Consider the following 67,068-nt stretch of genomic DNA (forward strand, 5'->3'; position numbering starts at 1 on the left):
TCACAGAGCGGTAATTATCTAGTAAGTTTTTGATTCTGATTAAATGTTAATAATATATGCATATCGCATATGGCTGAATAAAAACAGGAGCAGGAAGGGTCTTTTAGGGACTCTAATAGAAACTTTGCATTCCTTCTCTCAGAGCTCACCTTCTGCTAGTGTCGATATTCTTCATGAGGATGTAAGTGATCTGTCTTCGATAATACAAATACAATATTCAGTAATTTCATTCTGCAGTATATTGATATTTGAATGCATGCAGTGGAAAAAGTGGCTCTTGGGATGGCAAGGCGAGGGAGATAAGTGGGAAGGAGATGCGGAGCTTTTAGTGAACATGATCAACTTAAATGCAGGCTACCAGCTTCCTCATCACTTACAAATAAATCCTCCTTATCAGAGAATTGTTCAACTCTCTAATCAAATCTGCCACCAACTAAGATCCCTCCAAACCACCGAGGTGATCACTTCTTAACTAGAAACTTCATTAATCAGCTTCTTTCATTAATAATGAGATTATTTCGTTTTCTTAATGGTAATATATATGCATGATACAGTTCACTTATATATCTGGTTTGGAACTTACATCAGGAAAACCATAGTAATGGTAGCTACAAGAGGAAGGCAGAAACAGGAGTGAAAATGCAAGAGCTAGTGCAATTGGTTCTCTCTTCAAATGGCATGGATCTCAACATGAAGAAGACATTCCTCACTGTCACTAAAAGCTTTTACTATGCAGCTCACACTCATCCAGAGATTGTCAATTCTCACATTGAAAGAGTCCTCTTTGAGAGAGTCATATAATCTTCAGAAGCTGCTTCTGCAATTTTTAATGTGTCTTCACGTCTCCTCAGTCTATACATCTATATATATATGAAATTTATGTTTACATCTGTAAGAATAATATCATGGATCACATCCTGATGCACCCTACATAATTGGGAAAATATATAGACAGACAGATAGCGAATTAGTATGTTGTTGAGTGAAATGATGTTGGTTCCATGACGATACTGATCAACTTGTTATTCATTAATCTTGAATTTACTCTTAGCATTAGACTGTTTTGTATTTTAGTGTAGTAACTAAATCCGTCAAGCAATCTAACCAACTTATTAAGGACTGGGCCTAGAGCCTAACACAGACAGGCCCATTACACTAATACCATGGGATAAGCTTCCATTGGTAAAAAATGTTGGTATCATCATCATCATCATCCATAAATCCACAGTAAGAAAATTAAATATGAATAGATCTCCCAACTTTCATTTAATTCTAACAGGTCCCAATGAATTTAATGTCTACGTACATGTTCGATTTTTATTTTGGAGATTTATCTGTAATAAATGAAATTCAGGAAGTTATTTGCATTTAACTTTTTAAATTGAGATTATGAGTAATTTTGGCTAAAACGTTACTTCCTTTTCTTTTACAAGATACATTATATCGAATTCTTCTATATATTGTCATGTTTGTTTTTTGCCAGTAATATTTTATGACTACGAACTACGAAGTCTAGATTTATTTATCAATGCGACAGTCAATTTTTTTTTTTGGGCCAACATTGCGACTATGAATGGTCAACCCTTCTCATTTGTTTACGCCTGCTATAAAAAGGTCGCACTTATATTCAACTTTACTCAATTTTAAATGAATAAACTTTATCATTTTTTCCGTACGGAGTGAACACAGTGAATTACCACAGTAACACTTATTTAAACTTTTGATGACTAAAACTCCAGGTACTCATTTAAAATGCTTAAAATGCTTAGTAAGAACTTGTTAAGTATAAAATGTGTTTATATCTGTGAAGATTGTAAATTAATGTTACTTGTAACTTATATGATGATATACACAATCTATCTCATTTTCATGTCATGAAATATACAGTTTATTATAAATATATGTGAAAAAATTCTTCTAGAAAACTTGAAATTACTAAATCCCAAACCAGATTTGATTTTAAAACTTAATTAATAGGTTTTGATAACATTGGATTTGCAAATAAAAAGATATTTTTCTATAAATTTTTTATTTGGGATTTAGTAATTTCAAACTTCTTTTATGTGAAATTTTTTCAATATATTTATCTAAAAAGTGTACTAGAATAGAAATTTAATATATGGAATAATTTCTTCTTGTTTTTTTTTTTGCCAATACAATATATCGAATAATTTAAATGAAATGTATCTTATTTTTAATTTGTTTGCTATATGAATGCGTCTCTGCCGGAGGTATGAATTTTAACATCGCACAATGTCGCAATCCATCATTGAATGCTTGCGAAAGTAAAATGAGAAAAGGAAAAAGAAAACAAAAAAGAAAAAGGTCAATTCAAAATTAAACAGTCAACTACGTGTTCTTTTCAACAATTTCCCATTCTGTCTCGGTTTCCACCAACTTTTATGCATAAATCAAGGTGAAAAAAACTTTTATAAATAAATACGTATATTTTATAAATATGTTTTCAATTTTTTTTGTCAATTTTTGTTAAGTTCTATTTGATCCCAGACTGATAAGCAGCTCATAAGAGCATCACGGAGTTTAATTCGCCGCTTAACCAATCGATGAAAACTTTTACATAAAAATTCCCTTTTTTTTTTTTTAGGGTATGTTTGGCTCAATGAGAGAAAGGGGAGGGGAGGGATTTTAATGGAGGGAAGGGGAGGGGAGGGGAGTGGAAGGATTTTAATATTATCTTGTTTAGATTTATAAAAAAAGAGAGAAGAGGAGGGGAAAATATTTTAATATGGACAATTTTACTCTTATTTTATTTAAGGCGTAGGCATAATAGTCACAACATGACACAATATAGATATAATAGTCATAACATGACAAAATATGGGCATAATGGTCATAATATGACAAAATATTATCCTTTCCCTCCAAATCCTCCCAATTTTGGAGGGGAGGGGAGGGGAGGGGAAATTTTAAAAAATTTTCCCTTCTCTCATAAAATTTGTGTGTTGCCAAACAAGAGAAAATGATTAAAATCCCTCCCTTTCCCTCCCCTCCCTCCCAAATCCCTCATACCACCAAACACACCCTTAGTGTCACGTACAAATTAAATTTGATCGCCTACCTCTCTATATATCCAAACTTTTCTTTGGCAGCTAAAGAGAGGAGAGAAAATGCAATCATACATGAATGTGCATCCATTATTCAATTTGATTGATATAAAAGTCACTTGTAAAAGTTACTCGGAGGGAGTAATTAATATTTATTCATTAATTGTGTTTTTGCATTTAATGTTTAAATAACCTGGATATTTGTATTTTTCTCTTCTTTTTTTTCACAACCTCATTTAATATGAATAAAGTTAAAAAAAATTTCAATTTAATACATATTTAATGATTTAATTTAGATTTTTTTTATTTTAGTAAATTTGTCAAGTAACTTGCATTGTGAATCGAATGGAATACATTTTGAATGTAAGAATTTGATTTAATTTGACCCGCTATCTTCCCCAATATTCTTGTTGAGAAGAATAATAATGGTCCCTTTTCGGTCAAATAGAAGACTATTCTACTAATTAACTAAAAGATAAAGATGGGGAATAAAATGTAATTATTGCATTTGAATATTCAAATTAAATTAAATTGATTTTCAAATTAAAGTCGCTGTTCTGCACTTGGATGTTTAATTTTCTGCGTGGAAGATTTTTGTTGCCTGAATATTTATGGAAGTTTGGCCAGAATATCTGGAAGATTCATTTAACCTAAAACCTTTCGTTTTCACATAAGGGATTCAAACTGAAATTCGTTTTTGCTTCTGCAATATTTTTGAAAGGTCAACAGTGACCGCAAAGATATACCATAAGACTACAAGAAAAAGAAATGTAGTATACAACACCTGACGTTATTTTCAAGTACAACAATGTAATCTTATTCATGGTTCATCAAGTAATGTTATTTTCATAGTAGATTCACCACCTGTGTTCTACCTCATATCTTTAATATAAGAACTAACTAATTAATTTAAGTAAATTAAGAAAGTTTTTAATTAGTTATTTGTAATAACTAGATTTTTTTCTAGAATATCAAATATATTAGTTAAAATTACTATTTGATGGAACATTTAACATGTGTAACAATCACAAAAACTTCAATTAAAAAAAAACTACTGTAAAGACTACTTTTAAAAAATAGATAAATATGAAAGTCAAAGTAGATTATGATTTTATATTTAGGGCCAAATAAAAAGTCAGACAAACTTTTATATTAAGGACTAGGGGTGGTTTTTTTCAGTTACATTTAATATCCTAATTTTAATTATGGTTTAGGGTGCTGGATACTATAATAACCATAGAGTACTGGATACACCATGAATAAGATTAAAATATACAAAATGCAATTGAAAAATGGTTATACTTAAAATAAGATTTCATGAGGAAAAAGATAAAAGTAAGACTCTCTGGTGCAGTGGCGACGACATATAACAGTCACATAATATGCAGGGCCTGGAAAATAATGTATTCTGTTAGTTAGGAAATTATATGAGAAAAAGATAAAAGATAGAAATTTCAATAGTATGTTAAAATAAACAAAGAAGATTAAGTGCATCAATATGCAATATAAAATCTATATAACAAGCGTGAATATTACAATTCTTTTTTAAAGTCGCAAGCTAATTTCTATTTTTGTCCAACAAATCACAAGCTAATTAAATGCATATCACCAATAAAAGCTAATTTTTCCCATCTGTAAAGCATTGATTAACTAAGCATCGAAGTCCAAAACCCTTTGTAGCAAGTACTACCTCTTGACTTTTATTTTGATCTTAACTATAAGACCTTAGTCCACAATCTACTTTGTCTCTAATATTTGTGTATTTTTTTCAATATAGTTCTTCTAATAATGGTAATTCTAGCTAACACACTTGATTAGTAAGGATATTTTAGGAAGAACAACACCTATTTACTACAAATAACTAACTTAACTTATTTTCTTAATCTCCTCAAATTAATCAACTAGCTTTTATAATTAGAACCAAAGGCAGTATTACTTTTTTTGGCCGACAGCAAGTTATATTATTTATAAATTATAAACAATATACAAATTATTTTTTTCAAGTCTCCAATGATCCACATAGAGAGAGTGATAAAATTTATGATTCCTAATTTTCTCCCCTATATCATGTGGCTTTGACTCGAGGGGACCCAATGAATCATTGGTCGTACAAGATAGTTGAATGGTTTTTTTTTTTCCTTCTAATTTTCTGATAGCTGAATAATTATAAACTGAAAAATGAAGAATAAAATTCAAAAGTTGGTTAGGCTTTTGTTTAAAAGAAAAATTAGACATGCTGGAAAAAAAACTAACTATGATCTGTCCTATATATCTGATAGAGCACCATACACTTGCGTTCTTAGGAAGAGGAAAAAGAAAAATTTTCATCATGTTTCTGGGTACCACCATGTCTCTTTCGCGGCCTCACTTGCCTCCTTCGGCTTCTCCAGGTTTCATCTCTCTCTCTCCCCCCCCCCCTAAGTCTCTCTCTGAATCACACATGCATACTCTGCAGATAACTGATTTTAGGTTGGGTTATTGGGATGCTGAGGTTCATTATTTTCTTCGCCATTTTTCATGGTTTAATCATCCCATTTGGCTGTAAAAAAATATGACAGTTTCGAAATGGGTTAAAATCTTAAACATCAATGGAAGTGATCAGTTTCATATATAACATAGAAAAGTGACGTTCTGCAGATTTTTTTTTCTTTTTGGAAGTCGAGGAGTTTCTTAGTCGATGCTACATCAATGGGTTTCCACACGCTTGTGTTTATATTATTGCAATCATGATCCAATACCGTCGAGAAATTTTTCATTTTGAATTCTGATTTGATTTGATAAAACTATATTAAGTACAAAAATGAAAATACCTGATCCTTCTCCATATTTTTATCGGGTGCACTTTTACATTTTTGTTAAAAACATATTAAACAAGTCATTAATGTGTCTATATATATACTATAACTACATGATTAATAAAATCTAACCTCTTTCTTTATTCTCTCAGCGACTTCGGTTGGATTCATTGCGAAGGACAGAGTTGGGAACGGAACTAACATTATTGTAAAACATCAACCTTCCATTTCCTGTATCTTCGAAGATCTAATTCCAATATTCCAATTAATTTTCCTTTTAAACAGATAATAACGAAATGCTGAATTGTATTAAATGCTGCAGGTATTAGAGGAGGATAATAAGGACAGAATAAAGAAGATGTTTGATAAGGTTGAATTGTCACTATCTTCTTATGATACAGCTTGGGTGGCAATGATACCATCACCTTCTTCTCCACAAGCTCCTCTGTTTCCTCAAACCCTAAATTGGTTATTAGAAAATCAACACATTGATGGATCATGGGGCGTTCCTGGTGATAATGAGTTGTTGACCAAAGACTCTCTTCTATCTACTTTGACTTGTGTTCTTGCACTTAAGCAATGGGGTCTTGGTGAACAGCATATCAATAGAGGTATAATTGATATAATTGTGAATCTTATAAACCATTGATGCTTTTGGCGATATATGCGTGTGTGTGTGTGTGTGAGTGTGTGTGATTAGATGATTGCAGATGATGTTATTTGATTTGGAAGAAGTGTATAGCGAAATAATTGGGAGGTTCTCTTTTGAAGGACTTGGATATATTGAAACAAACATTGCTGCAGCTGATGGTGATAAACAACTTTCCTCAATTGGATTTGATATTATCTTTTCTCATTTAATTGAGCAAGCCCAAATTTTGGATTTAAATCTTCCTCTTGGAGGGAATCCTTTGGGGAAATTCATTCGAAAGAGAGAATTGGAGCTCCAAAGGTATCATTTGTTTTGTTCGTTTTAAATTTTCCTCATAGCTTCATAAACATTCAGCAGATAGTTCTTCATGTATGGTTCACAGATGAACAATCATTTGGCACAATAAAATCAAAGAATATTATAAAAGAAAGTAGATTGAGCTATTTCTCGTGTATGGCACAATTACAGAGGCTGGGCAAACAAGTCAGATGGATGGAAGGCGTATGTAGCATACATTTCAGAAGGATTTGGGAGGTCACAGAATTGGGAAATGGCTATGAAATTTCAAAGAAAGAATGGCTCTCTTTTTAACTCTCCAGCCGCCACCGCAGCAGCATATACTCATATCAACAATAATTCATATTGTCTTGATTATCTTCTTTCGTTGTTGCATAAACATGAGAATGCTGGTATGTTCTTTCAAAACTTATTATTACTTTGATGTATTTGTCTTCAATTGCATTACATCAATTTTTGGGTTTCATACTAACATTTGCGTGTGTATATATGTACATGCATAAAAATTTGCTTAGTTCCAACAATATACCCACATGATGTGTATGCCCGACTCCATATGGTTGATAGTCTCGAAAAGTTGGGTATTAATCACCATTTTAAGGAGGAAATTGGAACTGTACTGGATGAAACATGGAGGTACTGTACTTTACTCTGTGTGTTTCAAAAGCTTGAAATTTAAAGTAACTTTTATTGTGCATGGGAAGCAAGACGGCCACAAAATTTAATCTCATCTTCTATTTGATTATGAAACAGAATGTGGCAACAGGAAGAAGATGACATATTTTTAGAACCCACCACATGTGCCATGGCATTTCGTTTACTACGTTTGCATGGATATAATGTTTCTTCAGGTTTTATGCATGTCTTCCTTAACACTAAAACTCTGTGCATAGCTTATTAAGGGATTAAAAATGGCTCATATTTGAGTATTTCCAGATGAGCTTGCTCGTTTTTCAAAGGACAAATTCTGCAATACCCTTCAGGGCTATTTGAAAGATGTTGAGGCTGTTTTAGAGTTGCATAGAGCCTCACACATAGTTTCACATTCAAATGATCTGGTCTTAGAGGAAGTGAACTCCTGGACAGGACGCTTTCTTAAGGAATATTTGTCCTCTTCCCCAAGGGGTACTAATAAACTTTACAGCCATATTGACCACGAGGTGTGTATGCAGTTTATTATTATATAGTAATCTCACAGATTCAATTTTGGCCCTCAACATTTTAATAACTCATATTGTTTCAGGTATCTTTTGCTTTGCGTTTTCCCCATCATGGTTATTTGGATTTCATATTGAACCGAAGAACTATAGACAATTACAAAGTGGATCAAAAGAGAGTGTCGAAATCATCATATAGGTACATATACAACTAACTCTACGGGAGCTTCTTGAGTTACATAGATTACTGATTTCATATTTTATGCCTCTTCTCTCATTCAGTTCTCTGAACCTCGCCAACAAAGAATTCTTGAAATTGGGAGTGGAAGACTTCAATCACCACCAGTTGTTATTTCGCGAAGAATTCGATCTCTTTAATCAGTTAGAACCCTTTCCTAGAACCTAACGCTGAGTGTGTATACATCTATACATATATATATATATTGATATATATATATATATTGAAAATTTGATGTTGTTTTTTATGATGATTGAAGAAAATTATATAATGAAGAAATAGTATATATAAATTTTAAGATGCAGAGAACACATCATTCAACTTTATTTGCTCCCGTAAAAATGTTCAGTTTGAGTCAGTATTTTCATCCTTACCTTATTCCTCTTCTCGAATAACTAATAAGCATATAATAATACTCAGGTGGGTTATACAGAGTGGATTAGAGAAACTACGGTTTCCAATTTCGAAAACAAAAGTTGCATATACCTTCTTGTCAGTTGCAGCAACACTTACCTCCCCAGAACTTCGTGAAGCACGTCTTGCATGGGCAAAACAAGGCTTGCTCGGATGTGTAGTTGATGATTTCTTTGATGTTTCGAGTACTGAAAAGGAGAAAATTAACCTCGTAAAGTTGATGGACAAGTATGTGCGTGCGTTTGTAATTAATGAACTCGTATACATAGTATGCTGACCTCTGAGATGAGATATTATGTGGTTTTGAATATTGAATAACACAGATGGGATGTAGATGTCAACAAAGAAAGCTGTTCTGAGAATGTGAAGATAATATTCTTAGCACTAAAGAGAACAATTTGTGAAACGGCAACCCAAGCATCTAAAGTTCAAGGACGAAGTGTGCTAAACCACTTGATTCAAATTGTAAGATCATAATTGTCTCAATATCATCTTAGACTTTTAAAAGTTATATTCTTTTTCTGCTTCCTTAATTTCATTATCACACTAAACTAAACAGACAGACTGTATTTACATGTAGTCTAATCACATGAATTTCAAATTATTTTAGTGGGTGGACTTGCTGCGGTCTCATTTAAAGGAAGCAGAATGGGACAGAGGCAAAAATGAGCCAAGCATAGAAGAATATGAGCGTAATGGAATTATATCGATGGCCTTAGGACCACTTATCAGCTCTGTACTGTATCTTATGGGACCTAAGCTTCCACAAGCTGTCATTGAAAGTGATGAATATAATCGCCTCTTTGAGGTTGTTAGTCTCCATGGGCGATACCTCAATGATATCAATGGCTACAAGGTAACACAACTTTTTCCCTTTCTCTGAATTTTCTGATATTTGGAAGAAAGAAAAGAGAGAGGAGGAGACAGTTGTAATAACACAGTAAGCAAATAAGATTGCACCTTTTCTTTTTCTTTGTTTTTTGCAGAGGGAAAAAGAACAAGGGAAATTTGTCAACTCGATAAGCTTGCGCTTGAACCATGGCTGTGGTGGGGAGGAAAGTGAGGAAGAGATCATTAAGGAGATAAAGAGTAAGATCGATGAGACCAGAAAAGAGCTGCTGAACTTAGTGGTGCAGAAAGAAGGAAGTATAATTTCATCTGATATCAAAGATGTTTACTGGAAAATGTGCAGAACACTTCACCTAGCTTATAAGAAGGATGACGTGATTCACGCACAGAAAATGCCTGATGAAGTGATCAATATCAGAGACGTAGTTCTCAATGATCCCATCAATGTTTAGTCACAGATCGATCACACATATTTATGTGCATGGGTAACCATTTGAATGTGTTATCAGTATCAACATCCCACCCCTAATTATGAAATGTGGACCCGTTATACACAATAACACAACCACATTCGATCTCCTTTATGAGGCTGCCAATTAATAAAAATGGCTTATATTTTGAAGTTCGATCAAAAGATTTCATGTGCATATGGGACTTGTAGCTTTGGATAAAAAGGTTTTTTGATTTTTTTTCATTTGAATTAAGAAAAGGGCGTCACTTAAATTGTGTTGGGCAGTTGAAACTAGTGATGCTGGATGTATGGTTTTATTTCTAGAACAGAGATATACTCCCTCTGTTGTCTAAAAGGAACAAGTGGAAGTAGTGTACTCCCTCCACCTCTATTCTTTCATAGTAGTGTTCATAAACATAACAAACAAATTTTCTGTCTGAAATTTTAAACTAATCTTTTCACTTTTACCGGGTCTTAATAAATATGTTACTTATTATCACATTACAATAAATTTTTACTCATTATTTCTCATATGTTATTTTTGTAAACAAGGATATAATTAAAAAAATATATGTAAATATATCCCACACATTTTTTGCTTTTAACTAAATTTAACTAACATTTTTAATCATATAATTTTAGTAGTTGTTTCTTATAATAAAAGATGAGTTGAGTTATTTTGTAATTATAAGAAATAGTTTACTTTTATTCAAAGTACTCATTTTTTTCACTTACTCCCTTATTTAAGATAGGATATATATATTCTTTCTTATTCCTCATGCAACAAAAGTTAATTACAATTATTAGAGGACAGAGATTTTCATAAGGATATTATTAGAAAAAAAATTATGTTCATGACCTATGTATTTAAAGCTTCTAGCAAAAGTAAACTGTTTTCCTTTATCTTAGGAAAGCAAATATTTATTCCTTATAAAAGAAGTGGAGGGAATATTCTATAGTGTAACACCCCGAATTTTCTGACTCAGGATAAGCAGAAAAGAGAAAGTTCATTAAAATTATTTAATAGCTCAATCAATTAGGAAAAATTATGGAATATTGATTTTTCAAGGTTTAGAAATATTTTGGAAAAGTTCACTCCCCGAAAAGTGGCTTAAATGATTTTAAAGCTATTTTCATTGCAAAATGGGTTATTTTCTTAGAAAATACTTAGATGTTTCTAATTAACTAGAAAATTTTAGGGAAATTATCTTATGAGGTAAAGAAGTTATTTGAGGCATAAAATCCTTAAAATGGGTTAAGGATTAATTTCTGAAATTAAGAGCTATTTTCTTGGAAAATTTCAGAAAAATAGGAGAAGGGATAGGATTGGAGGAGTAATTATTTAGAAGGGCAAAATGGTACAGCAATTATACAATATACGTGCTGCTTTCTCCTCAAGACGGTTGAATTGTTTCTCCGTTGCACAGCTGGTTTCCACGCGTCTAAATTCATTCCTCTATGTGTCAGCTGATCACCACGTTATATGCTCATTGCCTACGGTGTGTTCAGAGAAAAGAGAGACTGAGACGAGAGCGAGAGAGGGAGAGCACGGGGAAACAGAGTCGACGGAGCTGGAAAAGTGACAGGAGGTGGTATCCAGCGCATGCAAACTGATCAAACAATCCAGGTGAGCTTCACGGGTCCATTGTTGTCTTGATTTTCTGGTTTGGGTTCACGTTTCCGGTGATGTTGAGGAGAGAAAGAGATGAGCATCTGGGTAGTGAGTGAAACTTCTATTTAAGCTGAAAGTTTATGACAATGAAAGAGTAGAGCTTATTGATGATAATGGGACGTGTTTTTCGGCTTGCATGTAGGTTCCCTGCTCTGTTTTTGACTTACCGAAACAGGGGTATATGGTTTGGGAAGAAAGAAAACGGGGTTGCGTGAGTGTATTCGGTCTAACGGTCCTTCTCTTCGTCTCTGTTTCTTGTTTTCCCTGTCAGTGTATGTTATTGCTGTGATGGCGTTAGATGCCGCTGTATCAGGGAGATATATATATATATATATATATATAACTCGGGAAAGTTGAAGTTAGATTCATGTATGTATGGTAAAAGCTGATTGCAAGTGGCTGGGTGTTTGTGTTGTTCTGGCCGAATTGAGACAGTGTTTTTCTAACCATAAGTGCCGGGTCTTAATGGAAAACTAAAGGGGAGAACCGAAGCTTATGTGTGTGTATATAAATATATATGTGTGCGCGCTGTGAGATTGTGAGGGGCTTTTAGTTTGGTCAAGTGCATTTGCGATAGCCCTGTTTTGCTGCTTGAAACGGGATTGTGCCACTGGTCTTGAGGTGTAGGATTCTGAAGTATTTAAGGGGAGAAAACCGTGAAATATATATATTATATGTTTGCAACCGATCATAAAAGGGGCTATAGGAGTTTACTCCCTCTTGTTTGGGCATAAAATGTTCTTTAGAGTTGCTGTTTAGGGTGGAGGCGAAAGGGAGTTATAGTTGTACGTGTGGAGTTGAAATAATCAAGTAGAATAAATGTGATATATATATATATATATATATATTTATGTATATGTGTGTCTCGGTCATAGTTGTAGGAATTGATTTTGTATAGTTAAATGGTTTTGGAACATGAAAGTAGAAAGGAATGAGCTTGAGGAAATTATTTAATCTTAATGTTTTGAGATGTAAATAGTTAGGGGTTGTAAGTTGAGTTGCGGACATTGTCCTTAAAATATAATAAATAAAAATAGTATTTTTGACCAAGATGACCAGTTACTAAGTAAAGTAACTGTATGGTTTGAGATAAAGAAGGAAACCCTCCAAAGAGAATAGTTTAAATAAGAAAAATTGTCCAGGATGACCAACTATTAAGTGAGGGTAGAGATTGAAAGAGATTGGGATTTAAAGAGAGTTATTTAATTTATAAATTTTGTTGGATCAAGCATTAACCTACCCTTACTAAAATAATAGGTTTTGATATTTGCAAAAGCCCATCGAAGAAGCTAAGAGAAAGGAAACAAGTAAGGTTTGATTTTGAAGCAGAAGGTTCAGGTAGTAGTTCTTTCCTACCTTACACTTGTGTATGATTGCTGCATGTCTGTTTGTGCCATATTATTTTTCTAAAGCATGAGAACATGTAATCCTTAATTCCTTGCATGGATTTTTAGCCGTGACCACGTGCAGCTGATAAACATGGGGCAGTGATTGCCAATTATTTGCGCGGCAGTGATTGCCAATTATATGCGCGGCAGTGATTGCCAATTATTAGCGCATTATTTATTCAACTTGTCTAATAGACATGGGGCAGTGATTGCCAGGTATTTGCGCATTATTTATTCAGCTTTTCTATCTGTCATTGCGCATAAATGTTTAATTGCATTAGCTTGCAAGGTTATGTTCCACTTTGGCTTGTTTTGCATGCTTTATGTGATCTGCACATTTGTTTGATGGAAATTACTACTACGGGGATTCGTTTGAATCTCACCCTCCAATTTATGATGAACAATGAAAGCTAGTAGCCCGAAGGACAAGGAGGTTGTTTAAGAAGAAGGTGGGCTGGTTGAAGAGCAGAGATACCTGTTATAATTCTGTAAATTGTATAGCAAAATATATTGGCAAGTAACTTTACTTGCTCTATGGAAATATTATTTTGTATCCTCTAGAAGAAGGAAGTGAGCATTGCCAAGGGCACGTATATGCTGTTAACTAAGAGCGTTGCTTTATTTTTAATATAATATTATAAGATTGTATAGTATGAAATTATTTTAGGTGATAATAGATTAATTTGAAAGCAGGGTTGATATTGGATCACTCATCAGTTATCTGAAGGTTTGAAATATTTGATCAACGGATTCCAATGTTAAAGGAAAAAAAAAATTTCCCTGTCTTTTCCCAGGACGGAAACCTGACGTTAGTGATTCACAGACGTTAAAATGATCCTATTAGTATATAAAAGTGAGGTGTTGCATATAGCATATATAACTAAAATTACCTTTGTTCTTGATGATGTTTATTAATTAATCACAGAGGAGAATAATAATTTGACATTGATGGATACTTGAATAAAAAAAAATCCAATTTAGCAATGAAAATTAAGGAAAAGTATTTTTTTTTAGAAAAATGACAAAAAAAAAGTTAAAAATTACAATATTTAAATTTAGGCACATAATAGGTCAAAATCCCAGAAGAAGAAGTGGTACCTAATCTAGTATTTTATGAATGTAGTCAAATAACTAAAATGATGTTGTATCAGGTTTTTTTTAAAAAAAGCTATCAAACGTGTCATTGTCAATATATTTCTTATCTTGCCAGTTTATAATTTGTTAATAAACAACTTGTCATTATTAGTATATTTCTTGTCATATGCTGTTTAACACTTGTCATTGCCAGTTCACAATTTGTTAATACACTTTTTGATACAAAGGGCATTTTTGTCATTGACTATTTTTGCAAAATACCATATTAGGCATCACTTTCCTTTTCTGAAATTTTGATATTTTAAGTGCCTAAATTAGAATATTACACTTTTCTAATTTTTCCTATTTTTTTCCTCTCTAAAAGATTAAATCGGATTTTGTCTTCAAGCATAAATATTAGTGAGGGAAGACATATTCCTCACTAGAAATGAGAAATTAGCGAATAAATATTTTGACCTCCTTAAAATTACATTTAGCATGGGAAAAAGTGAGAATTTTATTTTCTTGCTAAAATAAGATATTAGTGATGCATTAAGGAGGCACAAAATCCAAATGAACGTAGGCGTGATTTAGGGCTCCAAATGAATTAGAATTCTAGGTTTTGGAAGGAAGTGGATGGCGAAATTAGGGCTTGGAATCGGAATTGGGTCTCATGTGCCTAACGTGGCCCAAAATACAAAAACATCTGACCCAAATATATCAGCCCTGCCAGCCCAATATAATGTTTTCCAAAACGGGCCTCAATTTACTCAAAAGGACAAGTCGAGAATTGTTATTCCAGAAGGCATAGTCCAATTTTGACTCAATATTTTGACATTTTAGTCAAAGTCATGCGCATAGCCCCCCTATTTTGATTTTTGAACATACAATTCAATGTACCCCAGAAGAATTGAATGCCATCATCACTTGTATGATCCAATTTCTGGGGATTAACTCTCAATTATTAAATGAGGAGACGAGAATAATTTGTATCAATAGAGATGTTCTTTAAGCTTTCCAAAATGGTGGCATCTGTTGATTACTACTTATATCATTTTGCATTTATTTCAAAATAATAATAATAATAATTTGATTTTTCAAAAAAAAATGGTGGCATCTATTGATGACTATTAGTATAATAATCCATTTGACTGTTAATTTATTAATTTGTGGAGAAACATTTAAGCTCCGTTTTTAAACATCTTTGCTAAGATATTATCAGTTGTTTTCATATTTAGATGTAAATATTTGAAGTGAAACTTTCACGGTGAAAGAAAAAATAACAGTGAAAAATAATGTATTTAAATAACAAAAATAGTTATTACGACTGTGGGCCTTCATGGACAAGTTTGTTGAAATGTGGAGTTTAATTTGCCACATTTTTTAAGTTAAATTTATACAATTGGGAAACCAGCAAGTATTTTCTTGCGAAATTCTTTTCTGGACTACTATAATATATTCCTTTCATTTTTTTGAGATAAAAAGGCAAATGATATTAATAAAAGGACAAGCATTACAAAGTCTTAATATACTCCTTCCAATTTAAATTGTAAGAGCTAGTTGAAAATTATTTTATCTCAAATAAAAGACCATAAATTATTGTCTTCCAAATTTATAATTCTTCTCTATCCCCTAGTAATTTCATATACAAATGTTTTCGTCACTAAAAGTAGTTTTCAATATAAATGATTAGATAACAGTATTTTAGAAAAATAGACACTCATCCTTTAGCAAAAAAATAATTCAACTAATTTTATGAACCTTCATAAATTAGTTATCAACTCCTACCACCTATAGAATCGGAGATAGTAATTATTATCTTTATACATAAAAGCAGTTACATGTCTTCTAATTAACTTAACACCATCCAGGTGTAGAAGGAGGATATGTCCTAAAGTCTCACTCGCTGCAGTTTTTCGTTGAATACATATTCTTTAGTTCGTTCAACCTTTGATTGGAAACTTCTGGGCGGACTAGAATTACAATAAGTTGTCTTTAACTAGCCTAATGATAGTATCTCCAGTCCTAAATATATATAACATATATTTTGTACTGTAATTTATATTACAAAGTAAATTTTATATTTAGGATAAAAGGTAATATAAAAACTTTTCTATAAGTAAGATATCGTGATTCGATCTCATTTATAATCCCAAGCTGTTAATTAATGTCTGTTTTGTTTAATTCCATAAAAACTAGAAAACCGACATTTGCTTGACTCAACAAATGGTGGGAGACTCTTTGTCTGTCCTTCTAAATGTCTCCTTTTACTCCAAGTATATGGAAGGAAAAGTCTGTAGATGAACGAGTTGATAGACGACTAAGACTTTTCTGATTAAATAAATTAACGTAATTCAGAAAATAACTAACATTTTATTAATGTTTTCAAGACTCTTTAGATTTTCAATAAATGAATTTGTGAATTTATTGAGTGAGGTATTTCAATTATCAAACTGTTGATAAAGCACAATAGTATTGTGCGATCTATATAAATGTTTTATTGGGAATAAGACTCCCGAGTTTCCAATTATTTGAATTGATATTTACAACTCTTTTTGTAAAAAAAAAAAATATCGAAGATCTAAATTTATTAATTTACACTTTTAAGATTTAAACATGAAATTCCAGATTAAAAAAAACAATAATTATATACAAGGAGATTTTGATTTGGGTGATTTAGAAACATTGAGCCTTATATTGCATATGGGAATAAATTTTTCAGGAGAATATACAAGGAGATTTTGATTTGGGGGGGAAAAAGAATAGCGCTAAGCATGCTGAAGGTACTTAATTTTAGGGAAAATTTCACTTAAGAATCATTTAAATGATTATATAAGTCACATCATTATTTTTTTTTTTTTACGTAATTGTAATGGAACGGGTGAAAAAGGGGACGTAATAAGTATATTTTGAAGTAGTGTGAAAGACACCCTGACTGCTGTTGGACTTGGCAAAGTGGAAGACTATATAACAAAATCCGCGCTCACTCCTACTTCCAATAGTTTTGTTTCGCTTGTTTGTGAAAAACTGCAATCTCGCTCATCTGTTTTGAATATTGACTTCTTTTTTTTTAACAATAACAGCTAAACGAAAAAAAAAAAAAAAGGTACGTAGTTTTGTTTTTGGGCAAAGAAATTAGGTACGTAGTTAAGTAAACATTCCATGCATGCACCACTAAGGTTGTTGGGTCGAGAAAATTAAATATATGCGACAAACATCATACGTAAAAAACATGCAACAAAGGTCAAAGACTTTGAACCTTAATTAATTTTTTTACGCACAAAAGTCACAATCAGAGGAATTCCAATTTTGTCTTTTTAGAATAGTATCTCACATGCTTCTACGTTTGAATAGTTCAAAACAAGTTGCTTCTTGTCTGTTTGTTTTAAAACACCGTTGGAATTCATAACCTCACACTTAGCTTATATTAAAACTTAAAAGAGGTATTTGGTGTTAGCCACTAATCCCGATAAGTGATGTTGTTTATAGCTTGTTATTTGATTAATACTACCTCTGATCCTTAATATAAGATCTACTTAACTTAACTAATTTGGATAGATTAAGAAAAACAGTTAAACTCACTATTTGTGAAGAATGTATTGGTTTTCCTAAAATATCTCTTAAATCATCTGGATTGAAATTAGCCTTTAATGCAAATTCCATAAATATATGCAAGCAATAATGGTAGTTTGGATAACAGGGATAACATGGATTGAAGTTTTATATTTATGACCCAATTCAAGCTCCTTACTAACTCTTATATTAGGGACTGAAGATAGTATTAAATACAGTCTTATAAGGAGACGCAGTGAAAAAGAACTATGATCTGTCTCCTATATGCATATCTAAGGGAACACCTGAAAATCAAACACTTGCGTTCTTAGGAAGAACTTGAGCTATTTAACAGGTGAGTATCTTTTTCATGGCCACTTGAATATATGTGTGTCTTTATGTTGGTTTCCTCTCCTAACAAAGAATCAACCTTCTACTGTTAATTAATTGGTAATCCAAGAATAATGAGTGATCAACATATCATACATCATAATAACCAGGTGGTTTAAGGACAATGGAATGGATAAGCTACATTTTCCAATTGCCAAAACAACAGTTATGTATTCCTTGTCAGTGGCAGCAACACTTCCTTCTCCAGAACTTAGTGAAGCGCCTTTAGCTTGGGCAAAGCATGGATTGCTCACATCTGTGTTTGATAATTTCTTTGATGTTTGGAGTACTAAAGAGGAACAAATAAACCTTTTAAATTTAATGGAGAAGTATGTATTATATAAGCGGGTGTGTGTGTGTGTAAGATCGTGTTTTGAAACATTATTAATTAATGAAACAGACAGGTGGGATGTAGATGTCAACAAAGGAAGTTTTCTAAGCCGGTGAAGTTATTATTCTTAGTGCTTAAGAGAACAAGTAGAGAAACTGCAGCCCAAGCCTTTAAGATTCAAGAACGTCGTGTCCTGAAACACTTAATCCAGCAGGTAGGAAAATAGTCTAGCTATCTCCATTTTTCTTCATTGATTTCCTCATCACTAAATTAAATTAAAATCCTATGTCGAGTTCGACATTTTTTTTTTTGGGGTTTTCAGTGGGTGGATACTCTACGGGCTGGGTTAGAGGAAGTAGAGTGGTGCAAACACAAGTGTGTGCCAACCAAAGAAGAATATGAGCGTAATGGAATTATAACAATGGCCTTGGTGGGACCAATTGTCTTGTCAGCTATGTATCTAATTGGACCTAAGCTTCCACAAGCCGTGGCTGAAAGTGCAGAATGCAATTACCTTTTAGATGTTCTTGGCCTCCACGGGCGATACCTCAATGACGTCAATGGCTACCAGGTGAGATAGATGAGTCGATCAATCTCAGTTTTCCTGTGAATGTTGTGGAAAGAATAATATAAGATTTGGACGTGTGTGTGGGGTTTTGTGTGCAGAGGGAGAAAGAACAAGGGAAACTGGTGAACTCAGTAAGGTTGAAGTTGATTCGTGGAAGTCAAGAAGAAGAAGAGATGAAGAAGAAGATAAAGAAGAAGGGTGAAGAGAAAAGGAAAGAGCTTCTGAGATTAGTGGTGAAGAAAGGAGGAATCATAGCATCCATTGATGTGAGAGAGGTGTTTTGGTAAATGTGCAGAATTCCTGAAGTGATTTATGGGAATGATGATATAATTTGTTCAACAGAAATGTCTGAAGAGGTGCGAAACATCGAAGATATAATACTTAGAAATCCCCTCATTTTGGGCTGTTAGTTCTGGGCTAAGCTCTCTATAATTCTTTTTGGGCCATGAATGAAAGTGTTGGGCGTATTATAAACTATCCATGTGTCTGGCAGTTTTCCAATTAGAAGATCCCATATAAATAATATTATCTGATATAACTCTTATTTTAATTCTACATATAATATTCTAATTTATTTTATTTTTTATATTTATTTATTTATTTTCTAAGATAGTCCTTGTAATAATGATAGTTCTAACCAATACAGTTGATTAGAAAAATATTTTAGAAAAGACAACACTTATTTATTACAAATAGCTAAATTAACCAATTTTTTTAATACTCAAACTAGTCAATTAGCTTTTATATTAAGAATCGTAGTACTTTGCAATTAGTATACTCATATGGCTGCATATTATTAAGTGAAAATTAAAGCAACATGGATTTTGTATTTTGTACAATTATAGAATTATCAGATAATTAGTTAATTGATCTTGGACAACTAGATGAGAAATTTATCTTCACATCATCAAATAATTTCAAATTAATATCATACAGACACTCCTGCTGATCCTATGTTCATGAAGTTGAGAATTCATAAATTTCCTACCATTTATCTGTTTTAAGCAAGAGAGAAAATTTTACACTTTATAAGAAAATAATTAAATGATAAAAGTATTTTAAAAAAAATTCTAGAACTTCGTGGATTTCAACTCCGGAAGATTTATTCCTGTGTATGTGGGTAAAAAATTTTTATTTCAGTCAAGATAGTATCAATCATCAAATACGCTTCTGCATTCTTACATATACGACACACACAACACACACACACACACACACTAAATGGAAGAAGCAGCCATGATGGCCAGCAATATTGAATCATTTACAAAGTGCACAAATATCTCATACGCTCACACACACACACATAGACACACACATGTACATGCACAATCACTTGTAATTCATCCTCGCATGTTAAGAAATATGTTTTTTTTTTTTGCCAGCGAATATATTAAATTCTTTTTAAAGTTACCCTTATCAAAAGTTCTCTTTCTGTATTTACAAATTATTTCCACCTCTCCTCTCCTCTTTTTTTTAATAAGAATCAAATAAAAATAAAATTAGAAAATGATAATTAAATATCTTACAAGTCATTATATTAAGAATCTAAGTAGTATATCCGTGAACCAAAAAGACTATATTAAGAATCGAAGTAGTATATCCCTGAACCACAAACCAGATACAAATTATATAAGTGTTGGAAATTGCTTAGAAAGCAACTCTTATAAGGCATAATCAATCAAATCTCATCCTAAAACTAACTTCCTCAAATTAAATTAGCCGCACAGCTTTTTGTTGGGTAGACTAATAACACTAGTGCATTTGAATTCAAGTTAATTGCTAATTTTGAACATTCAAACAAAATACTAGTGCAAATGAAATATTAATAATACAATTAATTAAGTAGATTAATATTGGGGGCCCTTATGTGTATTGTGATGTTGGGTATATATGTCGAACACAATTAATTCGAGTTGGCAAATATTATCATTCATCGATTCCATGCAAAATATACATGCCGCAAATAAGTTTCTTCAGGTCGTCGTTAAAAATACAAATCATGAAACGTTTGCCTGGGCTATATATTCTTTCTGGTTTTAATGTAAGACCTAATTATAAGACTTAGAGAAATGCCATCAAAGAGAAGGCAAGAAAATGAATGTACTACTTTTGATTTTAATTATAAGACTTTGTTTGGAGACTATAAATATTTTTTAATTAAGACTGGAGGTAGTAATGAAGATGTTTTTCCTTTTATCTTTGTTTGGCTTATGTATATATGTGTGTCCCTGTAAAAGTACTACACACTGTGTGCTCGTAGAAAGAAAAAATATTCCATCATTATATCACTAAAAAAATAAACATGGTGAGTGCATTTGAGAAATAAAATTAAGAGTGAATTTTCATTTTTACCTTGGTTAGTTATAATAAATATGTGGAGAGTCTATGATATTAAGTATATATTTGGTCTCTTAAGTTTATATTAAATTTTAGCTTAGCCTTTTAATTTATAAAGTGTATTTTAACAGTGTTTAGTATAATCTCTTAATATTAATATTGTGAGTCTCATTAAACTTAACAAATTTAAATTGTGACTTTGCCATTGAATAATAACAAAATGTACTCTAAATTGTAGTTATTTAATATAATCATTTTATATTTAAAAATTTAAGCACGATTCGTCAATATATTAATTATAGAGTTACTGTTTACATTGCTGAGTCATCATTTTTTGTTTGTTTAACAAGACTAATGATATTAAGATGAAAGGATTAAAGACGCACTTTATTAAAAATTCACGTAATGCAATTATTTAAACAAATAAAAATAGACTGGACAAGTCAAAATAGATTGCACCCAATCTGTCGTGATTTTCGGCCGTACTATGGGCCCGTTTAGGCGATTTGAAATGGATCATAGATAGGTTTTCAATTATGACCGAATATGAAATAAGTATAAGAGAAAAGTTTTATTTTGGTTTACATAAAATATGTTTATAAGTAATTTTAGTTGTGATCCCAAACAGAGTCTTAATATAACTTATAAATAACTTTTTAATAATAATTTACAAAATACAAGATAAGTATATGAAAGAAATTTTATCTCAATTTGTATAAAATGTTCTTATAAATAATTTGAAAACGGGAGATATATCTGGGGATCCCATGCTCGCCACCTTCGGTGTCCCCACGAAAACCCCACCTGTTCATTTTTATAATTTTTATTTCATGAACAAAGCATATGATATTATAAATTTTTATAAATAAATCATGATTTAAATATGGGTGCACAAATTTGTGCACCAGGTCGACATTAATTCAAACCAACCCAATAAAGGCATGCAATGCAAGATTATTGGGTTTAGTCTTATCTCGAAGAAATTGTTAAGAAATTAAAAAAAAATTAATTTTATTCATTAAAAATTCTCGTGATAAAAATTAATTAAATCCGGTGCCTCACCAACCGCATAAACGTTATTTTAGTCATTTCGTTGCGTACTAATTACATCCATGTTTTCCACATCCCACTAATTGGGGTGGCTTGGAAAAATGCCGTAAGGGAGAAGGAAAAATAAACAGAACGTAATAATTCAGATGTTTTGTCTTCTTTTATTCTTTGCGTGGCCTATATATATGTCTGGGTAAAAGCAGTACACACTGTGTTCGTAGAAAGAAAAAATATTCCATTTTGGCTACCGGTGCCGCCATGTCTCTCTGGCTCCCTCGCTTGCCATCTCCTTCCCTTTCTACAGGTTCTCTCTCTCTCTGCATGAAATCAATTTTAGTACTCATCATTTTGATGAACACTTTAAGTTTTGAACCTTCCATATCTTCTTTGAATGATTAGGATTTGATTCTTTTTTATTTTTATTTGTTTAAAATAATTATTTTAATATGGATGAAATCTAAAATAAAGATAATTTCTTCACTATCATTTTTTTTGAAAAAGAAATTTTTCTATTTAAAATAATTAATTGCATATTTCAAATTTGGACTGTTCAAATCAGATATAGACGGTCTAGATTTGATGAGCTTAGGGTATTCATCAAAGTAATAGAAACCGGTTCCCTTTCTACACACACTCCACACTCCTTTTAGTCTTATTTGTAAGATTTAAATTTGGGAAGGGGTGTAATCTATTTTATAAGTTTTAATTTGGGTTTCTTTCAATATTTAATGCATTTTTTAATATTGCTCATTATCATTTATTCTCTCTCCTTTTTGCCACACTCTTTCATCACATTTTCCTGTACATTCTCACCCATCATTTTTCTCATTTATTATAAATGCATATTTTAAAAGAAAAGTATATGTATCTTATCGATTTATTATTTTTAATTAATTTTAACTAATTTTTGGTTACACGCTTTCTTTGATTCTTATTACAAGTCAACTTTAAATAGCTCATCAGGAGAAGTGGTTGAACCATTAAGAACATGGAAACAATATTACATCAGACTTATGTAAATTGTAATAAGAGTAATGTTTGAAAGATAAAAGTTAGTTAATGACTCATCTAATGACTTAATTCTATATAGAAGCATTAATACTTCTTTTTACAAAGTGCCTTAGTGTGTATTTGGTAGAGCGTTCTGAAGGGGTACCGTGCGTTGAAGGGAAAAAAAGCACAATGAGGCTTAAATTAATGTTTGGATTCACAATACATCAAAATGGGCTTATGATGCAAAAGTCATGGTATCTCAAAAGCTAAAATTTATTGCTTTTACTGTTTCACATCACCCACTGCAGAGGGAGAAAGTAAGACCATGAGAATAGATAACTTCTAAAATAAGATCATGAGAATAGATCACCAAATCAGATGCTGGAAAAAAAAAATCACAGGCAAAATTGCATTAAAAAACTTTCATAGGTAAAATTATATTAAAAAAAAAAAGACCATGGGTAAAACTACACTATTAAAAATATAAAAATGTTGGGTGTACATGAAAAATAAAATTAAGACTAAAAATGCACCTTTACCCTTATAATTTTAATATTTTTCTTAAAATTATCACGTTATTATTTAATAATATTCATATCTCTTTTCTATTAATTATCTAAACAAGTTTAAGCTTTTTAAACTGATTTTTTTACAAAAGTCAATCCAACATAAATCACATTATACTATCTAACTTTTATCTAATCTGACTTTTGTAAAAGTCAAATTGAGAAAAAGTAACTTCTCCCACCGCTAATCCAAACACACCCTTAAGGGATAAAGGAAGTATATAGATATAAGTGTAACGGTTTTCTTGAACTCTCACAAAATCAAAAGAGAATGACATTTAACAAGTCTTGTAGACACCTGAAATTATTTATTCTGCTTTCCTTTCTAGCTGGGCTGTTTATGGCTATGAAAGCGTCGCTTCTTGAAAGGAAAAGAAAGAGAGAGAATCTTGAAAGGAAAGAGAAAGGGTAAGGTGAGAAAGACAAAAGGGAAAGTAAGGGCAATAAGGAAATTAAAGCGGAAAAAAAGGAGAGAGAAAATTGTTAAATGGCATGTAACTCAGTTTTGGTAAAATGAATATGCTTGTCTTTTCATTAATGCATGAGTATTTATATACAAACGGAAGCAACCATATGGACAACTGTCCTAGTTATAAATTAACTAACAAAGTGTTAACTATCCTTCACACGGTATACTTAATTTCTTGTCTATATTTTCACCTCCCAGCAACTTCAGATGGATCAAATGCAAGGAACGAAGTTCATAGCAGACCTAACGTTAATGTAACGTATCATTCTTTCATTTCTTATGTATCTTCAATTATGACAATTAGTTTATAGAAGTAAAAATAAGATGGTAGATTGTATTAACTAATGCAGATATTAGAGGGGGACAAAGTGAGAATAAAGATGTTCGACAAAATTGAACTTTCTGTATCAAGTTATGACACAGCTTGGGTGGCAATGATACCATCACCTTCTTCTCCACAAACTCCTCTCTTTCCTCAGTCACTAAACTGGTTAATGCAAAATCAACAAAACGATGGATTATGGGTTCTTTCTGATCGTCACAAGTTGCTTGTTAAAGATTCTCTTCTATCTACTTTAGCTTGTGTTCTTGCACTTGAGCAGTGGGGTGTTGGTGAACAGCAAACTAACAGAGGTATTAATGTAACAATTTATGAATATGGATTTCTTTTTGATTAAAAGGATTAACTATATAGATAAAGTCTTTAAAGTTTAAATTCAAAACCAACTATGTATAGTCAAATAATGGGGTGATCATTTGTGCTGATGAAGGACTGGGATATATCGAGTCCAACATTGCTTCAGCTCTTGATGATAAGCAACATTCTCCAATAGGATTTGACATCATCTTTCCTCATTTGCTCGAGCAAGCCCAGAAGTTGGATCTAAATCTTCCCCTTGGAGGGAAACGTTTAGAGACATTCATGCAAAAAAGAGAATTGGAGCTCCAAAGGTACCTTTACATATATAGTTTGCAGAGAGTTGTTCATGGATGTGTTGCAATAACTTATCAGAATTTTTATGTGTAAGTTATTAGTTTTTTGAATAGACAATATCTGAGCTCTTACGTGCATATAGTTGCAGTGGGTGGGGAAGCAAGTCAGAAGGATGGAAAGCATATGTGGCATACATCTCAGAAGGATTTGGGAAGTCACAGAACTAGGAAATGGCTATGAAGTTTCAAAGAAAGAATGGTTCTTTGTTTAACTCCTCGGCCACCACCGCATCAGCATATACTCACATTAACAATGCACATGTCTTGATTATCTATTTTCACTCTTAGATAAATTTGGAAATGCTGGTAATTAATTCTTCCTAAAAAGCTTTGATGGATTTGTCTTCTTCTACATGACAGTTATAATTACGTTTTCCGACTAATATTTGTTTTCTTATATATGTACGTATGCTTTATTCAGTTCCAGCAGTTCATCCTTTTGATGTGTATGCTCGACTCCATATGGTTGATAGTCTTGAAAAGTTGGGTATTGATCGCCATTTTAAGGAGGAAATTGGAAGTGTGCTAGAGGAAACATGGAGGTAATTAACTTTGTGTACTTCAAATGCTTGAAATTGAAAATAACTATTACTCTAAGAAGCAAGAAGGCTACAAAATTTGATCTCCTCCTCGATTTGATTATGAAATAGAATGTGGCAAAAGGAAGAAGATGCCATATTTTTAGAACCCACCACATGTGCCATGGCATTTCGTTTGCTACGTTTGCATGGATACAACGTTTCTTCAGGTTTTTGTGTCTTTTTCAATTCAATAAAAGGAATCAAACAAAAATAGCTAAATCTGATGTGATAATTTGTGTACTACTTTTTCAGATGCATTTGATCGGTTCTCAGAAGACAGATTTTACAATTCTCTTCTGGGTTATTTGAGGGATGTCGAGGCTGTTTTGGAGTTACGTAAGGCTTCTCATATAGTTTTGCATTCAAATGATTTAGTTTTGGAGGAACTAAACTCTTGGACACAACACTTCCTTGAGGAATATTTGTCCTCTTCCTCAAAAAATGCTTACAAGCTGCCTTCTAATCATATTGACCACGAGGTGTGTGTATATTAAACTCGAAAATTCAATTTTGATTTCAACTTTCGATGATATTCTAAAGTCCCATGTCAGTAAGATAAGCTAAAAAAATCATTTCATATGTTAATTTCAGGTACCTTTTGCTATGCGTTTTCCTCATCATGCTTATTTGGATTTCATTTTAAACCGAAGATCTATAGAGCATTACGACGCCCATCAAAAGAGAATTTTGAAATCTTCATATTGGTACTTACATCATATTATGGATCTCAGCACACTCTATTTTTCATGCGAGCTTCCTGAAAGTTCATAATCACTCTGTTTGTCATGGTTTTATTGCTCAGTTCTATGAATCTCCCCAACAAAGAATTCCTCAAATTGGGAGTAGACAACTTCAATCACTCTCAACTATTATTTCTTGAAGAATTCAACCTGTTCAACAAGTTAGTATCATTTTCAAGAACTCAAAACTGACTATATATATAAATATGTTGCTTTAAGAAATTATGTGCATTTATTTTAAAATGCAAATAACATTTAACATTCAATTTGTGTAAGCTTATTCATTCTAACCTGACGCCAATCTTTAAATTACTGATAAGTAGATATTTACAATCAGGTGGTTTATGGAGAGTGGATTGGAGAAACTACATTTTCCAATCTCAAAAGCAAAAGCTGCCTATTCCTTCTTGACTGTTGCAGCAACACTGACCTCCCCAGAACTTCGCGAAGCACGCCTGACATGGGCAAAGCAAAGCTTGTTGGGATGTGTGGTTGATGATTTCTTTGATGTTTGGGGTACTGAAGATGAACACATCAACCTTATTCAGTTAATGGAGAAGTACGGTCTTTGTAATGAACCCCTATAACTGTTGTCTATTTTCTCTCTGCATAATATGAAGATTATGCGTTTGGAACATTGGATTGCAAGTGGGATGCAGATGTCGACAAAGAAAGTTGTTCTGAGACGGTGAAGATAATATTCTTAGCACTAAAGAAAACAATTTATGAGATTGCAGCCGAAGCATATGAAGTTCAAGGACGGAGTGTGTTGAACCACTTGATTCAGATCGTAAGATCATAATTATCTCCTTGCTTTCTTTGCTAATTTCATCATCGCACTAAACTCTATTAATCTCTTGAAATATTGACATGTTTTGTTTTCAGACGTTGGATTTACTACGATATGAGTTAAAAGAAGCGGAATGGTGCAGAAACAAGTGTGTGCCAGGTATAGAAGAATATGAGCGCAATGGAATTATATCAATGGCCTTGGGACCAATTATTATCCCCGTAATGTACCTTATTGGACCTAAGCTTTCACAGTCTGTCATTGAAAGTGATGAATACAATTACCTCTTTGAGCTTGTTAGTATTTATGGGCGATACCTCAATGATGTTAATGGCTACCAGGTGATTTGACGAGTCTTTTCCTTTCCCTTGAATATTTTTTCTAGGTTTTCGTAGCACTAAGTGAATAAGATTATATTGTATCTGTTTCTGCAGAGGGAAAAAGAAGAAGGGAAATTTATCAACTCCATAAGCTTGCGCCTGATTCATGGCCGTGGGGAAGAACGTGAAGAAGAGATCATAAAGAAGATACAGAGTAAAATAGAGGACAGGAGAAAAGAGCTGGTGAGATTGGTATCAAAGGAAGAAGGAAGCAAAATGCCAAGAGAAGTGAGGGATGTGAATTGGAAAATGAGCAGATCACTTCACCTCATTTATAAGAAAGAAGATGTGATTCATGCGAAGGAGATGCCAAATGAGGTGCTCAACATCAGAGATATAGTTCTCAACAGTCCCATTATTTTAGATTCATAGATCACTCGGAGGATTCCAAATTCCCTCATTTGATTGGAAATTAATTTCCAACGAGATCGTGCCTCAAGAACAATGATAGAGAGAGGAGAGACTTGTAGGGGTTTTGCACCCTAAAAGCTTTGTTTGATGTTTTTATATCTTTGGCCCCTCGAATTTTATACAAACTTTTTAATTTATCATGGAAGTGATATATATATATATATATATATTTGTTTTCAGCACAATTTTTCTTGATGGAACTGAGACAACAGCAGCAACCACAAAGAGAGCAATGATAGGAATGATTAAAAAAAAAAACAAAAGTAATCAAGAGGGGTCTATGTATCAGTATTTATTCTAAACATTCTGAGCACCTCCTGCATAAAAATCATCATACCTTTGTAATCTAGTGTTCATATCGGCTACAAGCACTGAAATAAATAAACAACACAAAGGATAGGTTCAGAAAATCAGTAGCAGCAGTAGAAGGGTTCAAAGCAATGGTGGTAGAAGAAGAAGAAGGGAGCCACAGAGAATTCCCAAGAATGGGACCAGAGAGAAAATCATCCAAAATCATCCATACCCTTTCGTAACCAATTTTACCCCTTATTATATCATCTCCTCTGCCTCTAAATCTCACTCGTTCCTGTCTTGGGCTTCCCATTGGGCCTCTATCTTGGCCCAAATTCTTAATGACCGTTACAAACCATTTTTTCAACTAAAAATGTTCAAATTATATCAATAGGGGTTAGGTCTAGTGGAAGGGGTTAGTCCCTCACAACATGACGAACTAAGGTTCAAATCTCCGCTGGGAGACGTGCCCACATTTAGTGCTTGACAGTGCTTCGAATAAAATTGCCACCAATAGGAGGATACCTATGCTTTAGCAAAAAAAGAAATGCTTAAATTATATTTTAGATTAAAACTTTGATTAGTCACCTGTAGAGGGTCTTAGAAATCCAGATATCATCTCCACCACCACATTCTATATCAATGTATTATTTTTATTTTTTATGTGGAACAAATTAATCGACAATTTTCATGACTAATTAGGTTCATTATTTACAAGTATAAAATAAACCTCACTAAAAAATAGACCTGGCCAGGTAGATCTTTCACTATGATACAATATTCAAGAATCTGATTAGCAGCTCGTTTTTTAACCAATAATTTGATTGCAAAGTTCTCGCCTTCATCAAGAATTGTCTCTCTTGGAAATTAAAGTTGAGTAGCTCCGTAAAAATTAAACACATTGATAGATCATGAGGTCTACCTGGTCGTAATAAGTCGGTGACCAAAGACTCCATTCTATCTACTTTGGCTTGTGTTCTTGCACTTAAGTAATGGGGTAAAGTCAATAGAGGTGACTGATATGGTTTTGAATCTTATTATAATTAAATTCATTAGTTTTATTTTGAAGAAGCATATAATGAAATAATTGGGAGATTCTTTTTTTGTTGAGGGACTTGGATATATTGCAACAAACATTGCTGCGGTTGATGATGATAAACAAATTTCTTCAAATGGATTTGATATTATCTTTGCTCATTTAATTGAGCAAGCTCAAGTCTGGATCTAAATCTTCCTCTAGTAGGGAATCTGCTAGCGAAATTCATCCAAAAGAGGGAATGGGAGCTCAAAGGTATCACTTTTTGTTTTTTTGTTTTTGTCTCTCCACATGTTCATAAAACAGTTGGCAAATTCTTCATGCATGGTTCACAAATAGCAATCATTTCCCACAACAAGTGGACTACCAAGAACACTCATTCATTGGTTCTCCTACTGGCAAGCGCGGGTTTCAGCTCTGTTATGAACCCATTAAGCAGATAGTCAACACTTGCATGAAGGATAAGCTTTGGCTGATGTTGTAAAAACTGGGTGTCAACATTAGAGTTGAGAGTTATGGGTTCAGTGTTAAACTTTTAACATGTCAAGTATGTTTAATTGGGAAGCTATGTTCATATTATTTATTAATTATAGCTTGCTTGGTATTCAAGAAATTTAATTGTCTTTATTGTTTGCTTTTTTAATTGTTTCCTGTTTTTAAAGTTAAACAAATAAAACAAAAAATATACAAGAAAAGCTAAAAATATAAATAATTTTGTTTCAAATTTTAGATTTGCTCATGGAACTTCTCGTCACAAATTACTAACAAAATTCTGTTACAAATTAGTCACAGATTACCAATAGAAAATTCTGTGGTTAATTAGTGACAGAATTTTTTATCAAAAATCCATTGATAATTACCACCAAAAATTCTATCAAAATTCTGTTAATAACTACCGATAATATTCTGTCGGGAAAATTTGTGACGAAAAAGTTAATCTGTTAGAATTATTGAAAGCATAGAAAGCAATTACTCCTAGATGTTATTGGTCTCTAGGGGCGATACCTTAATGATGTCAATGACTACCACGCGAGATAGATGAGCAATTGATCGATCTCAATTTTCACATGCATCTTGTAGGAAAAATAATAAAGTGAATATGAGATCTAGATATGTGTGTGTGCGGTTTTACGTGCAGAGGGAGAAAGAACAAGGGAAACCGGTGAACTCAATAGGCTTGCGGTTGATTAATGGAAGTGAAGAAGAAGAGATGAAGAAGAAGGGTGAAGAGAAAAGGAAAGAGCTTATGAGATTAATGGTGAAGAAAGGAGGAATCATAGCATCCATTGATGTGAGAGAGGTGTTTTGGAAAATGTGCAGAACTCTTGAGGTGATTTATAGGAAGGATGATATAATTTATTCAACGGAGATGCCTGATGAGGTGCGGAGCATCAAAGTCAGAGATATAATACTCCTCCGGTCCTTAATATAAGACCCATTTATCTAATTAAAGAAGTTAGGTAAGTTAGTTAATTATAAGAAATGTGACACATTTTTCCTAAAACATCATAATCATCTTTTTTAATACCTATTCTCCCTCTTCTACTCAATTATAGTTGAGGGAATATCTATAACGGTAATTTAGAAAAAATTGATAAATATGAGAAATGAGTTTTATATTTAAAACCAAAACTAACTCAAAAATTAGGTCTTATATTAAGGATCGGAGAAGTACTTGCCAATCCCATTGTTTTGGGCTGTTAGTTCTAGGCTTGGCCCATTATAACTCTTTTTGGGCCATAAATATAAGTGTTGGGCCTATTATAATGAGGGTACCATTATAAGAGGACGTGATTTTCATTTCTTTTTCTTCTTAGAACATAATGGTATTATGTGTATCAATGAGGTTTAGGTCCATTAGAAGCTAAGGAGCTAGTCCCTCCAATGTAGTAAATCAATATTGGCTAAAAGTGATAATGCTGGTAAACTAAAAATAGCTAGATAATTAATTTAAAAAAATTAAAAGAATTAGTTAAGTTAGTTATTTATAATAAATATACGTTGACTTTTCTAAAATATTTTTTTTATAAGCACAGGTATCCTCTTATTAGAGGCAATCCTATTTGATACCTCTTTCAATGAAAATTCAAACCTTGGTTCACCAAGATAAATTACTTTCTTTAATGATATGTATTGAAATCACACATTGGTAGAAATCTCCTTCAATCAATAAGAATACTTTGAAAAAAATGTGAGGTAAAATGAATTGAAGTCTTATATTTATAACCAAATTAAAGTTTTGACTATTTTTTTATACTAAGAACTTGAACTAGTATTGTTTTACATTTCTTCTTGTTTTTTTTTTTTGGAAAAAAGGAATGTCATAGCACTTATTCACAAAAGTGCCTCGAAATGGGAAAACATGGCCAACGGTCCTGGGCTGACGGCCTTATTTTTGGGCTCATCATAATTCATTTTGAGCTAGAATGAACTGATGAGCCTATTATAGTGAAAGTTGCTGCAACGTTGTGTGTGTGTACACGCTAAAAGCAACAAATACAGTCACTGATATGGCCGCACGAATGATGAGAATTTAGCAATAATTATTTGAAATATATATATGTGTATATATTACTAAGTTCTATTCAAGAGGACCGACCAATATAATGTAAGATATTTTTAATTAAATCATAGAGTTAAAAAAAAAGCAGTTAAATGTAATATACAGTCTAATTTTTCAAAAATGATAATAAATTTTCAAAATTAATTTTAATTATAGTCATTAACATGTATCATAAAGCTGAAAATAATGCTTCTCAATAAATTAAGAGTTAATTGCATGAAGGATACTTTTGAAAATACATCATAAATGATTTATTAAATTCTGCAAAGATGACCATTTCTCCAGAAGGGAGTTTAATTTATTGTGGTCTCGAGTAGGAAGGAGTAAAGAGAAAGTGATTGTCATGTGGGTCCCAACTGAGTTTTAGAGTCCCCATAAAAAATAGGGCCCACATGTTGGATCAAGTAGAAGAAAGTAATCACTCACAACACTTTAAATTAAAGTTCAAATTTTTGTTTAAAGAAATGTCGACATTGATATTAGAAGTATTTTATAAATAGAATCAGAAGGGGTATATAGATATGTTATCTACCGAAACATAAAGTTTTCTATGAATTTAATTACTCAGCATCTTTAGCATCAGTACCAAATGATTGCAGTGATTTTGCAAAAAATTGGTGTTATTTATAAGGCATTTTAAACATATTTCACATGAATAAAAAAATCTAAAATTACATTAACTCTATCTTAAAATATAACAACTTTATAATTGTACAATTATTTAATATATAAAATTTTTTAAAAAATAATAATTTATATTGTGATAAATGAAAAACAAAATAATACATTCATATTAAAAATTTAAAAATATGACTTATAGCAAGACAAAAAAATTTCTCTCCATACCTCATAAATAAATAAGACTAGAACACAGAAGGGAAACTTCCTTATTGCAGCTAGGAGGATGAAAAATGCTACTACTTGAATGTGCATGCATTATTCAATTTGATTAATGCACGGAAAAAAAAGTTTGAATGCCAACCTTTCGGAAAATTGATGGCTCAAATAAATGACAAAGAAAAGTCTGAATGAATGGGGTTTTTTTTTTTGGATACTTAAAATAAGATGAGATATAATATTTTTTAGAATACAATACACCGATTACCCTTCTATTTTATTTCAATTATAAAAATCTCTCTTTATTTTGAAAATATATATAAATCTCCCTTACAGTTAAAACATATGTTACATAAACCTTCATCCTATATTTAAAATTTTATTTCTATCCATCCAAACCGTTAGTTAACTATTAAGTTTGATTTTAAATTATTTTTTACCAAAATGCCCCTTTTTAAATTAATAATTATTTAGACATTTATATTTTCCAAAAAGTGTTTTTATAAAATCAACAAATAATTGTCTTTAAAATTTCTAATATGTTATAAAATTTATTAATTTGATCTAAATCATAAGATTTTATAATTTTCATATTTTACTTTAAATCATAAAATTTCATTAAATTAGTTAAATTTTTAATCAAATCTTTATATTTGCCTTAACTAAATGAAATTGATATAACTGTAAAAATATAATTTAGGAATTTATTAGAATGAGGAGTAAAATAGAAAATAAATTTTATTTTAATATAAATTTCAGTTAAAAATAACATTTTAGAATATTCTTAACACTGTAAACTAATTGGACTAAACTGTATATTTTTAAAAAAGAGGAAAAGTCTTTGTAATTAATGCAAACTAGAAGGGTAGTCAAACTATGTTACTATATTTTTTATTATCGGCATCAATATCATTCTTTATAATTTCATTGTAAGCTGTTTTCTAAAAATAAAAATATTATTTTTCCTTATAATTAACTTCTTACTTCTTTTCCTCTTTAATGATTACGTCCATATTATTTGTATAATTAATTGCTTCTAAGAATTACTCCTCTAATCCTATTTATAAAGTAAAGAGATAAGACATTTTTTGGTTCTATTTATGGAGCATTGAAAGAATTTTTTTTTATGTATAATTTTACCTTTCATTTATTATTGTGTTGACTTTATTTACATGAAGTATAATGTATATTAAATAGGGATAAAGTTGAAAAGTTATTGAATTTTAAATGAGAGTTAATAAAGTTTAAGATTTTTCTTAATCTGTATGAAACATATTAAAAATGACTTATAAATAGCACTAGAGGAATATATGACTAATGGCATTAAATTTATTTTTCACAACATCTCATTTTCAAAAACAAAATATCTTTTGACTTTTCTTTTTGTTCATGTGAACCACTCATTGGTGATCTTTGTTTTCTGTAAGTGAGGGACATCCATCTCTCCACACATTCTGCGATATTAATTAAGGAGTGAGACTACTTATAGTACCTTGTGAATAATGAAGCCAATCGTAAATTTTCATCTGATTCTAAATATAACAAGTAGTGAATAAATTTATTTTAATTCTAAATATAAAAATTTAATTTATTTTGGCTTTTAAATTTATAATTTTTTAAAAAATCTTTTTAATAATTACACATATTAAGTGAGTTTTTTTTAATCGAAGATAGTTTTTAATGTCAATAATTAAATTGAGTAGAAAAGTCAACGAATACATTTAACTAAACTAAATTTTTTATAAATCTTTATAAATTAGTTATTTAATTTCTTTATTAATCTCACATCGGAAAATAACGTATATAAGAAGAAGTAAGAAGGGTCTATGAAAATGAAGGATTCGTGGACGAGTCAAAACTCCATCAGTTGAAATATGTAATGACAGTCATTCAAGAGACTTTAAGGTTGCACCCACCTCTTGTTTTGTTACTTCCGAGACAAAATAGTGAGATTTGTCAAATTGATGGCTATGAGATACCTCTCAAATCTACGGTGATCATAAATGCTTGGGCTATTGGAAGGCATCCTCAGTATTGGAACGATGCTGAGAAGTTTCAACCTGAGAGGTTTATTGACGGCTCAGTTGATTTCAAAGGCACCAACTTTGAGTTTATTCCATTTGGTGCAGGAAGGAGGATATGCCCTGGAATGTCATTTGTGGCACCAATTTTAGAATTGATAATAGCAAATCTGCTTTATCATTTTGATTGGAAACTTCCTAATGGAGAAAAGCCTGAAGACTTCGACATGTCTGAGATCTTTGGTGCTGTAGCAAGAAGAAAACATGACCTATGTTTAGTCCCCTTTACATATCAGCCTTAGCTTTATTTCCTTATTAGTAGAATAATCACTCGGCACTCACATGCACTCCCACTTACGCGCACACGCCCATCAGCTTTGCAATAAGTAAGCAACTGTTTTTATAATATGACCATTTCAGTGATGAAGTTGCATGATTTTCTTTTTAGTGATGTGAACCGTACGTATATGAGATTTAGCTGATTTTTAAGGCAGCTAATTATTACTGAATAAGAATAATATTTGATTATTTGACGAAGAATTCTCATATGAATCGCAGAAATAAAATGAGTATGGTAATTTTTTTCCCCCAGAGAGTGACATCCAAGAAATATGGAAGAAAGTAAATTATAGGGAAAATTACAATGAGGTTCCAAGAAATAAAAATAATTGTTAACAAATCCCAATAACAATGACAAAATAACAACTACTGGATCTTATTTTGTAATTATTTATCTTTCTTAGGACTTCATTGTAATTCTCCCTAAAATATATTGAAGGGCCTAATTTTTTAATACAACGAGGCATTTAGGTCCTTATTTTCAAAAAAATGACTGGATTGATCGATAAAAATGTCCTTCCTTTCCTTTTGAGTTTTCTTCACTCTCCCTATTCCACAATGAAGAAGGGACAGAACCCGATGTTCACAATCCTATATATTTCACTTATAAATTGTCAAGAATATATCATCTGTTAATTAATTATCTCGGAAAAAATTCTTTAGGAGGTTGGCTAGCTAACGATGGGATCCCATGTCCAACTTTTACTTACATGAATCACTGGTCTCAATGAACTTAGACTAAGCAATAAATAACTTTTTAAAATTTTTAATCGAATGTCAAATAATCAATTTTTTTAAAAAGACCAAATTTAGATATTTATGAGTTTAATAATTGATTTTCCAATTTATATATGATAGTCCGCTCCCTTTTTTAAATAAACAAGTTATGATTACACTGAGTTATAATATATATTTGGATGTTAACGTCGTCTTATATTTTTGACATTATTTTTTCTCTTTTGTAATTAAATAATTCATGATATTAACACTATGAAATAGTTGGCTTTGAAGACTATTTGAAATATAAACCAGTAGAACTTCTTTTTTTTTTTCTTTTGAAAAGACAATTAAAATGATAAGTTACAGAAATTAACCATACAAATAACTAACGAGTGATAAGTATCACCCCTTCTTTTTAATTAATAGCTAAATGTAATTGAGCTATAGCACTCGATGAACTGACCTTAAAGATAACAGAAGGCACAGGCTATAGGGGATAGGACAGTCTATTTAATTTGATCTCAAATTGATCGTAAAAACACTAATAATATCTCCCGAATAAGTTTTAGAGAAAATGATAAAAAAAAAAAAAGAAACTTAAAATTACTAAATTTCAAATGAGGAGTGTCAATAAAAATTTATTGTCATTTGCCAATTCAATGTTATCAACACCAAATAAAGTGTTGTTACCAAACTTGATTTAAGATTTAGTAATTTCTAGCTTCTTTTTTTTTGTTATTATCCCTAAGTTTTAACTTTTAAGCATATATAAAATTTCAATTCCATTTTTATGCGACAATTAAGGGAGCTATATATACATACATACATACATATATGTATATATATAAAAAAACTATTAGACTTTAGATAGTTAAGCAAATACTAGGTATGTGTTTCTATCAAAATAGTTCAAACCAATTTGATAGGAAACTTCCTTGGGTTACTTATTGTTAATTTTTCCTTGCATGTGCTTATGCTTCTTTTGAGTCTCAGATGTCTTAGGTCTACAACTTCCTTTTTTCCCCCCTTCAATCTTCAGTTTTCTCTTTCTTCGGATTAAATTCTAGAAAGTTAGGTGCATATATGTGCGTGTGTGTGTAGGGTTTGTCTTTCTATTAGAATAACTCAAATCAACTTGTGAGGCCGTGTAACCTATAAATGACAACAACGACGTCTCTTGAAGCTTTTTTAAACATGAGGTCGTGAATCCGAACTCTGTATGAAGAAAATAATGTTGGGTGCTTGAGTTATTAAAAAAATAAAAACACTTCAGTTATTCTGGTAGGAACTTATCTTAGATTATATACCATCAATTTATTCTCCAATTCTTAGTCAATGTAGAATTTAGATTTATATAATCTAATAAAAACTTCCACACTGGCAACTCAGCTAGGTAGGGAGATGTAAGTGTTGGCGCATATTGTTCAATTTGATCAATATAGGAAAAAAGTTTGAATTCCAAAAATTTTGGAAAACTGAAGAACAAAAACTAAAGTAAATTAGAAGACTGTATTTAATTAATATTAATTAATTTAATGGGTATATATATTATCACTTGTGTAATGCTGGCTAGTCGCAATTTTCAACATATACTAGCTAAATAATTACTCCCAATTAAGAGTTAGATAACTAATTTGTAAATATTAAGAAAATTAGTTAAATTTGTTATTTATCATAAATAAGCGTCGTCTTTCCTAAAATATCTTTATTAATCATGTGTATTAGAATAAAAACATTTTAACATGTCTAATCATCATAAAGAGTATTTTGAGAAAAAATAAATAAATATGAGAGATAAAATATATTAGAGTTTTATATTTATGACCAAATTAAATCTCTAACTAGTTCTTCTATTAAACACAGGAGGAGGGATAGTAACCTCTTTTGAACTATTCAAACATTAAATTAAGCATATATATGATCGAGATATTCTAAAAATTAAAATTGGAATTCCCTCTGACTGTGATCTGGGTACATGTACAAATAATTAACTAAGATTCAAAGTCTTTGTTGCATGTTTTTGACGTACGATGTTCGTTCCATGTGTTTAATTTTCCCAATCCAACCTTAGTGCGATGCATGTGTGGAATATTTAGTACTTGAGAAGGACTAAAATATGCGTGTGTGGAATATTCAGTACTTGAGAAGAACTAAAATTAACTACGTGCCCAATCTTTTTGATGCATATGTTCCAATCTATTGGCTCACAAATATGAATACCAAGCTTTATCAAAACTTCGTCATTGGCAACGGAAAATGCTAATATAAATGAATGTGCATTTTTCTTTTTTCTTTTTTTGGAGAAGTGCAGAATATAATGGTTGATTTTAAGTAGTAGGAGACTATTCTCCTCCAACATATTCAAACATCAATTAATATGTTTAAGGCGGATTTTAAGTAGTAGGAGACTATTCTTTTCCAACATATTCTTTTTTTTTTGGCCAAAACTTTTCCAACATATTCAAAGATCAATTAATATGTTTAAATTAAAGTCTTTGTCGCATATGCTTGTGCTTAATTAAATTCGAATCCTTTAATGTTAATATAAATTGTCGTGAGTACTCAAACAAGTTTTGGGCGAATTCAACCATGCAAGACTCATCGCCCTGATCAAGAACCTATTCTATCAGTGTAAATAATTATATCCTAAGTTGTAAATAATTATATCCCAAGTTTGAATATATATATATATATATATATAATTATAAAGGGTCAAGTTACATCCAGTACCCCGAAGTATTTTTTAGATATTGATATTTTGTAATGCATCCATTATCCTAAAATAGTTTTCAGGTGTATCTAATACTTTGAAGTTTTTTTTTTTTTGCCTTAATGCTGGACGCAACTTAAACCAATTATAAACATTAAAAAAGGACCATGCGTGTATGAGTTTCTACATTATCAACAAATTATTAATCTAAGTTTTCTCCTTTGACCTAAAAAAAAAAACTAAATTTTCTCCTAAACCGGACAATTAAAGAAAGTCAGTCAAATATTCAAAACGGATGAGGGGGTAGGACCACCCGAGCAGCCATCAATATCGACGAAGGAGAGACCGACACGTAGAGACTATGCAATTAGTTTCGGGGCTCATTTTGTCCTGACTCGAATGTAACTCGTCAATATTTACTTTGTAAATATTTAAAAATTAGTTTATTCAAGTTTACTAAAATTATAACTTTTGAACCCTACATTTTACTCCAGTCGTTAACATGGTTGCGATGAGCATAAGCTTAAGGGACTTGTGAGATTCTCTAATGTGGGACTCATAACAGAGCATCCTTCTCTCGAGAGCCTACGTCCCTCACAGCTCCATTCTACAGTATTTCACTCAGTAATAACACTCCCCAAGTAGTCCTTTTGGCTTGGTCAACTCTCAATTAAAGTACCAACGTGATGAGTATAAGCCTAAAAGAAAAGTCTATCCTAAAAGACTAGTCTATTAAGAGGAAGAGCCCATTGAATTTGTAAACCTTACAACACTTATGATATTCCCCAACATGGGACTCATATAACAGAGCACCCCTTGAGAGAGTCGACATCCCCAGTGGCCCCACTCTACGGCACTTTACTCAGCCTTCTTACTGGTCAGAACCGTCTGTAGGTAGCCCTTTCCAGTTGGCTGACTCTCAATAAAAGCACCAATGTGATGAGCATAAGCCTAAGGGGATAGCCCAATTACAAAAGACTAGCTTGTTAGGAGGAAGAGCCCTTTGAATTTATAAAACCCACAATACTTGTGAGATTTTCCAGTGGCAATGCGGGACACATAACAATGGTTAATGTTATTAATGATTCTAAATTACTTAATTTTTTAATTAATTTCTCCTCATAATATTGTATACTTTTCCGCCCTCAAATTTAAAGAATTTTAAAAATTATGATAATATTTGAATAAATTTCTCAAAAAATTTTTTTACCCTGAAGTTAATAAAATTTAAAGTAAATAAACATCAATTGTATTGATCAATATATCCCTCAGTATATTAAATTCCTAATTTATTATTTTTTTTAGACGTGTTTGAAATATTATTTTATGAAATCGATGCATTTAAACTTTACGAGTTATTAAATAGATAAGCTTGCGTGACTAATAATATTTGAATATGATGAAAAAAGTTAAATGTTTTATGCATCAAAATTATTTTTGGTAAGTATTTCTAAACAATATTTAAGTTAAGCAGGTTTATTTTAATGCAAAATATGTGATTTGACAGTTAATTAAATGAATGAATTGGATTTACAACTTACAACTAATTATTAACTAGTTTTTCAATGTTTAATTACAATCAAACTTTCAGAACTTACTGCTTCAAGATATGTAATTGAACCACCATAAGGATAGCTTTGTCCATTTACCTTTCTATGAAAAAAGCCTTGGTCCTTTTATGTAATTTCAAGAAATGGTGGTTTCTAAATATAATTAATTTTTTGCAGTGGTCCTATATGTCATTTTCCTTATTAATCAAAGTTGGATTTGCTCTGATTTTGATTGGTATACGAATTAAAATAAAACTTATATGAAGTGTCTCCTAATAAGATGAGAGAATTATAATAAAGTCCCAAAAAATAATTACAAAACAAATCTTAGAAGTTGTTATTTTCTATTTTAAAATTTGTCATTATAGACTGCTTAGAGTTGTTGAGACTTTTTAATTTTTTTCTTTGATATCTTGTAATTCTCCCTAATAAAATCCCAATCCAAGCCGTCATGTAAGCTTTTTCCGCATTTACTTTAATTGCCTCATACTCTCTTTTATTCTTACTGGTGCTCATGCAATAATAATATTATCACATAATGGCAGCACCACAGCAGCAGCAGAAGATTATATCTTGACTCAGTCTTCTTGCAATAAAACTAAATTGCCGATAGTTTACTCGTTTACCCATCACTAATAGTAACTCTTTTCAACCTACCTGCAAGTAGGTCGGTAATAATACTCTCCCCCTCGGTTCCTTTGTATGAAAAAACGTTTAATCAAATCAAGTGGATAGTTAAAATAAGTTAAAAATAATAAATATGTAAAAGTTATAAGTTTTTTTCAAAAATATCTTTACTCATGAGGGAGAGAAAGTATAAGAGAGAAAATAAAGAAATTATTAAAACAAAGGAGAATAATGTTTCAAAAAATGAGATAATAAATATATTGAGTATCAAAATAAGTGATTAATGGGGGCAAAATAAAAATCTAAGAAAATTTGAGACATCTTGTGAATGTTTTTTTTTTTTTTTTATAAATTAAAACAAAGTAGAGATGTCAATTGTTTCTTATAAAAAGGAAGGGATGAAGTAATATTGAAGCTCACATTAGATAATCTTAAATGCTAATTATTAAATTCCAAGATTGTAATTTAATATTAGTTAACTTAGTAGATATCAATGATATCACTTGTCAGAAACTTATAACTCAAATGACACCAAATACGTTTTCTTTTAAGATTTTATTAAGCATGATGTTGTGAATTTCTAGTCTCTATGAATACAGAATGGTATATTTGAAGTCAACATATAAACTAATGTATTATTTATATTTACTTATGATAAGTGCTTATAAGCATTTTTACATAAATTGAAATAAATTTTTTTCACATATTTATCTCGTATCTCCTAAATTATAATTGAAAAATTATTTTTGAAAGACTGCAATTTCAAACAATCCCTAACTTAGCAAACAAGATCGTAACTGCTTTTGAAGTATTCAAACATAAAAGCAGGGGAGATGTTTGTTGCCTATGTTTAATTTTCCCAACCCAACCAATTAGTGATATGCATGCATGGAATATATTTACCTGAGACACAATACTCTTAACAATTTTTTTTTCAATTTTCCTATTTATTTATAAATATTCAAAAATTAGTTTTTTTGCCAACAACATTACAAAAATTAGTGAAAGGATAGTTTAACTAACTAAATATCAGAGTAAAATATATTAATTTTCAATTTTATTAAAATTATAAAAACCTACATTTTATTTTCGAACCCTGCATTTTGTTTCAATAATTTACACGGTTAATGACATTTTGTTCATAATTCTAAAATAGTTAAATTTAATGAAAATTAGGTTGAAACTTTGAAATTACTTATTTAAATTTTTAATAAAATCATGTCCTCCCATCTCTCAATTTTAAATAATTTTAATTAATTCATTATGATAATATTTAAATAAATGTCTAAAAGAGTTTTGCACTAAAAATAATAAAATTTAAAGTAAATAAACGTCAGTTGATATCGACCAATTTATCCTTTATTATGTTCAATTATTAATTCATTAATTTCTTTAAACGTGTTTGAAATTTCATCTTATCAAATTTATCAATTTAGTCTTAAAAATTATCAAATAAAAAACTTTATGCGTGGCTAAGAATATTTAAATATGATTAGAAAATTTAAACATATATGCAATAAAATTATTTTTGGTAACTATTTCTAAACAATATTTAAGTTAAAAAGGGATATTTCAATACAGAATATGGGATTTGAAAATTAATTAATTATTAAAATGCATAGTAGATATGTACTAGATGTCCTTTTCTAAATTTACCTCTAATCAAATTATTGACCGCCTTCGATATTCTTAACGTCTCTTCCAATTTCTCTCCTAATGTGTTGAATGCCAAATGTTAACGAGGGCTTTCCAATTAAAAGTACTTAAATTTGGGTGATTGTGAACTTTCAAACACGAAAGCACGTGAGATATTAAAGAGGGAAAATTCACAAACAAAGACAACTAAAGCAAATTAATTACAATCGTTTGGCCACAAAAAATACAAATTACAGTTGAAAACATGAATTTATATAAAAGGACCAAGGTTTTTTTCAAGAAAATAAATGAATGATAAATTTCCTGACATTATTGACAACATGGATCATCTGTGAATCTTAAAAGTTGTAAATCTAAAAAAAACAATAATTATAAATAATCTTAAGATCAATTGCAAATCAGTTATAATTTATGAAAGCATTTTTTTACAAATTTATAAAAGATATATAAAGTTTAAAAATTTACTTACAAATTTTGAAGCTTAGTTGTAATTATAAATATTAGAAAATTAGTTACATATTAATTGTAAATTGTAGTTCTGTAAATCCCAAATGTTTATTTATAAAAAGTGAAGATATAGCTCTAAGGCTACTTTTTCAGCCGAAACTAATACTAAAAATTTATTTACTAATTTGTGATTAATTTTTCAATATTTACAATCAAACTTTCAGGTTTTACAGCTCAACAGATATGTAATTGAACTGTGTTGTGGCATGGATATGGTTTTGCCCATTTACCATTTTTATTAAAAACCTTGGTTCTTTTATGCAATTTCAAAAAATGGTATTTTCTAAATATAATTAATTTGTTGCAGTGATTTCTACTAGGTGTCATTTTCCTTGTATAGGAATCAAAATTGAATTTGCTCTGATGATTCTAATTTGTCTGCGCATAACGGTAAAATCAAACTTATGTGAAGACTAGATTTTACTTAATTAGACAAAAAGGCCCCGGCGGGGCCCGGGGGAGATAATAGGGACTTTAATTTTAAAAAAAATATTTATTTCTTTAATTCAATGATATTTTATAAGCGCATCTAATTCTCTTTCATTATCCCATGACAGAGACTTACTCAAGGATCATTATACTCTAATTATATTTCTAATAAGTCACTTTTAACGTGTTTAACTAGAATTAAAAAACTTAAATTTATTAACTATATCTTAAAATTTAAATTTTTTTAACTTTATCACAATTTAATATATATTTTTAAAAATAACATTCTACACAATAACAAATATTTAACAATAAAATTGTACATTTATGTGTGAACAAATTTAATGATGTGACTTATAAATAAGATAAAATATATTTTTTAACTTATAAATAGGATTAAAAAAGTATAGAAACAGTATTTAAATATTAGGACAAAATAATTAGGTGGGACAGTGATTAATAGAATATATAAAAGTTTTAACCTTTGGCAGCCATCCTCCTGCTGGTAATTCAAGTACTAAAACCTTAAATTGTTATAATTAAAAAACTGCTTAGTCTGCATATTTAAAAAAAATTAAGAGGACCAAAGCTTTTGCAAAAAATAATTTTTCAAGCTTTTTTTTAAATGAACTCTTCAAAAAGTTTCAACCTGCTACCTTCAATTTTTTCTCAACTGAATCTCCAGAAGTCTTCAACCTAGCTAATTAAAACTGTATTTTTAGTACTCTAATTATATATATATATTAATTTATTCTTTAATTTATAAAGTATCTTTTTAATCCTATAATCATAACATTGTTAACTTTATTAATAAAAAATCTGACAAAAATTCTCAAATGATAATTTTTTGATCAATCCAGTTTATTTTTTAAAAATTAAATATAATATCTTTACATTTGAAAATGCTTTGTTAGCATTTAAAACTATAATGTTGGTATTCTCAGTTAACAAAACTAACAATGTTAGCGTCAAATGATTAAAATGACACTTCACAAAATTAAAGGACTAAATAAAGGTCCACTTTTCTTTTCATTTCATGAATCAGCATTTATTTATTTGCAATGGAATCTTCAAAATTTACAGAAGTACCACCATCTCGCGCTTATAAAATGGTGTATCCTCGCCACAGCCATATTCATTGGAAGAGGATTACTACAACAAAAGGAAACAAAATTAATGGCTTCTCAATCCACCATGTATCACCAATCCAACCACTCCCTTCCTTCTTTTCCTTCTTCAACTCACTGTTTGTTTTTTTCTTCTCCCATTAATTCTCTCCCCATGACCTTTCGTGGTAATCTAAGCTTCATCCAACGATCTCTTCAGAAACATATATATATATATATATATATATATGAAAACATTTATTGTCCTCTATATAATGCTGACATAGTGTTATTACTTATGTCGTGTTGTTATAGGGGTTTCGTCGTTGAAGGTTAGAGTGATCGTTTCAGCGAAAAACTCTGAGTTCAGACCAAGAAGCAGCAGAGGCATATCAGAAACGCCAGAAGTTTCACAACTTGAAAGTTTGACACTTCCAACATACAATTGGAACGGGATTAAGGTTAAGGAAGAAGATGAAGAAGCTTTGGAGGTATAGTTCAAAACATTTTAATTAATTTCTTCACTAATCTTAATGCATGATTCTTTCTGGTGAGTTTGATGTCTCACATATATTATTGTGGTTTGGAAAAGGCTTCCGTAATGAATGAGGAGATCAGAGAGAGAGTGGAAGCCATTAGATTGAACTTAGAATCAAATGAAGGAGAGAAGACGATATCACCCTCAGCTTATACTACAGCTTTAGTGGCTCTGGTTGAAGATAAGAATGGAAGTGGGACCCCCCAGTTCCCAGAATCTCTTCAATGGATAATAGACAATCAGCTGCCAGATGGATCCTGGGGAGATGTTCATAAGTTTATGGCTTATGATAGGCTTCTTTGCACCTTAGCTTCAGTGATTGCGTTAACACATTACAAAGTTCATCCCGAAAAAGCTGAGAAAGGTACGTACGTAGTTGAATAATATTGATCAATATTCATATATTAAAGCCTCCAGAACTTTATATTCAAATGTTGTATTTATATACATATAGGGGTTAAATTCTTTATAGAGAATGTAAACACACTGGAAGCAGAAAACAGAGAGCACATGACATGTGGGTTTGAAGTGATTCTTCCAACACTTCTTCATTTGGCACAGAATTTGAAAATGGATCTGCCTGATGACTTCCCTACCCTCAAAGAGATACTTGCAAGGAGAGATGCCAAGCTCAAAAGGTACACGCAGCTACCAAGCTAGTGTAAAATTACTTAAAAGTAAAAAAAGTGCATTTTTTTGGATTAAAGAAAGTGGAAGCGGGTAAAATTACTATATATGACAAATAACACATAATTTTTAACTTATATATAGGATACCTATGGCGGTTTTGCACAGTGTTCCTTCATCGTTGCTGTTCAGCTTGGAAGCAATACCAGGGCTTCAATGGGATAAGCTTCAGAATGTGAGAAGCAAAGATGGCTCTTACTTGTTCAGTCCTTCTTCCACTGCTTTTGCTTTCACTCAAAGCAACGACCCTGACTGCCTCAATTACTTAAACAATGTCGCCCAAAACTTTAATAGCGGCGGAGGTACGTCTACAAATCAACCTTTCACTAAGTGAAAAGTTATAGGTTTAATCTCACTTATAATCTTAGATAGTTAGTGCATGTCTCTTTAATTTAAAACCAAAAAAAATAAAAAACTAGCTTACCAAGAAATATTCTTTTTTCTGATTATGATTAGACACTGTATTGCATAAAAGTATGCAGCAATGTTATGAAATTGATTATTCAAATTGACTAACATTAGGTTTGAATGATTGTGACATTATTTACTTGTGTTTTCTGACATTGTAGCCCCAGATTCTTACCCGGTAGATTTTTTTGAGCCATTGTGGATTGTTGATCTATTGGAGCGCTTGGGAATTGCAAGATATTTTCAACCAAAGATAAAAGAGATTTTGGATTATGTTCACAGGTATAACTTTATCATGGAATTGGTTGTTTATAATTTTATGGCTTAAGACAATCATTTTGATTTAAGTGTAAGCCTTAAATTAAACCCACTTATGAGTCCTATAATCAATAGGAGAAGCCGCCATTAATTTATTAACACAAAACTCAACTATTATATTTATATATAAGAAAATTTATAATAAATTATACTATTTATATGCTATATGAACAGTAAAATCACTCACAAACAAAAGAATAGTATAATTTATAAGAATTAATACATGAGACTCACAATTTATTTTAAAAGATTTATGCGCTCTTAGGCTAATATGATTCAATAAAAACAAGAAATAAACAACAATAGAATTCCGATCACAAGCTAGCGATTGCACTTTTTTCAGAAATTGGAATGACAGAGGCATTGGATGGACGAGATATTCAGACCTGCCAGATCTAGACGATACATGTATGGGGTTCAGATTACTAAGATTGAACGGCTATGATGTTTCAGCTAGTAAGTAATTAATAATACCAAGTATTAAATTAATTACAAATATATATTCATTAATTATTAATTTATCTCTATAAATATCTATATATATAATCGTATAGTAGCACTTCACATAAATATCTAATAAATGACATTGTTGTGGTTTTGATCATAGACGTATTCAAAACATTTGAGAAAGATGGAGAGTTCTGTTGCTTCCCCGGGCAGACAGACGAAGGGGCATCGGTGATGTTTAATTTTTACAGAGCCACTCAAGTACAATTCCCAGGAGAGACAATTCTTGATGAAGGCAAGAACTTTGCAATCAATTTCTTGACTGAGAAACGAGCTGCTAATCAGATTTTTGATAAATGGATCATAGCCAAAGATCTACCTGGCGAGGTATTTTTTAGTCAGGTTTATTTTATGCTTGTAAATAGTGATCCTAATTAGTCATGAAGATTGTTGATTAGATATTTATCATACATAAAAATTAAAATAATACTCCTCCCATCCCAAATGCAAGGCTTATTTTATACGGTAAATTATATTACAAAGTGAGTCTTATATTTAAGACCAAAGGAATACATTGATAGATAACGTTTGTATCTTTTTGTTAAGCTCTTTAAGTAATATTAAACTAACAATTACAGGTGAGTTATGCATTGGACTTTTCCTGGTACGCAAGCCTGCCCCGAGTAGAGACTAGATTTTACTTGGACCAATACGGTGGTGGAGATGATGTCTGGATTTCTAAGACCCTCTACAGGTAACTAATCAAAGTCTTAATCTAAAATATAATTTGAACATTCAGAGTTGAAAAGAAGGTTCTCATCATTTTTTTGCAGGCTGCACAAAGTCAGCAACAACGATAACCTTGAACTTGGAAAATTAGACTATAACAAGTGCCAAGCCTTGCACCGAGCAGAATGGAACAGAATTCAACAGTAAGATCAACCTATATCTCTCTCATTTTTCTGGGCAGCCTGCACAAATGTGAGAAATATTAACTAAAAGTTATGATCATTTTTATACAGGTGGTACTCAGAATGTAGACTAGAAATGTTCGGGCTGACCAAAGAAAGGCTTCTTTTGGCTTACTTCTTGGCTACATCCAACATATTTGAACCAGAGAGATCCCAAGAACGACTTGCATGGGTCAAAACTTCTGCTCTTATTCACACACTCAGATCCACATGTCACGACCAACACCAAAGAGAAGCCTTTGTCCATGAATTCAATAACAGCAGTACCTCCTTAAATGAACGGTAATTACACTTCTCACAGAGCGGTCATTATCTAGTAAGTTTTTATTTCTGATTAAAAGTTTAACTTAATAATATATGCATATCACAGATGGCTGAATAAAAACAGGAGCAGGGAGAGTCTTTTAGGGACCTTAATAGAAACTTTGGATTCCTTCTCTCAGAGCTCACCTTCTGCTGGCTTCGATATTCTTCATGATGTAGTAAGTGATCTGTCTATTATTCATGAACTTTTTATAATTAAAATACAATATTGGGTAATTTCATTTGGGACTATTTTGATCTGATTGATTGCAAGCAGTGGAAAAAGTGGCTAATGGGATTGCAAAGAGAAGGAGATAAGGGGGAAGGAGAAGCTGAGCTGTTGGTGAAGATGATAAACTTAAATGCAGGCTACCAACTTTCTCATCACTTACAACTCAATCCTCAGTATCAGAGACTTGTTCAACTCTCTAATCAAATCTGCCACCAATTAAGTTATCTCCAAACCACCAAGGTGATTACTTATTACGTATTACGTATTACCATCTTCATTAATAATGACATTATTTCATCTTCTTAATGGTAATATATGCATGATGGAGTTCACTTATATATCTGGTTTGAAATTTATATCAGGAAAACAATAGTAATGGAAGCTACAAGGGGAAGCCAGAAATAGGAGTGAAAATGCAAGAGCAGGTACAATTGGTTCTCTCTTCAAATGGCATGGATCTCAACATGAAGAAGACATTCCTCACTGTCACTAGAGGGTTTTACTATGCAGCTCACACAGATCCACAAACTGTCAACTCTCACATTCAAAAGTTCCTCTTTCAGAGAGTCGTGTAACACACACATATATATAGAGTGGCATGTTCTGTCATGATGAGAATGAAATTCAGGATTATTAATCAAGAATAATGCTGAATTTGATGTTGAGAATTTATCAATAAAAAAATTCCAGCTGTTGCCCTCTCTTGCTCGTTGCTCTCTGTCGGCCTCATACACTCCTGCCTTCGTCGCTTTGTTCCTTTTTATTTTTTTCTTTTTTTTAAAAACATTTTCTCGTCATATATAATGTATTCTTGCCAAAATAGGTAATATGATGGCTATTTTCCCCCTTCTTTTTTTCTTTCCTGGATTATCGTTTCTGTATTTAAATATCCATAATGATAATATATGTGTACGCATTCACATATGAAACATTCAGGAAAAAAAATGAAGAAAACCATTAGATAATATTCATAATTAATTGTAATAATTATATATATTTTGCTATTAATAAGCATTATATGTATGTATATAAATTAAACATTCTTCTTTTTATATTATTGCAAATACATATATAACTCACGCACACTAATTAATAGATGATGGGATTTAAGTGTCTGGGAAAGTAAGAGAATCAACTCTTTTTTTTTTCTCGCTGAAAAAAAAATTATTAAGATAAGCTAGTTTGTTAGAAGTGAAATAATGACATCTCTGTTAAATTAAGAGAGGCGCGACCGACAGATGATACTTGAAAAGGGGTAAGATACAAATTTATCCCAAAATTATGTGGTATGTGGTCAGGAGCTATGAGTATCTGAATTTTTTTTAAGAGCAATATCAAGCGTTAAAAATGTAGCAATTTCAGCCAGCAGAAAGGATAATTTTGACCATTAGTTTGACTTATATATAGCACAATCAGCACAGCCATATCATCACCTAAATAACTTCCTCCCTCTCTCTTCCTCACCATTTCTTCTTCTTCAAAGCCTCCACCCTTCTTCTCCCACTTCCCAAAGCCTTATTGCAGTTGCCGACTCCGCCGCCACTAGCTTCTTCAAGAGGGCAGCCCCTTAAAAATCCACCTCCCACTTCAATGGTTACCGTCCCTCCTCCATCTTTTCCATTATCAGGGTCGTCGTCGCTGAGACCATCTTCTAACCCAACGGGCGTCGACCTCTTCCCCATCATGCCAAATTAACAGTCAAAATTAATCTTTCTAACTGTTTGGGTGAGATTGCTATATTTTTTGCACCTCTATTACTCCTAAAAGAACTTCGATATCCACAGCTCATTACCATATACTTTCAGGGCAAATTTGTACCTTGTCTTATTTAAAAATGAATCACATCTTCATCTTAAATATAAGCAAGAGATATTCATATTCAAACATTAATAATTAATCATTTAGCATAAAATCAGACGGTCCTACATTTATGTTATTTTATTTAAATAGTCGAGGAAAGGAATGAACACTTGGGAATCCACTAGGTGAGGATCTTGCAGGATGGGAAGAAAGAGTCAAAAGGGTGCTTGTTAAATCAGGTGGGCTCCATCGATCTAAATAGTCCAATCCCCATATGAAAATAATACAGTCTAGACATTATGAATATGATTTTTCATTAAATTTTATTTAAAAATTATAAAATAATTGACGGTGGATGACTTTCTTGGTTAAAATCCATATTCTTAGGATTTTCTTGCTAATAACATGAAATATGTTAATTTAAAACTAACATGAATTGTTATTTAGGATTTGAAAAACAAATGAGATTTCTAACGTTTCATGAAAGTATATATAACTTGGTAGAGATTTATTATGTTGCTCATGATTAAAATACAACTAAATTACACTGTTATAAGAAAAAGTTTTATACCGATTTAAGAAAACTTTATATGCACTGAAATTAGTGTAAAATAGTCTTTCTAACTTTCTTTTTCGTCATCAGTTTTTCTAACTTTTTACATGATGGAGCATATATAGTAGTACCAGTTATATATATATATATATATATATATAACCGCTGTAAATAATTATTTTAATAAGGGTAGACAGTTACAAAAATTAATCATCCTTTATAACCCCGTTAAGGCAACTAAAGTTAAATTAATATGTTTTTATTTATAAAAATAAATATATTATATAACAAACGAAAAATACGTGTCAATCTGTTAACCGATTTTTGTTGAATTTTGAAGGATAGTGCAAACTTCTTGGAAGCTTGATATAATAGTCAATAATACGTTGGAAAAGGAAAAGTTAGATATCTTGTTGAATTTGTTTCGCAAAAGTGGGTGGGATTTAGAATATTATTGAAAGTATTCACTGAAAAACAACTGACATCTTAAAATTTAATAAAGTGAAGCAGTTGATTCCTATCTTTTCCCGCCAAAACATCTAGCGTCAAATAAAGTGTAGTAATTGAATTGCCAAACAAAAATTGATCCAAATCACTTTAAGAAGAGACCTTATTATTTATTTTAATAAGTCTGAAATTTCAAAAATAGTAACAAAAGTTATAAATTACCTAAAAGAGTGGTCTTATTCATTTATTTTAACAGAAATGAATTTTGAATTTTGAAAAAGAGTTGTCAATTGCTATACAACTATGATTAATAATTAATGAAGTGTGATGAATTGCTAAATAAAAATTTTAAATCACAAATGGTTAAAATTTATTAGTTAAGTTACACACACACACACACACACTCATATTAATTGAAGTTCAACACCCTAATTTGTCATTCTAAAAACTTCAACGTATTTTTCCCGAATTTTCTTAAAATTTTCAGAGTATTCTTCTGTTGGAAAATATTGGCGCCTGGCGGCAACCACAGTCTGACGAGTCAAAGGAGCGTTTGCGAAGAAAGTTCAGTGTGGGGATCTCAGATTCCACAAGGTGCATTTTCTTAATTAGTTAATTTAAATATCATAATTGATGTGAGAATTTTATTAATAGATAACTTATGATACCGTCGTGAGCATTCTCTGAGTTTATGAACAAGCATTAATTATGGGCCCATCCCAGTTATTATTTTTATTAGAACTTTAATGAGCCATCAAAGATTCAAAATTATCTTAATTGAGCCTAGTGAAAGGAATTAATCTCTCTCAACATGATGAACAAATATTTGAATTTCTATTAAAAGAAATGCTCACATTTAGTGTCTGACAACGTATCGAATAGAATTATAAGGCCAATATTTAATACTCAGTAATACCTTGAACAAGACTACTTACACTAGAGAAATAGGGGGGGATTATCTTACCTAAACTTTTCGTTTTTCAAAAAATAAAAGAGCCATTGTTTTTTTCATAAAGTCACTCCTAGCTATTTTTGTGGGCCCATCCCAAGATTGGGGTGAAAATTCAACTGATGCAATTTTTTTTTAATGCGTCACAATTAAGTACAAGTGATGGAAGAAAGTATGATAAGTAGTTAAATCGGTCAAAATAGGTTTCTAACTGAAAAGTGAATTCAAGTCGTATAAAAAGTCGAATAGTATTTTTCTTTTTCTTATTTTTGAATAATAGCCGAGTAATCATAAACTGAAAAATGAAGAATAAAATTTACAAGCTGGTTACACTTTTATATAAAAATTAAAGTTAGACGTAATGAAAATGGACTGTTCTATCTGTGTCTCCTATATGTATATATGCAAGAGAGCAGCAAACACTTTATGCAAGTCACAGAAAACTTTCCAACATGTTTCTGGGTACTACCATGTCTGTCTCGCGTTCTCAATTTCCTCCTTCGGCTTCTCCAGGTTTCATCTCTCTTTCTCTCTGTCTGCAGATAACTAAGTTTGCAATTATTTGGGTTTTTGAGTTGCTGATAATCATCATTTTCTTAGCTAGTTTAAGGTCCTCATGGCTTAGCTTTTGCTATGTTTGGATGGAAGGAAAAGTTGAAGGAAGAGGGAAGGAAAACTTTCAAAAATAGTGTGTGTGTGTGTGTGTATTATTTTAGGGAGTTTTCCCTCCAAATATTCTCTTCTTTCTAATTTTCTTCCTATCCAAACGTAGAGTTAATGTTTGATGCTATCTCAGAGTTTCTGAGTTCAATTATTGGTAGAGAGGTCACCAATCCTAATACTATTTTCACTTAAACAAATCTGACATCAGAGTTCTAATAAGATCTGATGTATTGGAATCCATGACATGTGAGAAAATCATTATCCTAAAACCAACTTGCGACACACTCAAATGTTGGTTTCCATGCTTATACCATTTCATGATTGCAATCATGGTTTAATATTCCTCATAATTTTTCATTTTGTAAATATTTTCGTGAAGAAAAGGTTACAGCCCATTTTGAAATACTTTTTATTGGGCATTTTTACAATTCATCTTAATATTTTGTGTGTGTGTGTATGTAATAAGTCATCATTATATTAAACTTATTAGAAGCACCGTATCATTATCTGTTAGCGATAAAAAAATGTGAATATCTTTAGTGATATAGTACTTATATGTTACTGTCGTTATTAAGATAATAATTAAATAGTTCCGCCGAATTCCTAACAAGTAATCTTTATTTAATATACTATCATTTATCATTAAAAGGGGAAGGCCAAATTTGTTTTGAGAAAAATAATAATTAAAAATTGAAGGAAAGTACAAGTACTGCTAAATGATTTTCTCCGATCCGAAGACAATTGGTTGGCTTATTTTTTACTTGTGCATCTCATCAATTGTTTTGGTGAATTTAATCTTCATGTAGTATTTATTTAACGTCGGAATCTTCAACTGATTTGGACTGTGTATGTATAAATACATCATTATAGGAAGCCTAACATCTCTCTTTGTTCTTTCATATCTCTCAGCAACTTCAGTTGGATCCATTGGTAAGGACAAAGTTCGCAACAGATCTAACATTGTAAGATATCAATCTTCCATTATTTCTCGTATCAACGTAGATCTGATTCCAATATGCCAATTAATTTAATATATATATATATATATATATCTATCATGGTGAGTTTTCTGAAATGCAGATGGAGATGCACATGTTAGAACAGAAGAAAGAGATAATAAAGAAGATGTTCCAAAAGGTTGAACTGTGTGTATCAAGTTATGACACAGCTTGGGTGGCAATGGTTCCATCACCACCTTGTCCACAATCTCCTTTGTTCCCCCAGTCTCTAAATTGGTTATTAGAAAATCAAAACATTGATGGATCATGGGGTCTTCTTGATGATCGCAATGAGTTATTATTAGCCAAAGACTCACTTCTATCAAGCTTGGCTTGTGTTCTTGCACTTAAGCGATGGAACGTTGGTCAACAGCAAATCAACAGAGGTATATATATTATTGATATAAAATTTTGAATCTTATAAAACCATCTCTCTGTTCCTTTTTTTTTTTTGGGTGTTGTCTGATTTATATATTTATAAGCTTTTCTCATTGTGTATAGTAAAATAATTGGATGTCTCCCGTGTTAATTGTTGAAGGACTTGGATATATAGAGTCAAAAATTGCTGCAGCTCACGACGATAAACAACATTCTCCAATCGGATTCGATATTATATTTTCTCATTTAATTGAGCAAGCCCAGAATATGGATTTTAATTGAAGTTAACTTGCTCTTAATTGTCGTTTTGGGGTTACTCCAAAAATTAACTGAATTAATGCAATATAGTGCAAAACTCGGGTCGTTTCACTTTGAGGAGCCAAAAACGAAATTAAACCCTAGTAAATAAATGCAAATAACCTAAACTATAAAAAGGATTTTTGATTTTGAGGAATTTCTAACTAAATGCCTTAAATTAAATTGAAGTTAAAATACTTTTTTTTGTTATTTTTTTTATGTAAGAATAATTGAAATAAATGAAGATGAAAGATTTGAAAACGAAACACATGAATATCAATGATAAAAATCAATTCTCCAATTCAACAATGCAGACAATCATCACTCTAAAAGATATGAGAGTTAAAACAATAAATTAAGAATTATAATTAAGCTTTTAATCCAACAACCGAGCCACCTCGAATTGTCACAAAATATTTTCCCAAAATCCTAATTTACTAACTGCAACCAGAATAGTAAAATAGAATTAAGGATGCTAAAAACCAATGCTTAATTAAAATTCTTAAATCCAAAACAATATAATTAAAGCTAGCAAGAGATAATATGATCCAAGATTCCAAGCCACCTTAGAAAATCACAATATATTAACTCCAAAATCAATACAAATATCATAACCACAACATCATAATTGAAATCAAAGCTATAAACAGCTCAATGTCAAATGCTAAATAATAATCCAGCCACAATGGTTTTCACAGATAATCAGATTTAACAATAAAAATTTTCTAATAATTAGAATAACTATCCTAGGACCTAGGAATTGTTAAACAACTATTAAACAAGAAATTAAAGTAACTAAAACTCCCTTTGAAGATTCAAGCTCCTGCCATTATTGTTGAATCAGAGAATTACAAAGCCTTGGCCACGATTAGTCATGGAGAATGCTGCCATATTCAATACTCTATTGCAAGCTTCCATGGAAGAATACTGTTCACGCTGGTTCTGTCGTGCCCAGGAGAAGAAGAAGGTGAAGGCGCCGTCGCTCGCTGGTCCCTCAGCTCGCTGGTCTTTGAATTTTTCTTCTGCCGCTAGCGCCTCCTCGCCCCCAAGCTCGCTCGGCGTCTCTGCTCTGTTGTGTATTCTTTGTGTGCCGCCTCCTCTGTTCCGCTTTCAGCTTCGCGTGTCCGCCTCCCTTCATTGAAGAAGAAGATTGTAATAATATATATTAGGGGTGGAGCAAAACGCAGCGTTTTGCTCCCCCCTTTTATTATTTTATTTTTTAATTTATTTTTTCTTTTCTTTTCTTTTTAATTTTTTTTTTATTTTCAAAATCTTCCACAAACCTGCAAGCAAAAATTCAAAGATAAGGTAGTATTAATTGTCCTAAAAAATCAATTAGTCACAATTAAACCAAAAAATGACAATTTTGCCCCTATAAAATAATAATTCAAAATAAAACAAATTAAATCCATTAACAATCAATTAAGGCCAAAAAGACTAATTAAGTTGACAAAACCCATATAAAAGATATCAAAATATATAAATATAATTGAGTTTGTCATTAATCTTCCTCTTAGAGGGAAAGGCTTAGAGACATTGACTCAAAAGAGAGAATTGGAGCTCAAAAGTACCATTATTAATAACTGGATATGTATAAGAAGTCTTCAGACACGTTCCTTTGTATTTTGATTTGAGAATCCGAAATAAAATCTCTAAATAATATTCTATTAATATGAAAGCAGTGGACGGGCAAGCAACACAGAAGGATGGAAAGCATATGTGGCATACATTTCAGAAGGACTTGGGAAGTCACAAAATTGGGAAATGGCTATGAAATTTCAGAGGAAAAATGGGTCTCTTTTTAACTCTCCAGCAGCCACTGCAGTTGCATACACTCATATTAACGATGCACAATGTCTTGATTATTTACTTTCTCTACTAGAAAAATTTGAAAATGCTGGTTCGTTCTTTCAAACTCACTTTAATTTGATATATTGCCCCCCTTGCTTGTGTTATATTAATTATTGGGTTTTACACTAACAATTGCTGCGCAAGAAATTTGCTCAGTTCCTGCAATATATCCTCTTGATGTGTATTCTCGACTCCACATGGTTGATAGTCTTGAAAAATTGGGCATTAATCGCCATTTTAAAGAGGAAATCGAAAGTGTACTGGATGATACATGGAGGTAATTCATCTTTAGTATCCATAATATATTGCTTATGTAGATAACAAGCTTCAAATTGAAGAAGGCTATAGAATCTAATTAATTTAGTCTTCTATTTGATTCTGAAACAGAATGTGGCAGCAAGAAGAAGATGACATAGTTTTAGAACCCACCACATGCGCCATGGCATTTCGTTTACTACGTTTGCATGGATATGATGTTTCTTCAGGTTTTTGTATTGTCATAACACTAAAATTCTGTGTATAGCTAAGAAAGGGATATAAAAGAGATGGCTCATAAATATATATTTGTGCATTTTCAGAAGCTCTTGATCGTTTTTCAGAGAACAATTTTTGGATTACCCTTCAGGGTTATCTCAAGGACGTGGAGGCTGCTTTGGAATTACATAAGGCTTCACAAATAGTTTTACGTTCAAATGATTTAGTTTTGAAAGAACTAAACTCTTGGACAGGAAACTTTCTTCATGAATATTCGTCCTCTTCTTCAACAAATACTCATAAACATTATAATCATATTGACCATGAGGTACGTACATATACACGTTATGGATGTATAGTATATCTCAAATTCGATTTTGGCCCTCAGAGTTTGTAACTAATAATAATTCGTATATGTAAATCTCAGGTGGCTTTTGTTTTGGGTTTTCCACATCATGCTTATTTGGATTTGATATTGAACCGAAGATGTATAGAACATTACAAGGTGGATCAAAAGAGAATTTTTAAATCTTCATTTAGGTACATCATAATATTACAACTTTATTTTAATTAATGCAAGATTTTTGAGTTAAATAGATTAGTCACTTTGGATTCTATGACTCTTCTTATTCAGTTCTTTGAGCCTCACAAGTAAAGAATTCCTGGAATTGGGAGTGGAAGACTTCAATCACCGCCAGTTGTTATTTCGTGAAGAACACGATTTGTTTAATAGGTTAGTAGGCTTTCTACAATACCCGAGGTTGATAATACACTGAAAATTTGAATGTTGCTTTTACATTACATTTAGGAATTTTATATAATTAATGATGGTTAATTAAGTCAAATAGAAGACATTTGATTATTTTTAAATAAGTTTAAGGAAAATTATTAATCTTTTAGTCCCTATATATATAGTTTTGACTCAATTATTACTTAGTCCCTACACACTTTAAATTGTATACAAAGTATATGAGATGAGCTTTATCTCAATTTGCCTGAAAGCACTTTTTAAAAATGCTTTTAGGAGAACCAAATACCCCTTTAGTCTCCATAGTTTCAACTTAATTATAATTTAGTTTATGAAAGTTGACTTATTGCAAGTGAGTCCCTAAAATTTTAATCATTTAAAATTTTATTCCCTATTAGTATATTTTCAAACTAAAAATGAGATTATATGTATTCATGAAACTTATGAACTAAAGTTTTAAGTGGTTAAAACTAGAGGGGCTATATTAAATTGTAGTAAGTCAAAGGTTAGAGATTGGGTTATAATAAGTCAAAACTATAGGGATTAAGTTATATTGACATAAAATCTAAAGACTGAATTACAATTAAGCAAAACCTACATGATCAAAAGATTAATTTTCCGCATGTTTGGATGAAAAATATCTTGTGAGCAGAACTATTCCAAATTGAACACGACAGCATTCAAATTTGATCCTGTAAAATCAGACATTAAATAACTGTACAAAAAAGTACTAATTAATTGTATATATAATGAAGAAATTAGCGTGTGGATATACATATAAATTTTAAAGCGCAAAGAGCATATCGTTTTAAACATATTCTCTAGTAAAAGCGTTGAATTTGTGTTAGCTAGCCTTTTCCTCCTAAGCTAACAATGCCAGTTCTTGAATCACTGATAGGCGTATATATATCATCATAATTAGGTGGCTTATGGAGAGTGAAATGGAGAAACTACATTTTCCAGTTTCAAAAACAAAAGCTGCCTATTGCTTCTTCACGGCTGCTACAACCCTCACTTCCCCCGAACTTCGTGATGCACGTCTGACGTGGGCAACACAAGGCTTTCTAATTTGTGTGGTCGATGATCTCTATGATGTTTGGGGTACTAAAGAGGAACAAATCAATCTCATACAATTGATGCAGGAGTACGACGCGCATTTATAATGAACTTACACACACACACACGCGTAGTTGTCTCTCTTTCTTCAAATTAAATATCTAAGACGAGATTATATATTCTGAACATTGAAACGCAGGTGGGATGTAAATGATGTCCACCAGAAAGTTGTTCTGAGACAGTGAAGCTAATATTCTTAGCACTAAAGGGAACGATTTGTGAGATTGCAGCCAAGGCATATAAAGTTCAAGGACGACGTGTGTTGAACCACTTGATTCAGATTGTAAGATCATAACTAGCTCAATCTCATCTTACTTTTCTAGAGATTAATTCCATTGAAGAACTATGTTTTTGTGTTTGTTAATCACATGAATATTGTTTAATTTTCAGTGGGTGGATTTGCTGCAGTCTTTTTTGAAAGAAGCAGAATGGCGCAGAAGCAAACGTGTGCCAAGTATAGAAGAATATGAGCGAAACGGAATTATATCAATGGCCCTGGGACCAACTCTCATCCCTTTACTGTATCTTATTGGACCCAAGCTTCCTCAGGCTGTAATTGAAAGTGATGAATATAATTGCCTTTTTGAGGTTGCCAGTCTCTATGGGCGATACCTCAATGATATTAATGGCTACCAGGTTTCCTTCTTCTCTTTGAATTGTTTTTCCTCTGAAATTCTTGAGTTGGAACTCAGTAAGTGAATGGGATTGTGTATATATATATATATATGTCTCTGCAGAGGGAAAAAGAACAAGGGAAATTGGTGAACTCAGTAACCTTGCGCTTGATTCATGGGTGTGGGGCACAAAGTGAAGAAGAGATCATAAAGAAGATAAAGAGTAAGATTGATAAGATGAGAAAAGAGATCCTGAGATTAGTGTTGCTGAAAGAAGGAAGTGTAATTCCAGGAGATATTAAAGATGTGTACTGGAAAATGTGCAGATCACTTCACTTCACTTACAATAAGAAGGATGATGTGGTTCATGCAAAGAAGATGCCTAACGAGATGCTAAACATCGAAGACATAGTTCTCAATAATCCCATCATCTTGAATTCATAAATCACGTAGCTAGCATTTCAATAGGGTCTATGGGAATTGTTCCTATCTATCTGTTATCACGCTTAAGTCTTAACCTCATGTCTTCAGCAAATGAAGAATGATTCGGAGATTATTAGCATGCACCATATCCATATTGTAAAAGATGAAGTTAAGAAGATAAAAAATTCATCAGCATTAGTACTTTTACTATCAAAGTGTACTGTGATAGGCTCAAAATTGTGTAAACCTATGATTATGCAAGTATATATACAGGTCATGTCAAGTATCAGTGATAAATAGATTATTGTTTCTATAAGAAGACTAGTGTAATGATCGATCTCATATGTGTAAGTGTGTGTGTGTGTGTGTGTGTGTGTCTCAAGACAGAAGGCAAATGAACTGAAAATACAGCCATGGTCTTATATTTCAAATACTCGAGCAAATATGGCAGTGTCTGTAACAAGGACATTGTTCAGAATAGAGATTTCCCAGAATAGGATATAGGAGATAGAAATGGCGAAAATAAGAAAAAAGAAAGACGAAAGCAGAGGAAAATTCAATCAGAGGGAATGTCACATAGGTCCCATTTGGTAAGAAACATTGAAAATCATGGGTAAGGATTATAATTGTGATTGAAAAAAATTTAGTACGAGGATTAATTGTCACTTAAAATTGGTTAAACCCACATAGGTGGAATAGAGGAATACTGTGGGAGAAATCTTAAGCAACAAGCAATCCCTTCATATTAAACACTTTTAATGAGTTTTTTTTTATCTCGATCTTAATCATTACTTCTCATTTTTAATACTTCATACTAAACTAGACTATAATTCCTTCCACCCCTTCTGTAACCAATCTCGTCCTTATAATACTGTCTTAGTGGATCCTTTCTCACCTTGCCATCCTAGCCTTGGCTTGGGTTCTCTTTTGGGCCCCCATCTGAGCCCAATTCTCCTGGGATCATGACAACTTTTTATCAACAATTTCTTTGTGGTTACCAACATAGATTGGGTTTAATAGAAGGGATTTATTTTTCACAACAGCATTACGAATCAATATTTGAATCCTTGTTGAGAGAAGTACTCATATTTAGTACCCAATAATGTCTTGAATAAAATTGTCTCTAATAATAAGATACCTATAATTGGGGGAAAAACTTCCACCTAAGTCATAATCAATGGTTGGATACGTCTAAGAGTCCAATTTTCTACAGTTCTTGTTGAATTCATGCTCTCAGGTTTGCTCTACCATGCTTTGAATGGAAAATTCCAAATGGACTAGGACAAAATAGCTTAATTTTGTCCTAGCATGAGAGAAGAAAAGTCGACCTTTGCTTGATAGACGACCGAGACTTTTATATATAATTAAATACAGTTGAGCGATTCCCAGTAATATCTAACTTTTATTTTCATATTTAATTAATATGTTTAATTATATCCAATATTTTAATTATTTCAAATTCTTGAAATGGGCTGAGAAAGCATCGTAATATATAAAAAAAAAAGATATTTTAGTAATAAACCCTAATTGGTTCTGATAAAAACTGTTGTCTAAAACTTCCCGCGCTAGTTATGACTGAAATAAGGTAAAAATATTTTTAATCGAATAATTCTGATTTAAGCTGCGCCGAATTCCAAATGAAAGAAAGTTCTAGGAATTTAATTGATAAAAATTAAACTTCATGAACCGAATTGATAACTCACGAAGACTTGAAGTGCCAAAAGTTTTATTAGTGCATGCCGAAGACTTGGAGCACCAAAACTTTGTGAACCGAGTTGATAACTAACCGAATTCTGCTTTCCTTTGTTATCAAGATGTTGAGTGCCCTGTTTCGATTAGTGCATGCCTTTTGATTAGATTAAATTAATCAATCTTCAAGACGAGTATCACTCCATTCAATTCAATTCTAAGTATGAAAATTAGTTATAGATTTTATTTTGATCTTAAATATAATATTTTAATTTTATTTGTCTCTCATTTTTTTTTCAAACTGTCATTTTATTTAGATTCTTGTATGATATATAAACTATACTGAACAAATATTTTAGAAAAATTAACATATATTTTTACAAATAAATAATTTATATATATTCTTAATATGTATTAGTTAACTAATTTCTATATTTAAAATTGCAGAGAGTACATCATTATCATTACGGAAACTTATCGTTTTGTCTTTATACTTTCAGTAACTTGCGATAGACCTGGACCCAATACAAAGGACAAAGTTGATGGCGGATCTAACATTAATGTAACATATTATCCTTCTATTTCATGCATCTCTATCTAGAATTAAGTCCAATACGCCAAATAATTTCAATTAAAAATGATCATCATAATAATAATAAGATGGTGAATTGTATTAAATGCATATATTAGAGGAGAACAAAGAGAGAATAAAGAAGATGTTAGACAAAGTTGAACTTTCTGTTTCAAGTTATATATGACATAGCTTGGGTGGCAATGATACTATCACCTTATTTTCCAGAAGCTCCACGAGTTGTTCACCAAAGACTCTCTTTTATCAACATTGGCTAGTGTTCTTGCTCTTAAGCAATTAATGAGCTGTTGGTGAACAGAAACTAACAGATGTATTGTATGTAATAAATAATCATCTTTATCTGTCTTCGCTATAGAGTGTCTTTGAACCAACTCAATATGTATAGTAATAATGTTTATCTATATCTGCTATAGGTGTCTAACCAAATATCAATATTGTATATATAGTTGTAATATACATTATATTATTATATATATATTCATGCTGTTCCGTTTGAATATATATCATCAAATTGATTCCGCTTTTATGATAAGATTCTACATAGATATGATTATCTATCCTTTTACTGACAAGCCCAGAACTTGGATACATCTCATCTTCTTCTTGGGGAAGCGTTTATAGAGAATTTTATCAAAGAGAGAATTGGAGATCCAAAGGTTATTCTAATCATAAACTTCTATGCATTCTCTTAGATCAACTAATATCATGCTTCTTAGATTTTTCATGCGTGTTCACATATAGATTGCATTTTTCGCAACTTATATAAATAGATTTTAAGCATAGAGATTCAAATGTGTGTGTGTGTGTGTTTTTTTTTTTTTTTTTTTCAAAATCTATCATATGAGGAATCCGAAAGAAAAATTACACTTGAGCTCTTTCGTGTATTGTTGTTGCAGTGGGCTGGGAAGCAAGTCAGAAGGATGGAAAGCATATATGGCATATATCTCAAAAGGATTCAGGAATTCACAGAATTAGGAAATGGCTATGAAGCTTCAAAGAAAAATATGGTTCTTTATTTAACTCTCCGGCCACCACCGCATTAGCATATGCCCTATTACAAAAACACATTTGTCTTGATTATCTATTTTCAATGTTAGATAAATTTGGAAATGCTGGTAATTGATTCCTCCTTATTGCAAACTTTGATGGATTTGTCTTCTATGTGAAAATTATTAGGCTTTCAAACTAATATTTGCTTTTATATATATGAATCTATGCTTTATTCAATTCCAACGGCACATCCTTTTGATGTGTATACTCGACTCCATATGGTTGATAGTCTTGAAAAGTTGGGTATTGATCGTGATTTGAAGGAAGAAATTGGAGGAAACATGGAGGCAATTAACTTTGTGTATTTCAAAAGCTTGAAATTGAAAAAAAAAAAACTTTTATTGTGGAAACCAAGAAGGCTACAAAATTTAATCTCATTTTCTATTTGATTATGAAACAGATCGAATGTGGCAACGGGAAGAAGACCATATATTTTTAGAATCCTGACAAACTCAATTATTTTTATATATTTTGATATCTTTTATATGGATTTTGTCAATTTAATTAGTCCTTTTGACCTTAATTGATTGTTAATTGATTTAATATATTTTATTTTAAATTATTATTTTATAGGGGCAAAATTGTCATGTTTTGGTTTAATTGTGACTATTTGATTTTTGAGGACAATTAATGCTACCTTGTCCTTGAATTTGTTTGCAGGTTTTTGGAAGATTTAAAAATAAAATAAAATTAAAAAAAAGAAAATAAAGAAAATAAATAAATAATAATAATAATAAAAGGGGGGAGCAAAACATTGCATTTTGCTCCCATCCCTGATATCCAATAATCATCTTCTTCACCTTAGAGGCGAGACGAGCTGGACGGCGGCAAAGAAAATAAAAATCAGAGAGGGGGAGCAGAGTACGGGAGTAGAAGGACGAACTAGGGGCAAGACCATTGATGGCATTCTCTCCATTCACCATTCATCTTCTCTATGTCTTCTCACTGGTGGCAGAGAAGACGACGAGAAGGACAGGGAGAGATGCGAGGGTGCTTGCTGGTGGAACAAAAATAGCGAACCAGAGGCAACTTCATCACCTTCCTCTGTTTTCTCTGTGATTTATTCCTGGCAGCACGAATAGATCAGCGACAGTAGCGTGAACAGAGAAGAGCGAATAGCGATGGTAGAGTGGAAGAGCTTGACAGGAGGCATATACAAGCAGGAGTTGGACAACACTATTAGCATCATCTTCGGCTTCTTCTTCATTGTTTTTCCACACAATCACCAGTATCACTGTCTTCCTTATGGAACTTTGTAGCAGAATATTGATCACAGGAATTCTCATGGCAATCTGTGGCTAAGGTTCTATAATTCTCAAATTCAACAACAATGGCAGGAGCTTGGATCATCAAAGGGGAGTTTTAGTTACTTTAATTTCCTGTCTAATAATTGTTTAACAATTCCTAGCCTTAGGATAGTTATTGTGATTATTAAAAAATTTGTATTGTTTAATTTGATTATATTTAAGGATTATTGTGACTGGATTATTATTTAGCATTTGACATTGGGCTGTTTATAACTTTATTTCAATTATAATGTTGTGGTTATGACATTTGTATTGATTTTGGAGTTAATATATTGTGATTTTCTGAGGTGGCTTGGAATCTTAAATCATATTGTCTCTTGCTAGCTTTAATTTTGTTGTTTTGGATTTAAGAGTTCTAATTAAGCATTGGTTTTTAGCATCCTTAATCCCATTTTACTATTCTGGTTGTAGTTAGTAAGTTGGAATTTTAGGAAAACATTTTATGACAATTCGAGGTGGCTCGGTTGTTGGATTAAAATCTTAATTATAATTATAAATTCATTGTTTTAACTCTCGTATCTTTTGGAGTGAGGATTGCCTGCGTTGTTGAATTGGAGGATTGATTATTATCATTGTTATTTGTGTGTTTTATTTTCATTTCTTTAATCTTCATTCATTTTAATCATTTTTATATAAAAAGTATTTTAATTTCAATTTAATTCATGGTGTTTAATTAGCAATTATCAAATGAAAAATCCTTTTTATAGTTTAGGTTACTTGCATTTATTTACTAGAATTTAATTTTATTTTCAGCTCCTCAAAGTGAATACGACCCGGATTGTGCACTATATTGCATTAATTCGGTTAATTTTTCGAGTAACCTCAAAGCGACAATTAAGGGCATTTACTTCAAGTGGCGCCGTTGTCGGGGAGCTAAGAAATTGGTTCTCTAGTGATTAAGTGTCAAGTAACTTTGATTGGGGTTTGTTTTTTGAGCCTTTTTAGTTTTTATTTTTGTTAGTTTTTACATTTTCTTTAGTAGTTTGCATTTGTTTCTTTTGATTTTTCATAGCACTCCTTTCATTTGTGGGGGAAAAAAAATAAAAAATACAACTAAATATCTTGATTTTTCATTCATTTTTCATTTTCATTTTACCTCTTGCATTTTCATTCTCATACACATACACTTGCATTTCATTGCATTCGTTTGCTTTTGCTTGAATCTTGTTGTGCAAGTCAATTTTGCACTTTGCTTCTGGTTGGTTGATTGTTTATGCCAAAAAGGGGTAGGTCTAAAACCTTAGTTCCTTCCAATCCTAAGCTTCAAAGTTCTTTAAGGGAAGTTAAACAAGACCAAGGGGTAGAAAGGACTAGTGAGATTATAATTGAAGCGGAAAATCTTTCACACGAGTCTAAATTGTCCTCTAGTGAATTTAATGTGTCTAGTGATCCTGAGATTGAACTAGACACTTTAGCTGGTCTAGATTTAATGGTTGACTTAGGAGACATAATGGAAACTATTAACAATCCTAACAGTAACAACAATAGTGGTAATGATAGAGGGGGCAATGGACATAATGGGTACATGATAGAGTAGGAGAGAATAATGGAGGCAACCCTAGAAGAAGAACCATTAGGGAAGCCACTACTTCTGATGCAAATTATGATCCTTTTAATGTTGCATGCCCTAATGTTGATTTCAATTTTGAGATTAAAGATCAACTGCTTAATTCTTTGCCTAAATTCTATGGTTTGATAGGTGAGGACCTATACAATCATCTAAAATCTCTCTCTATGGTATGTTCTAGCATGAAGCCGGTGGGGCTAATCTAGATTAGGTTCTTTGGAAGGTATTCCACTTGTCTCTGGAGGACAATTCACGGGAATAGTACATGAGCTTGCCTAGGCAAATGGCAAATGCCTACCATAACTGGAACAACCTCAGAAAAGCATTCTTGGAGAAGTATTTCCCTCCTTCCTGGACTTCCATACTGAGAAAAGAGATCTACTTTGCAAAGCAAGACTATGACAAGTCACTTTATGACTACTGGAACCGTTTTCAGGACTTGCTTTCTAGATGTCCGCACCATCAGATTCCAGATGAGCAATTAGTCCAATACTTTCATGATGGACTTAAGACCCAAGACAAGGGGATGTTGGATGATGCTTCTGAGGGTTCTCTCATTGATTTAATTGTTGAGGAGGCATGGGAACTTATCAAGAAAATAGCCTTGAACCATCAACAGTATAACATCAAGGAGTCTAAAAATGTTAATGTAATGCATACTAATCCTTCTTCAGTCCATATTCCTTAATTGGACACATTCATTTCTCAAATTGCTGCTTTGACTACACAGTTGAATAAGCTTGCATCTCACACTCCCCCTATTGACACTTGGAATCCTAATTATATGGAGATGATTGCACCTAGTTGTGAGCATTGTAACTCTGTTTATGCACATCTCTGCTGCTTGCCCTCATAGATATGAGGAAGTTTCTGTCATGTATCAAGGAAGGGCTAATCAATCTAAGCAATGGAACCCATACTCAAATACATATAATGAAGGTTGGAAAGCTCGTCCAAATTTTTGATGGGGAGGAGGTGACAATAGGCAGGTTCAAGAAGGGTTTTAGGGGAATATGGTTCCCTCAAGGGCAATCTTACTATGGAGGGTTACAA

At 31.6% G+C, this 67,068-nt stretch overlaps 4 protein-coding genes and 3 long non-coding RNA genes across 7 annotated transcripts; all 7 read left to right on the forward strand.

Annotated features, from left to right (window-relative positions):
* The first annotated feature begins 25,561 nt into the window (after nt 1–25,561).
* On the forward strand, nt 25,562–25,993 carry LOC114714667 (uncharacterized). The gene is made up of 3 exons (XR_003737469.1): nt 25,562–25,607; nt 25,723–25,843; nt 25,952–25,993. It is a non-coding gene; the product is annotated as an uncharacterized LOC114714667 (long non-coding RNA).
* Nucleotides 25,994–26,003: 10 nt separating this feature from the next.
* On the forward strand, nt 26,004–28,376 carry LOC114714712 (ent-kaur-16-ene synthase, chloroplastic-like). The gene is made up of 8 exons (XM_028899475.1): nt 26,004–26,049; nt 26,135–26,361; nt 26,474–26,586; nt 26,685–26,783; nt 26,960–27,192; nt 27,243–27,412; nt 27,508–27,753; nt 27,847–28,376. Exons 1-8 carry the CDS (start codon nt 26,004–26,006, stop codon nt 28,162–28,164), a joined length of 1,452 nt encoding a protein of 483 aa, XP_028755308.1. The 3' UTR covers nt 28,165–28,376.
* A 3,516-nt stretch (nt 28,377–31,892) lies between these two features.
* LOC114714721 (cytochrome P450 71D10-like) lies at nt 31,893–35,398 on the forward strand. The gene is made up of 2 exons (XM_028899487.1): nt 31,893–31,902; nt 34,739–35,398. Exons 1-2 carry the CDS (start codon nt 31,893–31,895, stop codon nt 35,251–35,253), a joined length of 525 nt encoding a protein of 174 aa, XP_028755320.1. The 3' UTR covers nt 35,254–35,398.
* A 9,798-nt stretch (nt 35,399–45,196) lies between these two features.
* Nucleotides 45,197–49,074, forward strand: LOC114714729 (ent-copalyl diphosphate synthase, chloroplastic-like). The gene is made up of 12 exons (XM_028899500.1): nt 45,197–45,497; nt 45,588–45,771; nt 45,905–46,122; nt 46,390–46,510; nt 46,890–47,002; nt 47,154–47,380; nt 47,632–47,747; nt 47,827–47,925; nt 48,016–48,246; nt 48,335–48,446; nt 48,545–48,739; nt 48,862–49,074. The coding sequence occupies exons 1-12, from the start codon at nt 45,197–45,199 to the stop codon at nt 49,072–49,074; spliced, it is 2,130 nt and encodes a 709-aa protein (XP_028755333.1).
* Nucleotides 49,075–56,460: 7,386 nt separating this feature from the next.
* Nucleotides 56,461–57,142, forward strand: LOC114714738 (ent-kaur-16-ene synthase, chloroplastic-like). The gene is made up of 5 exons (XM_028899509.1): nt 56,461–56,484; nt 56,592–56,712; nt 56,823–56,920; nt 57,014–57,102; nt 57,137–57,142. The coding sequence occupies exons 2-5, from the start codon at nt 56,633–56,635 to the stop codon at nt 57,140–57,142; spliced, it is 273 nt and encodes a 90-aa protein (XP_028755342.1). The 5' UTR covers nt 56,461–56,484; nt 56,592–56,632.
* Nucleotides 57,143–57,152: 10 nt separating this feature from the next.
* LOC114714623 (uncharacterized) lies at nt 57,153–57,618 on the forward strand. Its single transcript, XR_003737465.1, has 3 exons — nt 57,153–57,237; nt 57,337–57,449; nt 57,544–57,618. It is a non-coding gene; the product is annotated as an uncharacterized LOC114714623 (long non-coding RNA).
* Nucleotides 57,619–59,330: 1,712 nt separating this feature from the next.
* Nucleotides 59,331–60,107, forward strand: LOC114714616 (uncharacterized). Its single transcript, XR_003737463.1, has 2 exons — nt 59,331–59,409; nt 59,511–60,107. It is a non-coding gene; the product is annotated as an uncharacterized LOC114714616 (long non-coding RNA).
* The last annotated feature ends 6,961 nt before the right edge of the window (nt 60,108–67,068 follow it).

The sequence above is a fragment of the Neltuma alba genome, unplaced genomic scaffold (genome assembly GCF_004799145.2).
Source record: "Neltuma alba isolate B1F8T4 unplaced genomic scaffold, ASM479914v2 tig00001967_pilon, whole genome shotgun sequence".
Lineage (NCBI taxonomy): Eukaryota > Viridiplantae > Streptophyta > Magnoliopsida > Fabales > Fabaceae > Neltuma > Neltuma alba.

What these genes read in the sequence shown, in the direction of transcription:
- LOC114714738 (XM_028899509.1), top strand. Translation starts at nt 56,633, where the DNA reads ATGGTTGATAGTCTTGAAAAATTGGGCATTAATCGCCATTTTAAAGAG. An exon ending in GTACTGGATGATACATGGAG is followed by an intron (nt 56,713 to 56,822) that starts GTAATTCATCTT and finishes ATTCTGAAACAG; the next exon opens with AATGTGGCAGCAAGAAGAAG. An exon ending in TGGATATGATGTTTCTTCAG is followed by an intron (nt 56,921 to 57,013) that starts GTTTTTGTATTG and finishes GTGCATTTTCAG; the next exon opens with AAGCTCTTGATCGTTTTTCA.
- LOC114714712 (XM_028899475.1), top strand. Translation starts at nt 26,004, where the DNA reads ATGGCATTTCGTTTGCTACGTTTGCATGGATACAACGTTTCTTCAG. An exon ending in ATTTTGAAATCTTCATATTG is followed by an intron (nt 26,587 to 26,684) that starts GTACTTACATCA and finishes TTTATTGCTCAG; the next exon opens with TTCTATGAATCTCCCCAACA. An exon ending in GAATTCAACCTGTTCAACAA is followed by an intron (nt 26,784 to 26,959) that starts GTTAGTATCATT and finishes ATTTACAATCAG; the next exon opens with GTGGTTTATGGAGAGTGGAT.
- LOC114714729 (XM_028899500.1), top strand. Translation starts at nt 45,197, where the DNA reads ATGAATGAGGAGATCAGAGAGAGAGTGGAAGCCATTAGATTGAACTTA. An exon ending in CCAAAGATCTACCTGGCGAG is followed by an intron (nt 47,381 to 47,631) that starts GTATTTTTTAGT and finishes TAACAATTACAG; the next exon opens with GTGAGTTATGCATTGGACTT. An exon ending in GTTATCTCCAAACCACCAAG is followed by an intron (nt 48,740 to 48,861) that starts GTGATTACTTAT and finishes AATTTATATCAG; the next exon opens with GAAAACAATAGTAATGGAAG.